The sequence below is a fragment of the Anneissia japonica genome, unplaced genomic scaffold (genome assembly GCF_011630105.1).
Source record: "Anneissia japonica isolate Jap-2015-1 unplaced genomic scaffold, ASM1163010v1 scaffold2471_len1564793_cov202, whole genome shotgun sequence".
NCBI classification, from domain to species: domain Eukaryota; kingdom Metazoa; phylum Echinodermata; class Crinoidea; order Comatulida; family Comatulidae; genus Anneissia; species Anneissia japonica.
Window position 1 is genome coordinate 1,134,638 of NW_022709610.1, and position 56,199 is coordinate 1,190,836.

The 56,199-nt window shown below is 33.8% G+C and overlaps 2 protein-coding genes across 4 annotated transcripts; one reads left to right on the forward strand and one right to left on the reverse strand.

Annotated features, from left to right (window-relative positions):
- Positions 1-3,062: 3,062 nt before the first annotated feature.
- On the reverse strand, positions 3,063-13,630 carry LOC117106814. The gene is made up of 14 exons (XM_033248277.1): positions 13,492-13,630; positions 12,930-13,048; positions 11,471-11,718; positions 10,570-10,772; positions 9,311-9,616; positions 8,995-9,094; positions 8,736-8,891; positions 8,203-8,243; positions 7,821-7,942; positions 6,903-7,176; positions 6,302-6,498; positions 5,248-5,660; positions 4,877-4,982; positions 3,063-4,297 (listed from the first exon to the last, which is right to left on the reverse strand). Exons 2-14 carry the CDS (start codon positions 13,032-13,034, stop codon positions 4,145-4,147), a joined length of 2,424 nt encoding a protein of 807 aa, XP_033104168.1. The 5' UTR covers positions 13,035-13,048; positions 13,492-13,630; the 3' UTR covers positions 3,063-4,144.
- Positions 13,631-38,640: 25,010 nt separating this feature from the next.
- LOC117106761 lies at positions 38,641-47,740 on the forward strand. Of its 3 annotated transcripts, XM_033248186.1 has the most exons (5): positions 38,641-38,782; positions 41,772-41,890; positions 42,391-42,503; positions 43,201-45,821; positions 46,864-47,740. In XM_033248186.1, the coding sequence occupies exons 3-5, from the start codon at positions 42,434-42,436 to the stop codon at positions 47,188-47,190; spliced, it is 3,018 nt and encodes a 1,005-aa protein (XP_033104077.1). In that variant the 5' UTR covers positions 38,641-38,782; positions 41,772-41,890; positions 42,391-42,433; the 3' UTR covers positions 47,191-47,740. The 3 variants fall into 3 exon arrangements, with proteins under 3 accessions (XP_033104077.1, XP_033104079.1, XP_033104078.1); XM_033248188.1 differs by lacking the exon at positions 41,772-41,890; XM_033248187.1 differs by lacking the exon at positions 38,641-38,782 and having other exon boundaries at positions 41,226-41,890.
- Positions 47,741-56,199: the final 8,459 nt, after the last annotated feature.

Consider the following 56,199-nt stretch of genomic DNA (forward strand, 5'->3'; position numbering starts at 1 on the left):
AGTTATATTCATTGTATACTGCTGACTATAGATCATCTAGTGAGCTTTGCCCAGTTGTAAAATTCGCTGATGATACCAGCACAATCGGCCTCATTATCTCAGATAACGACACACATTATCGTAACGAAGTAAAAAGGTTTGTTGGATTTTGCGACAATAATTACCTACAAATTAATACTACAAAATCAAAGGAAATGATTATTGACTTTAGAACCAAACATAAATTTCAATTTCAACCAATAACCACAAAAGGAGAAGAAATAGAAATAGTTGATAATTATAAATATCTGGACATTGTTTTTAACAATCGATTGAGCTGGAGTGACCATATTGACTTCCTGTGTAAAAAATTAAATCCTAGAATGTATTGTTTGAGAACTCTATTTAAATTTAATTCCAGTGAACCTATGTTGCTTTCTTTTTATAGATCTGTTGTTTGTAGTGTTTGGACATATTGCCTTGCTTGTTGGGCTGGTAATGCTGCCGGAGTGGATAAAGGACGTTTGACACTTTCATCCGTCAGGCTTGTAAAATGATTGGTCTACAGTTGCCCTCCATTAGTGAGGTGTATCTAGAACATCTTCAGAAAAAAATTCCATCGAATTGAGTTAGATACCTCTCATCCACTCCATTATGCTATTATTAACCAACTTAATCCAAGTGGTAGAATGAGGCTACTCAGAGCAAAAACAAACCGTTATGCGAAGTCATTTATCCCCTCCGGCATCACCCAGTTCAACAAGAGGTTTAGAAGATAATTCATTATCAATATAATAACATCAATAATAATTTTAACTGTATTGATTACGATAATGATAATAATAATAATAATAGTAATAATAATAATAATAATAATAATAATAATAAATATAAGAATAAAAATAATCATAATTGTAATTTAATTATTTTATCGATGGTAGTCATTGTATTTTACTTGTAAATTGTTATATTTTTTATAGTGACTGTTTTGTATGTTTTTATATTTGTTTTACATTTTTTAATATATGTGATGACGAGCAGAAGAATTTTTCCCTTGTGTGATAAAGTTATCTTATCTCTTATCTTATCTTAACTTTTTCACCAATACTTGAGACAAAACCACCGAATCCTGGAACAAGTTGTTTCTCTACGCTCCCCACTGCACGTACCGTAACCAGATATGATACTCTCAGATGCACTTTACAGTTTAGCGCAGGCAGAATGGATGCAGCTCCCTCAGACAGTTTTTGGCCCAACACGACCATATATACACTGATGCCATGTTCTTGGCCATATCCACTCTCATGAGCGCATCTTGCTTCATGCGTAGACAGTTAGCGTCTGAAGCATTTTCTCCTGATTGCTGGCTCCAAACTTGGGTTTCACCTCCTGTACTATGACTCCAGCACTGTTCAACACCTTTGAACCAAGAATGTTTGTCATAATTTTGTTCAGATTTTCAGATTCATCATCAGCTCTTGTCGAGGTATCCACTTCCCTCACTCCTCAGCTCAACAGCATATTTCATCTCGAGTGGGACAATTAATTGAACAAAATTATTACAAATATTCATGGTTCAAACTGTGTTGAACAATGCTGGTGGACTTAAGGTACAAGAGGTAAAACCCGGGTTTGAGCTTTGGATGCGTCTACAAACGAAGCAAAATGTGCTCCTTGAAAGGGGATATAATCGTGACCCTGGCACCATTTCAGGATGTGCTGGGCCCAAATTTGCCAAGAGAGCTGTATTCAATCTGCCTACGCTGAACAGTGTAACAAAGTGCATTCAAGAGTATCATGTCTGGTTACTTGCATAATGGTAGCAGCGGAGAGAAACAACTTGTTTCAGGATTTGGTGGCTTTTTCTCAGGTACTGGTGAAAAACTCTTCTGAAAGCCATCGGCTTGGTAACTTCAAGCAAGCTAATAGGCCGATATTCTGTTGCAACAAGCCTTGAGATTTTTCTTAGATTATTATGTACCACTCTGATAAATTTTATGATGATCCGTTTTGTGTCATCTTGCTAAAAGGCAGACAAACAACAGTGAATGCAAAACCTCCTTTGCGGCAGTAATAAAAAAGTATGTGTAGAGCGGGTCCCCCATTAATTATAGTCATTTAAAGAATTACATGATTTTATAAGGAATTTCCTTTGTAAAACATAAACAAAAAAGACCATTGGATGTAACAGCATGTGTAGTACAATAATAAATGTACAGTAGATTTATTGTGAAACTAAACATTGCATCTGACTGGTGTTCATTGGTGTGTATAGCATTTGTGAACAGGGAGCTTGAATCACATTGGCCAGAAAAATATGGTCATTGAGTTTGACCATTAGTTTTTAGTTTGTAGTTGGACTGACATTATTGTTTTAATTATTTTTTATACCATACATTAGGCCTATACTATTAAAAAGCGCTTTTTCACCAGGATCAGAACGTTTTGTATTAAATTTTGAGTGTAAATAGAGTGACTTCTCATATTTTTGTAGTTTCAATGTATCAAACCTGCTTAAATCATAGGTCATGGATCTCAATCAATTCCCAATGACAACATTATTCTGAAAAAATTGGTTATTTCTTTGTTTGTATAATATAGGAGAAATGTTAATCGGATAATCAATGCTCATTTAAAAGACAATGTGGCCGCTAATGTGACCGCCAATATAGCTGCCAAAATGGCTGGGCAATGTATTACGAAGTCAATGTTTTGTATTGAGAAAATAAACACTGTTTATACCATAGGCCTATATATGAGGTTCATTTGATTTTATATGATTATATTAATGATTTTCATTGACAATCCAATATGGCCGCCAATATGGCCGCCAAATGTATTGTGAAGAATTTTTTGTATTGAGAACATAAACACTGCTTACTATATACATTTAGAGATTCATTTGATTGTACATGATTTTAAGTTAATAAATTATGTAAATAATTGATTTTCATTCAAAATCCAAGATGGCCGCCCATATGGCCGCCAAATGTAAATGCGAGGTCAATATTTTGTATTAAGAACTTAAACACTGCTTACTATAATACATTTAGAGGTCAATTTGATCTATATGATTTTCAGTTAATAAATTATGCAAATAGTTGATTTTCATTCAAGATCCAAGATGGCCGCCAAAATGGCGCCAAACGACCCCATGGGACAATTTTTTTCGATGGGAACATCAAAATTCGTTCATCACATACTTTTAGGATTACATAAATGTTAGTTAAAAAAATATATCTTGGGGTACATGGGAACCCCCCCGTTCCTACTAGACTATATGTCTTGTGACGGGATGGCCACTTTGAAGAGTGATTAAGTTCACTATTTGGCATATCATTGGCTTTAGTGCCTAAAGCTGAATAAAGTAAAATGAAAATGCTACGGTACATAGACGCAGTAAAATATCGACATTTAAATTTGAAATACGGTTTATTATTCTAAAGATTTTATATATGTTCTCCAGAAGATTTTTGAAGAGGAATATACATATTTATATAAACATTTTACAAATTGCACCTTTCTAAATAATTTCAAAATTGATTATTAAACATTAATTTTGACCGAATTCGAACAGATTCTCAATACGAACCAAGTACTAGGCCTATATCTGTCTACACTTACTTATGAATAGGTAACAGATCATTTAAGGCTCATTATTGACATTTTATAGCCCTCAAGGGGAAAAAAAGTGAATAAAGTATTATACATTATCGTATAAGATAACAAAGAGCCAACATTTGTGTCAATATACATGAAGTTAACAATAAATAACATTAGGTGTTAAACATGAATATTGATCGCATTTTCATTAATAGTTTGCCTGGTACTACGCATGGCCATTCAAGTTGTTTGCTGTTCGCAGTATAAATTATAGATATTATCACACAAAAAAAAAAAAAAAAAAAAAATTATCACAAAACATTTAAGACGAAATTATTAAGAATAATCGATATAATAAATACTACATTTCATAATTTTGAATAACACTCAATTGCTAAATTTTACACTCTTAATGAAACATACGTTAACCATGTTAATACTATAGGGAATTCATTACACCATGTACGATCACAGATAAAACACTTATAAGGTGATTGTTTCATGTATGACTTTTTGATGGAAATAATTTTCGGATGTTAATGAAATACATTGTCACAAGATTTTATCCACTGACAGGTAGCATAACATCAGCCATCACATCTGCTTCACCTGGTATGAGGATGGTATCTGATGGACATGATTTCCATGACAACTGTGTGCAGAGGGAACTCAAGTCACCGGGCTTACAGATGGCGGTTTTACATTTCACTAAAACCTGGAAGATGAAAAATAAAAAAAAAACTAAAAAGAAAACGCTAAATTTTATGCAATATATTATATATATGGCTAATTTCACTCACTTTTTAAAATTTTAGAATTATTGCAATAAACCATAATGACAACTGGAGCGACAAAAATCCTAAGCATAAAGAAAATCTCTGGGAATTTTTAGTAATTTCAAGTAGGCATATTATATGAAGAAAAGTTAATATAATAAATCAACAGGAACACCAATATTATTATGTAGTAAATGTCCGAATCTCTTGTGTTTACCTCTGGTGTTCTTGATTATTTTTATGGTATCACTGCTAAACTCTTCACAATGTATGTTAGCATTACCGCCAAACAATTTAGAGTAAATTTATGCATAATTACAATGATAATTACAATGTAAAACGATATCAGTAGTACTTAATAGCAGATAGACGTCGTCGTGAAATATACAGTGATAATTTGCATTCTAATCGATGTCATTTCTGAGGGCGCTATTTCTATTTCTAGCAAGTCAATTAGAGATAGGCTTTGTATTTACAATTTGTTGGTGTCACTGTTATCAATATTATATACTGCTTACCTCTTCTGTAGATCCGTAAAACAGAAAGCTAAATGCTTCTACCGAAAACCTCTTCTCATATCTTGAGTATGCCTGCTCAAATCGAACGGTGCTGTCGACGGGACATCTATTATAAATAATAGTCAAACGTTATTTTAGTGTTTTTAGTGAGTCAAGATGAAAACAATCATCCACCATAAAAAAAAAAAAAAAAAAAAAAAAANNAAAAAAAAAAAAAAAAACAAAACAAACAAACAAACAAAACAGAAGAATTTATCAATATAAAACTCTAAAGGCATACATTTGTTTTTGTTCCAGTGGTCGAATATTTTATTGGAGTTCTACACAATGTTAAGGAATTTTGGTGTATATAACAATTTGAATGTGCTTACCCATCTTTGATAAACGTATACTGCTCAGGTTTACATCCTGGCTTTTGTCTCTGAGTTGCCGTGCAACTGACTATCTGAAGATCTTTGGCTTTGTTTACCGCTTCGAGACCGAAGAACATCCTTTCCTTTAGTTCAACGGATGCTGGTAAATCCTCTTTTCTATATTCACGGCTATATGTATCGTCCTCATACAGTTTCAACAAAGTGTTGAGCCTAGATATTCCACGGACAGTAAACGCTTCCATAGCGTCTGATGGCGTGAAGCTAACATCGTAGTAACTTAAACCCTCGACTTCGCACGTAACATTGATTTTGACCATGCGATGAGTTCTGGTGACTGGGAGTCCTTTTGCAATTGCTTTAGGTACGTCGCGAACAATGTTTGTGAAAATTAGTCGCCCAGGAGTTGGTTCCTGCAGGTAAAAGAAACAATAGCATTTTAAGTGCATGAGAACAGCATGAGGCGTGTTCACTCTCCTTAGGCTCCATAAAAAAATTATTAGTTTATCACCCCCTCCCTCATCACTTTTGGGAAAATTTTTGTTTTTGTTTTTGTTTTTGTTTTTTTTTTGTTTTTTCAATCAACATATATATTTATCTCAAAAAGTCGTTTTCCCATCTTTTTTCACTTGAAACATCAGGATTTCTTGCAACTATGTTTACTGGTAAAATAAAAAACTGGTACAATTAAATATAAATTTGATTCCATTTTTATGACTTTTTATAAATTTATCATTTACCATTGATTTACTTATGCGAACATTGGTAAAATGGGGGCGGGGTTAGCAAAAAAAAAACCAAAAAAACAAAAAAAAAACAAAACCTCCCTCCTTCATCAGTTTTTATTCTTTGATAGGGTGATAAACTAATGATTTTTTATTGGGCCTTATCAGACAGGTAGTGACTTTAAAACATATGCTGTACTCGATTAAAACACTAAATGGCTTTTATTTATTTTGACATCTGTAGCTTCGCAAACAATATCGAACGTAAATGACAAATAGGCCTACCAAATAGCAGGAAACAATGTACCACAGAGCATGGGTCTACTCACCTTAGAAAAGGTACCACATTCTTCGAAACCTGTTTTCATTATGTAGTGAGTGGAATTATATGATTTTGCGTAACAGTTCCTGTCCCAAGCATCGATGAATCTAAGCTTATTAGGTCCGACGCCCTCTACGTAATCACGTGGTATGTACACGGTCAGACTAGATGGACCACACTCCACGGATGGTTCAGGTGTGGGAGCTATAATATATAATTGAGATAGTTTAAAAAAAATTATTTGGAGAAAAGAATAATAATTTTGAATTACTATCTGTTCTGTTATTTTTTTGTAAATGCTTTATAGGGAATGTATAGTTATTTTGGGTCGAAATTTGGGCCGATCAAGACAACATGCCCCCGCGAACTTTTTGTGTTCTAGACGGCCGAAAATAACATCTGAGGCGCTCTGGGCTATCATTTTTTTCTCTTTCTTTATTTTTTTACCCCCTTTTTTTTATTACCTCCCATAAGGTGGTGGGGGCCGCTCCCACCCCCCTAAATCCGCCCCTGCAAATAATCATTAAATACGCTATGGTATATTTATAAAAACAGAATTAGAAACCCCTGTATTGAATTTGAAAATGAGCAAAAAATAAAACACTTACGAGTTGTTATAAGCCATGACAAGAAATCACTAGGCTTAAATCCACAGTCGTACCCACAGGCGTCTACACATTTTTGTCCAGCCGTTCCCTGGTCCACACTCAGCACGTAAGCAGTACCTGGTTTTAGTTTACTATATGGGTTATCGATGGCCATAATGTCAGGTTTGTTCTTTGTTATTTTGACTTGTTGCTTGTCGGATACATCGTATTTAGCTGCTACGTTTCCCATCGTGTCCATGATAGATATAAACGTTGGCTTATTTGGCCTTACGACCTATAGGATAATATCAATTAAACCTCATTGAAATTACGCAACAAATTAGTAGATGGTTTAAATGAGTTTTGTAAGAAAACTTTATTTAATTTTTGTTGAAATACAAGTTTCCTGATGCGGAAAGTATAATAAAAGTTAGTTGATATCACTAAATCGAATTATATTCTGCTTCATGATCTGCAACGTTATTAGTTTTAAAAGGTTGATATTAATTTAACCTAATTCCTAATACTTTCAGGTTGCTTATAGTATTTAATAATAATAATAATAATAATAATAATAATAATAATAATAATAATAATAATAATAATAATAATAATTGAGAATTTATATAGCGCAAATTAAAGAACAATGTTCAAATCAAATGCGCTTTAGACTGAAAGTTATGTTTCCTTTAAACATAATGTTTTGATGTTAGCTTTGAAAGTGGATGTTGTAGAAGATTGCTTACGATGTAATGGTAAACCTCTATACATTGTATTATATTATTAGGCCCTATAATATAAATAAATAAATAAATAAATAAATATATATATATATATATAAACCATTAAATAAAGGTAAATACAGTGTAAAGGACATATATATATATATATATTTATATATATATATATATATATTATAATAATTTACAACGAACTTACTGCTTTGTCAAATTTGATTTTCCACTTTTTCATATCTGGGGTGACTTCAGTGAGTGGAGCAGGATAGGAGTCCATAGGCAACAGTTTTGGTGGTGTAGGTTCTTCTACTTCAATCGCTTGGGCTAAATAAGAAGAAAATATAGTTATGATAAAACTTTACATTTCAAGTTGAGTACGACGAATACAAGTATACATACATTTCTGAAAAACAAGTATACATGAACATTTTTATTCTCGATTCAAAACTAAAAATTGGTTTCAATAAAAATTCAAAATTTATTAATATTTATTATTTAAACACGTTTTAAATTATTGTTATTTATCATTATATTAATTGCTGGTAAGTTTGGTAGTAATTTATTATAGTAATTAAGACACTCACGTTTAACCAAGATAGTAAGAGTTTCATAACTGCTGTAATACCTGTAAAAAAGATCAAGTTTGATAAAACAAATTATAACATTTGAGATTTGTTTTTCATTTCTATTTTTCTTACCCCTGCGTTAAAGTTGAATTACTCCCCCTACCGTTCTACCGTCAATCTGCATCCGACGGTAGAGAGGATCAACAAATTATAGGGGCGGAAAAATACCAATCCCACCAAATTATAATATAATTATTTGTAACAATATTATAACACTGGTTTTACAAAAAATTGCAGCAATTCGTTTTCATGCCTACCCATTTTTGTTCATGTATATACGTCATTTTTTTTTGTGATATACTGGCCAAAATTACTCATACAGTTATTGTTTATGCCGACCACCTGTCAGAATGTTTAGAATGCCTTCATGTTTAGCCCATGCTTGTCCGTCAGTGTTTATGGCTACACGTCATTGGTTTATAAATGCCTATCCGTCAACAGTTATGTCTACCGTATTTTTCATTTTATTGGAGTTTTCTCTCAACGCTTACCCGTCATTGTCAACAGCATGGAAGAGTACAAAGTGTTTTCCGAGGTCTGATTCTTTTGGTGTCCAAGATACAACCCTGCTAGAATGATTGCCCTTCTTCTCCAATGGAGTCATATTGAAATCTAGGTTTGGTCGCTCAATAACCATAATTTTAACACTGAAATATAAAGAAAAGGCCATTACTATTGTATTGTATTTAGCAGTAGACGAATACAGCATTAACAACTTAAATATAGTAGTCATATGCTTGTTTAACTTACTCATGACTGCTGTAAGCCTTCAGCTCATAGCTCCAGTCTTGACCAGGTGTGATAACGTGGCATCGTTTATAATCGCCGAAGTTAATATTCCTGCATTCACCTATATATAATGATAAAAATTGTAGATATGTTTCCAATAGACCTATATACAAATTTGGCATGTCTAATGAAACTGAGGAATAGGATATACCGATATTTGTATGCAATGAAGCCTACACTGTACTAAATTAATGTATAATGCAAACCGATAGTAGCACTTCGATGTGTATGTATTATACATAAGACTATACCCAATCAGCATAAAAGAAAATCGTACCCTTTGATTCGACCTTAATGAGAAACTGAAGAGGGATCTTGCTAAGAGCGCCACTTTCCAAACGCCCAGTAACACCTCGTCGGTGATCTTCAAGAGTGATTGGTACAGCATACCATCCCGGTTCCATTTGGGACACAGGGAAGGAATAACGGCATTCATTTTCATCGACTGTGGCTCCTGGAAAGGGATCTCCACACATGCGATGGTTAGAGCATCCACCACCATTGGAATTACAAGCTTGTTTAGGACACTCGTTATCTTTGTTTGTCCATCGGCACCTTACATCGTCATCATCAGGGTCGGCCACTACATAAAAACATAAACATGGAATTAGGTGTATTTTACAAATTATTATTATTATTATTATTCTTTCTTTAGGCACACAACACATGTGCCAAGGATTGCCAATAGCGAATATATATCACTGTCCTACTTGTAGGTGACAATCCCTTACACAAGACAAACATACACACACGATGCTTTACACAAACTAAATCTCAATATGAGACAAATATAAATATATGAATGGATTGCTTTATATGAAAACAGATGCAGGGGGTTTGTCCTTTACATGTGGCTTTAAATTGGCCAGTAATCAATTTGAGAATGTCATAGTGAAAAATCTTTTTGTACAGTATATGTACAGGTGTAGTAGTTGTGTGTATTTTTTGTGTGTGTATATTAAGCCTTTGCATATATTATTTGAATCAATATATATATATATATATTTTAATTTCCCTTTAGATTAAAATAATGCAGTTCCGAGTATAGGTTACCGTAGTAACCTAAAATGCACTCCATTTCTTATAGTCAACCGTGTACCATATCATACCGGTAGGCCTACTATTTCTTATACTCTCACATGAGTAGTTGTTAAGTTAGTTTAAGTTCCAGTTTGTTATCTTTTAAATTTGTAATCCCCCTTTCCATAATAAGTAGGCATATTAAGTAGTGTTTACATAGAAACAATTTTGTAGTTTATCATCTACCGACTGACCAATACGTAACTGGAACTCGAGTTCCAACGGTAAATTAAGTGATTGTTCGCTTACTCTCAAAGTAGGGGTAAAACACCCGCTCAAACTGTTAGTGGAGGTTTCAATCTCTGTTGGTTACGGATTGAATAAAATCCTAAAACTTAACTGGGTTAAAAAAAAATCGCCAAAGCTTTAGGACTTTCTACATCAAACATACGATTGATTGATTAGTAATATACTAATTGACTGATTAGTGTGGTAATACTCGATATATATGTTTACCTGGAATTTGAATGGACACGTCCCCACATTCCTTCATCAGAGTGATCATTGCTGGATGAGTCGTTCTAGGAGAGTTGTTGGGGATGTCCAAGTCAACCGTGGTGACCATTCTCCAAGCATTCCCGGCACCACCGTAATTCTTCAACTCCTGCATCCACTGGCTGTTGTAAGTGAATTTATTCGGTGTCTCTGACTCTTGATATCTGTTTAAAAAACGACAGATGATTATACATTCTTGTAAACGTTAACACCATTCATGTACTATTTTTTTTCTTTTTCCAAAGACGTGTCAAATCAAAAATTTACAAAACAATAACAGAATATTGACGAATTATCCTTAAATTAATATGAAGTCATAAAATAGAAGAAAGAATGGACCGAAATTAAGCAATCATATAGGGGAACAATGTAAAAAAGGATAAAGGATCACATAAGCCTTAATTGGTTCTCCGATTAATCCCTAAAAATCATAAAAGGTTATAATATAATTAATTATAATAATAGTAATAAAATAATTAATTATTATAATAGTAATAAAGGCCTAACAATAACAGCAATATTCATGTCCACGTTTTCAAGAGAGACAATGAATGTATTTGAACGATTTTAGAAACAATATCTAAATTCATAGACATTAGTTTTATCATAATTTGTAAATGTATTGTAAATTCTTGTAATTGATTTTTAAAAATGTCATTATTCTCTTTTATTATTGTTAAGTGATATATAATTATATAGTATAACAAAACAGTTTGAACTTTAGACAGGATAGGCTTATTTATACTATATTGTATCTTAATGTTTATCAATTTAAATTTTTGGGGCAGCCGACTCTCAATGGGTTAACGTTACTCATGCTGCCCCTTACCAAACTTAGAACAAAAAATCGTTTGAAACTCACGAAAGTGTGAATTGGCGCATTCCAGGCTCTGGTGTATACTTAAACGTGCCGACTCCTGTACTCCAATTCTCCAACTCGTCCCAACTTGTGCAGTTTAGGTTCAATTCTTTCCCGTAGATATCATGCTGATCACACTCCATACATAGCAATCGCCCTTCTCCTATTATAGTCAGCTTCTCATCTGAACACATAAATCTATTACCTCCCTCGTAAATTCGCATCCATGATACTCTCCAATGAATGTCAACCTGGGTTGAAGTAAACCGTATTAACAATAATATATAATGCTTCAAAATCAATTTGAACCTTAAGGCCAACTCAGACAGCGTCGGCCGACGCAGCCCGACGCGATTTGTTGTCGCGTCGGGTCTGTGTGAGTTGAACGCAGACGCGATGATGTGCGTCGGGGGCAGTCGCGTAGTAGAATATTAAACGTGTTTAATATTTCTCACGACGGCTCAAGACTGTCCCCGACGATAAATCGGGTCCGGCTGCGTCGGCCGACGCTGAGTTGGCCTTTAGAAGTTATTACAAAGTAATTTATGGAGAAAATGTGGATTATATTGTAGTATATTGTGCCTATGCATATATCATCCCAACACCTTCAGTATGTGCAAGGTAAACATTTTTGCATCTACGTTACTACCTTAGGCACTTATTTGCCTATAGCCATACGTTATCAATAATACTTCACTGAGGCTATTCTTTTGTAGCATTCGATTGAAGGAAATGTCTAAAGAGACTGTAAGTACTTCCTGAATAAGATAGCAGGTAAATTGTATTTACTTTTCTGAAGTATGTTTTGTTTTGTGACATTGAAAAAGGCATTGCCTATTATTTCTTCAAGAGCATATGCATAGCAATAAAGATTTTTGTTCTTATTGAGTTCCTAGCTTACTCAAAACTATTACAAGGTTAATTAAAAAGATTAATAGAAAAAAATATTTAAGGGACAAAATTGTATATAATTATTTTGTAGTTATACATTGATTTACACAGGTTGGTCATTCCGGCCTAATTAGGCCTACGTATCCATACATAGACGAGTCAATTTGCTTACGCACATTCAGTATCATCTAATTATATGTTAGGCCTATATTGATATGGTAGAGATAAACTCTAATTCGTTTTGCAGTAATGATATTGTTAATCAGTATCAAATTAGAATGTTGGCGACGGAAAAAGTTAGGTATACACTCAGTATGTACTTAAGCGAAATCTAGCAATTCAATTCAAGTTTAGGCAGTAGCTTCTATTTAATAATTCAAATTAATTAGTCCAATGATTAATCAAATGATATTACACTTTGTAAACATTAATTATACAAAAATATAAAAGGGCCTAAACAGCATTTTTGACAAAAACGTATCATGCCAATCTGGACGGAGACAAAAGATTTTTGAATATTGTTTTGAAAATTCATCATTTTCTATAATAATTATTAATTAAATATTCTTACTTTGCCGTCTTCAGCTGGCTCCCAACTGAAGGTTCCACCTCGATAATGCTTTGCACTGACACATGCAACCACTAAAGCCATCAACACCAAACGTAAGCTATTCATTTTCACTTTACAAACTGTTAGAAAAATAAATAATAGTCAGTAATCCAGATAACATATAGTTATTAAAGCATGAACAAAGTTTATACACCGTTAATTAACTTTTTTTTAAAATTTGCAATTATCTTTAATTATCTGCTTAAGAATGCATTAATCAAAGTAATGAACCTAACGAGAACAAATACGGTACATATTATGCCCACTGGTGCTATTGTAGTTTTTACGGATTTTTACTTTTGAAAAAAGTTCAAATGGAAAAAGAAGTTTTCAATTGACGTTTCCACATTTCAAATTAACAAATCTACAAACATTAATTTAATTAATTAAAATATAGGCCTCTATACTAACAAAATAAATGATACAAATAATTAGTCACAATTATAATTTATAAACAAGCCATTTAACATTAAAAATAGCATTAAGGTATTTAACCTCCTTAACACGAGGTGTTCCAACTTACTTGCTATTTTCAATGGTGGAACTCTTCGTTTTAAAATGTCTTACTTTCTATCTCCTCTCTTGTTGCCCGTGGACGTTTGAATACCAGTCTCCATAACCATGCTCTATATATAGTCACTGAGGGTCAAACCCACGTGGTTACGTCGATCCATCCGGGCTCGATAGCTACCGGGTGCGGTTATTTTGATTTCTACAATTTCGTCGCGACAAATGAGGGCGGCGATAAAAGTGAGACTGCTTCCAAAAAAAGAGCCGGATACACGTCACATACAAGAAGGTCAATTGGTGAAACGTCACTGTGATACCGGCTGGTATATCAGGTGAATCACAGTAGTGAATCACTTAGCTTACTACTTTTGAGGCCAAGGGGTCGAGGGTAAATATTGGTTTTAAAATGGTTATCTAGTACACACGTGCATGACAACTTTTTAAAAGTGGGCTAAGTGGCGAGACATTAACTTCCTATTTTGTTTGGTATAACTATTTTATTTCAGGTTAGACATCATAAAGTCATAACATGAGTAGCTGCATAATCTAGCAATATATAATACAAATTGATATTGACAATTTATTAGAGCCCAGGGCTTTTTTACTTCCATTCTCTGTCTATTTCATTTTCAATTTCGACTTTCCCCATGTTGATGATATTATGATTATTCAGAAGTTCATTTGATGATAACCATACCATCTATTAAAAATAATGCTGAATATATCTATCACAGTACCATAGTTGCCTGAGTAATTAAATACTGTAGACCGACTAAATGCCAATAGTGTTGGTAATATTCGAGGTTTGAATATAGGGCCGTCGTCAACTGTTTACGAATTAGTTTTTCTGCGAACTATTTATTGTTGATAGAGACAATTGCATTTTTTATTTGTATCAGTATCGGTATCATTATCAGTTCTAGATCATTAATGGTATATTTGATATTTTTTATAAATCATTTTTATCTATGTAAATTAGAAATTAAATGTCAATTATTACAGATTATATAATAGTAAATTAAGTGTGTAAGCTTATGACAAAATAATTATTAGAAAATTTAAATTCATAACATACATCTTGTATTTGTAGAAATCTCTATTGAATGCTCTAGGCCTAGGCCTATTTGAATGAATATTAGTTATATGCAGATATTTCAGTGACATTAACCTTCCCATATGCGTGATGCAAATTTTAATAATAATAACAATAATAATGATAATGATAATATAATAATGATAATGATAATGAGGATAATGTTAATAATGATGATGATGAAAATAATAATAATAATAATAATAATAATAATAATAATAATAATAATGATAATGATAATAATAATATTATCAATAATACTAAAAATGATGATGATGATGATGACGACGACGACGCTGGTGATGAGGATGTTCGGTATCATAAGGCGTCATTTGATAAACATCATCGTATATACCGTACACCTCCCAAAATAGCATTGCAAAATTCATTTCGTTTTGTTTCCTTTGACCAAAACCTACACAATTACACAAAAAGTTCATAATATTATTAAGCTTCAACAATAATTTACTTTATTGAAAATTTCATGCTTTCTTAAACACGTTATCAGGTAGGGGTGGCGTCATGATTTACCAGGAAGGGGCCCCGAGGTCCCCAACGGGGGTGGGTGGGGGGAGACTCCCCCCCCCCCCCGACGAGGGATCAGACTTCTTCGATTAAAAGGTTTCGAAAGTGGTCCAGGGGGGGGGGGGCAAAGCTCCCGAAAAGTTTGACAATTTATGGGTTTCAAAGGCTTATTTAATTGATTTTAGAGTCTACTAATACTATGTAGAAAATACATATAATTTTTGATTTCTCCCCGACGAATTGTGCTTTTTCTCCCCGACGGAGGGTGTGGGGAAGCCCTCCCCGACGAGGGGAAAATTTTTGTTGATTGTATTCATGAATATGTTTGGTTGTGGAACTTAAAAAGAGAAAAAGGTAAATAGATTTGTGACACACTCATCGTAAATGTAATGTATTTCGTACGGTAACTTCCTTCTTCTCTATAGTCACTTTCTGAGCTACCCGGTAAACTGGTGTCAGCTACTCAACCAGAACCCATTACTCGTTTCGAATACTCGGTTCTTTATAGTGCATACTAGCAAATGTTGTACACTGAGCCTATAGAAGGAATAAAGATTAGATTAGTTAAAACCACACACTTAATCATTGGGAAGCGAAGGTTCTAGAAAAGACTTTATTTTTGAATGAAAAGTAATCGACACTGTAGGCATAAATAAGAATAAGTATATGCATTTGGGGTAGGGAGACAAGATTCCCAATTGTTAAAGCACTTAATTATTTAATACGTTTTTTATTGGATAAAAAAACATCTTTATATATTACAACAGCATGTATATTACAACACCATCAATATTATCACACACGCTTTTCAAACATAGAAAATTATTATTGTATACAGCAGTACCACTGTACTGAAATGTAGGTAAAAGTGGCCCCTGGAAAAAAATTGCCCCTGAGAAAAAAAAAAACCCCTGGAAAAAGTCCCCATGAAAAAAAGCCCGGTAGAAACGGCCCGGTAAAAATTGTCCCAAATGACAGGAGGTACCGTACACCTACTGCACTGTGTTATAGAGGGTACTACATAGTCGCACCTACTGCACATAAGGTACAGATATATTTTTTAGTTTTCGGTTTTTCTAGTTTTTTTTTTTTTTAAATAAAAATCTCATTTGACATTTTATCTCAGCCTCAATTTGTTCTTATTTTGTTTTTAATATTTAAGCAATTTCAGTCTCAGTGTTCTTATGAAATGTGTTCTTATAAAAAATTGAATTGATTTTCTATGTTTGAAAAGTATGTAAAAATAAGAACAAAATAAAAACATTTTGAGCCTGAAAGCGGCCAAAAAATAAGAACACCAAGCTTGGGAAACATTTTACTTGGTCTTAAAAAAAAGTGTATGTGGCTATACAAATTTCACTTTATTAATCGATCGACAGAACAACAGCCGACTGGTCGTTCGATCGGTTCGTCATTCAGTCAGTCACCACGTTCTTAAGTTCCACACTTAACTGCTTGTCTCTCATTCGTTCATCAGCATCTACACCACTGTTAATGAATTCGACATTTTTTGATTCGTCACTGTACCAGTTTCGTTGTAGTAGTCATTGCACTCAATAACTTGGGGTCATATTGCCGAAGATTCGTAAAAAAATGAAACCTAGTTGGTTAAAAAATGTACATAAAAATGAGTTGATTAGTTTTGGCCTACACATGTTTCTCACTGCTGTTCTTGTTACAGAACTTTAAAAGCGTCCACCATCGCCAGTTTTCAACGGACGTGCAGGAAACTTTGTACCAACAAGCGTTCATCGCCCTTTTTTAAGTTAGACCCCAGGGTTTCCCTACACCTACAAAACAAAACAGGGTTTTCAGCAAGGACTGTTACTGCCATTACCACTAATAGGGCACGTCGCATTGATGGTGTGGTCGGTTAAGGATGTGTTCTAAAGAACTTGAGGCTGTGAGTTCGAATCGCGTCCATGGTATTCATTTATTTTTCCAATTTTAAGAAATTTAATTTTTTTTCCCATTTTAAGATATTTTAATTTTTTACAAATAAACATTCTAAATAATATTTTTTTTTTACAAATAAAGATTCTAATTATTTAAAAATGTCTATCTTATTAAATTAGCTCTTCAAAAAGACCCAATAATAACTTGCGCCTGTACCGTATTTAAGCGTGGAGGAACTCACGGACCCGGAGAGCGGTCGCTCTTGTTGGTTTTAGCAGGTCCTGTTTTGCTTTTCTTTTTGTCTTTTCTTTGCAAGTAGCACATTTTCATTGATTGTATTGATGTTGTGTGTTTAGTTGTGGAACTCAAAAAGAGAAAATAAATAGATGTGACTACACTCATCGTAGGCCTAAGTTTAATGTAGTTCGTACAGTACTTTCTTCTTTTCTTTGAACTACCCGGTAAACTGGTGTCAGCTACTCAACCAGAACCCCTTACTCGTTTCAAAACTTGGTTCTTTAGTGTACATGAGCTAATGTTGTACACTGGGCCATAGGCGAGCTTGTCGCTCGGATCAGCCGCCAATATTTTGGAGGCGCTGCTGCCTTAACCGCTAGGCCAATCTACTCGCCTTGTAAGTTTGAGCCATAAGATTAAAATTGGTTTTCGTTGTGTCAACGCCGTTATTGGTGAAGTAGTCCCTAAGTATGGCTTCAGTGCATAAAGTTATTTTTGAAATGACCGAAAAAGACTTTAAAACCAGCATTTATGAAGCACCAGACAAGACTGACGTCAGAAATAATACAGGGAATGACAGATTAGATTTAAGCTAGCCTAAAACCACACACCAAATAATTGGGAAGCGAAGGTTCTAAAAAAGATGTTTCATGGTTCGAATGAAGAGTAAACGACGATGAGGCATACATAAGAATAAGGCCTATGCGTTTGAGGGCGGGGTGCCAAAACAAATTGTTGGAGGACGTCATCATTAAATACGTTTTTTATTCGATAAAAATATCTTTATATAGGCCTATTACAACATCATTAATATTATCATCATCATCAATATTATTATCAATGTTACTATTATTAAATTATCATTTTACAAACGCCCTGATATATATGGACAAAGCATAAAATATTTACCAGACACAAACACACGTACTCCACCTACAACCGGATACTTCAAATCGCCATTTTATATCGACACGTTCAATTCTGACCACATTCAGCAGTTTTAAAACAGGTTTACAAAACTGTGGTTTATCTTGAAGTGTACTTTTCGCAAGTGTGTCTCGTAAAATAATAAATACGGGACAATGCGATTGTTTTAATCACTTCCGAGTATTGTTAAAAAAAATAGATTTTTTTCCCTGTATAAGCTAACATTATAGGATGAAGCAGAATGGCAATTGTCTTTTAAAATTATAAAGAAAAGTTATTACAAATTAATAATTTAACCTGTCATCCGACAACCTTTCAAAAATATGCTGACTGTTATAAACTGACTGAATGCGCTACAACGTGTGAAGTGACAGGTGATTAGTTGAACTTACGTTGTCTGTATGATATAGGTAGGCGTACATAGGTTAATTTGAACTACATGCCTCCTGTCGCTTCGATTGGCACCAGACCTAATAATGGGTCTGTCGTTTGATACGTTTATTCTCGAAGAGCCAATATAAGAAACATTAAACTTTTTATGGTGATGCTTAATCCCAGTAAAAATACCTGGTTTATATATTTCCTCTCCATAGTTAGGTTTAAGGTAAAGCAACATGGATCTGTGGTTAGCAAGTGACTATAAGGTCCACTATTAATCTCAGATAAGAAAGTACTCCAAGTATTGAAATACACGCCATCGTGTTGGGATTCAATATTTCGACATTAATTACGGTATATCATCAAATGCAGTACTGTATTTACATTACTATCATTTTAGAATCGGCAGATAATTATCAATTAGGCCTAAATGATTGTCCATATAATATTAAATATGATGGAAGTTTGCGTGTTATTTTATGTTATCTATTGATATAAATTTCTTATCTCAAGTTATGCCTATGTCCTTTTATCTCATGAAAATGAACACCTATTGAGTATTATTTTTGTGAATTAGGACTTCACCTACTAAACCAACTGTTTTTCTTTTATTTTCCTTGGTTAGAATTTGATTTGATTATTAGAGTGTAGGCCTGATACTTTCGCATCATTAGGCCTATGTATTTAGAAAGCTCTATTATTAACGTAATTATTGTTATTGTAAATGTAATTTTTTATTGCATTGTAGTGTTAATTGTTGTTATTATTATTGATAGTATTATTAATCTTTTCTTTTATATTATCATTATTACCGTAAATTAAGCCATGTAACACTCCACCTTGTACCTCATGGAATTTATTTGGGTTAAGCTTCGAAATTCGGTTATGAAGTAATGCATTGAGTTTTTATGTGACAAGTGAAAAGTTAATAGTATTAATCTTATCAAACTTCCTTCATTCATTCCATGTTTTTTCCAGTTATGCTATGTAACGTTAATATCAGTTAATAATCATAATAAATAATTATATCATATTATTTATTATCAGTGGAATTGTTGTTTTCCACTCTGCCAACAGCTAATGAAAATTATGTATAGGCCTATTGCTGGATATAGATCCTAATGGGAAATCAGTTAGAGGGCATTGAGTTCGATTGTCAGTGGAACAATAGTCGGAGTGTATGAGTTCGATGGGAGTGTCTTGAGTTCGATCCTTAATTGTAACAATAGTGCCTTGAGTATTCTTAATGGGAACATTAATAGTCGGAGTGTCTTGAGTTCGAATACAAAAATTGGGTTTTGATATAACAGTAGCTGGAGTATCATGAGTTCGGATTTTAAGTGTCTATTAAATTCGAATTTCAATGGGAAAATATTGGAAGGGTCTTACTTGGGCACAGTACAGACTATCATTCATCACCTACTTTTCGTTCCCATTTGATTAAAAGCCTGCTAGGATTGGACATAGGTGATCCGATCCTGCTAGGATTGGACATAGGTGATCCGATCCTGCTAGGATTGGACATAGGTGGTCCGAACTGTACTTTTTAAAAATGTTTTGTGGCTACATTACGAGAGTCGTTTATATATCTTATTTCCTAAAGTAAATATTTTGTTAAAATTAATCTTGTAAAATTGTGAACGACATTGGAATTTGTTTGCTGACGAAATCAAGGGCGCTTTAATTTATGCCGACTGTGCCTCAAACAGTAAAGATTGTGTGCGTACAGAGAGCCTCTGGTGCGCAGACACAAGATCTCTGATGTTTACCGCTGACACACCTGGACAGATGTTAACATTGCGAACACTTGCGACTATTATTAAACCAGACAGGTTTGCGATGCCACTTTAGTATGCCACTGCCTTACATTTTCCTATTTGTTCACATATTATATTCACATTCCTGAAGATCATATCAATAAATGTAGTTGTTTATTATAACTTATCATAATGACATAATATACTCTTCCATAAATATATATTTCTGTAAATTGATATAGGAACACATGTTTTTACAAATTATGTACTTTACACCACTTAGCAACATGGAGTAGTCCCCTACGATTCTCTTAGATTCGCATTTAGGCGGTAGTTTGTCTTCAACCGCAATCTTTAGATATATTTATATTTCCGTTAATCAGTAGTTTCTTTGATTGAAGGCATCATGGGGAATTGACAAATTAGGCCTACAGAATGAGAGAAATTTAATAATAGTAATAACAAAAATAATCATGATATTATTATCTTCGTATATTGTAGAAACCCACCATCAGTGATGTATGAGATGATAGACATAATATATCTTTGCTATTTGCTGCAAAGATATATATTATTTTTTCTCGATACACGATGCAATAAATAACAGTGATTTTATATTAGCAAATTCCATATTATTTTATATTATTATTATTATTATTTTATACAATTATTGTTATTATTATTATTTTATATAATTATTGTTATTGTTATTATTATTATTTTATATTATTATTGTTATTGTTATTATTATTATTTTATATAATTATTGTTATTGTTATTATTATTATTTTTTATAATTATTGTTATTATTATTATTATTTTATATAATTATTGTTATTGTTATTATTATTATTTTATATAATTATTGTTATTGTTATTATTATTATTAAACATTATTTTATTATTATATAAACAATATAATTTATAACTGTAATGGTAATATACCTATCAAAAAACATGCCACAATAGAATACATTTTTCTTTGTAGTCAATTACACTCAACAACAACAAGACATCACACAGTCCGTCTTCGATGTTTCCAAAGAAGAAATATAAAAAAGATTAATCATCTGCTATTGAAAGTAAAGAAGTGAGGTATTTTAACAATTCTTTTTCGTTCATTTTTTTCTGTATGAAGTTATTGTCATGTGGGTGGGATATCACGTGGATGGTGCTATAATAGGTGAGATTGAGATGTCGGTGACCCTATCGACAACCGACATCCGTCGCCACCGTCTGACTCATCAAATCATTTATAATAATTGATAAGGGGTGAACAACCGATTTCCACTCTTGTATTTAGCTAAATTCGATGCAATTTAGCGACAAATTTGCAATATGTTATTATGATACGAGATGACAAGCTTGTCTGTCTAAATGACTAGATAGGAATCAAATTTCATTGTGTCAATCACACGTGTACTTTCCGCATGTGTGTTCTCATCGTGGGTAACAATACAGTACACTTTGCACGCCAACAACAAACAGCACATTTAAGACTAGCTTGTATAAAATGTGTATACAAGTTGGTCTTAAGAGTGCTGGTTTTTTTCATACAAGTTAGTCTTAAAAGTGCTGTTGTCATTTCTTATATTGTTCTAAAGCAGACTAACGCGGCTACACTTGTTACTCAGATAAATATAAGCAGATACAAAGTGAAACCATTGGGTGTGTTGACAAAATAGAGCTGAAACATAAAAATGTATTTTTCTATTATGTAAACTCAAGCAGTAGTTTCATTTTGTATCTGCCTATTGATAGCGAAAGGTTGGTTCGAATCCCCTAGAGACACTTTTTTTCATACAACTGAGTAAAGCAGGAGCGGATCCAGAATTTCTGACGTGGGGTGGGGTGGGGGAAATGAAGTTCACGCCGCTACGCCCATCTCAGCCCACCATGGCTGGTGTAAATAAGTGGTAAATAATTGATCGCCACTGAACTCATGGGTACACTCCTTTTTTTCTTCTTTCCTCTCTTTAACTAACATTTTTCTCCCTCTTTTTATTTTTCGGCTTGACTGACGAGGGTGGTTGGGGGGGGGGGCACGGGCCCACATCCCCCCACCTGGATCCGCCACTGTAAAGTAACTTTTTGCTCGATACAATTATAACATCTTGTTCCTGCACATAATAGAGATATACATTTTTATGTCTTAGCTCTATTTTGTCAACTTACGCAATCGTTTCATTTTTTCATACTTTTAGTTATAACTGAGAGAATACCATTAAGACGCCCTATTCATTCAAGTCGTCAAGCTCCATCTTTTAATCTCTCCCTACACTACAGATTAACTGTCCAAGAAAATCTGATTTTTACTGGTTCTAAATATTGGCTTGACCGTCCAAATTAATTAAGCAGCCTCAAAGCCTTGCAACATTTAGTACAGGATTCTTTGTTGGAAAAATTTCGTGCTCTATCGTAATGTTTAAAGTGTTGTGTAAAATAAATAAATTGATTAATTAAAAATATATTATTAAATGAGTTAAGATAGCACGGTACCAAATGCAAGCTAAGCTTATAGGACTTCAGAATTTGCATAGTAGAAATTGTACAACGTAAAGCTTTGTCTACACTATCAAATTTCATTTAAAAAAAAGCGTCACATAAAATTTGATGGAACATAAAGTTGAACACGTTCAACCTTTTTGATACAATTTGATGATAGGCCTATGTGATATGACGTCATCGTACCCATATATGGGCACATCACATTTTTTGTGACATAAAATTTGATAGTGTAGAAAAAGCTATAGTTGAAACAAACGGATTGATTGATTGATTCCTATTTTAGCATATCAGCTGGACTACGGGTTCAGCTGGAAGGGTTACCCACTTGAAATAAAGTTGAAATAGAAAATGTAGAAGGAATCGTTTAAAAACATTTCGCGAGTGGTCAATACCCTTTACCGTTGACATACGTGCGTGATTAATTGGAGCCAAACTACATCCTGTAATACCAAGGAAATTTCTAGAAATCGTAGGATAGATTGCAACGTTTCTCTAAAATGACATTCTTTAGTCTAATTCAACTAAACTCTTGGATTTCTTATATTATAACATCATAGGTCTATGGCTGCCAATTATAAATTACAAGGTATTATATGACTTGTTTTTGCATAATATACATTCTATCTAATTTGATATAGCAAATAAAATATATGCCTAAATAATAAATTTAAGCTAATATTAAATACAAATTCTTTCACTGCGTAAACATTAGCTTATTTTTTTTTATTAAAAAGTTTTCAATGCTTATCGCATAGCATATTGATGCCAAAATCATTATATCATTTATATTTTAAAATAATTATCATCATAATCATAGAAGAATCATCATCCTCATCATTATCATCGTAATCGTCCTCCTCCAAATCATCATAATCATCATGATAATCCTTCTCATCATCATAATCGTCATCATCAATACCATCACCATCGTCGTCGTCGTCGCCGTCGTCATCATCATCATCATCATCATCATCATCATCATCATCATTTATCAGTAATCTTCTTTGTCTTCGTTACGGAAGTTTTTTTCTTCTTATTTTATTAGTACTGTACATTAAAACCAAAGTTGATCCGAAGCTGCATGGTTGATCAGGTTGATAATTTATACTGAGAAAAAACACGTGAAGATACCCTGATGCCTAAATAACTATTACATATTTAAGTATTTCAATTGCTTTAATTTGTAGTGGCGGTGAGAGGGATTTGCTCGAGTACTGGCCTCACCATAGTTAAATGCAATCGTTCACCGCATCCCTGTGGGTCGTTGAATTATTTCGTCACAGTTATGAGTTAAGAATCGGAAATAAAGGTAAATGAATTGATGACAGATCAATAAAAGGCATCTACATTTTTTTTCTGTCGGTCAAAATAATAATTTGCGTAACGGACTTAAATGTTAAGAGGTCATTCCGACGGCTCAACCATCGTCCCTTTGACCAGTAGATAGAGAGACTGGTATAAATAGTAAGCGACCGTCACTAGCTTAAACATGATTAAACAATTAAAAATAAGGCAACTAAAACGAATATATTGTCATAAATACGTTAACATGCACAGTTAAGGATAATACAAATATCATAATTGTATAATATGGTAATCTATGCTACATACTTTACCAAACTGCGCGAATAATGAGAGTTCTAATGAATTGATGGCGCTAAACAAGGCATAAAGGACCCGTTTTGTTAAGACAAATGTAAACAATAATTTTGTTTGACTGAATGGAAACTGATTCTGATTCACATGGAACAGATTCGCCCTGTCGCCATCTCTATTTAAATAACGTGTATCAGTAAGATAACACACACATATCAGCACTGTCATGCTAATGATTATTCCACAAGCGTTTGCACTGTCTCGGCTTCTTCGGGTGATTGTGTACAAAAGTGATGTACTGTAAATTAATTTATTCTTACATTTTGATAATGATATAAGGAGGGCGTAAACTCCAAATGAAATAAACAAATAAATAATGATAGGCCTAATAATGTTATTCATCTATTTTTTTCAAAATTAATTATCAAATATTAGTAGGCTTATTATCCCATAACCCCTTGCCCAGAGTAGCCATGTGACTAATGCTACAATCACTTTGTTGAAGCCTTCGAGAAGATAGGATATTTATATGCAATCAAACAATATTAAAAGACCATACGGAACACTGTGTATTAAGGTCAAACTTACTCGATCGCATATTTAAAAGCTGTTCTGATTATGTTAAACCATGGAGGAATTAGTAGGCCTATGATCTTTTCGTCAGAAATTATGTACCGACTATTGTAATTATTCGTTAAACATTACTGGTAAATGTAATAATGCTATTCAAGTGTATTTGTTCTCAATATGAATACTCTGTCAATCATATTCTTAAACAATTTGTCTGCAAATGTATTTATACTTCAATATGGAACATTTTAATTTTTTTCACAAGGGTACTAGACGTATCCATGTGTGGTCAAATTCTAGAATTTATCAAGATTATGCCCGAAATGTCTTGGTTTATTATTTTTTAAAATGAAATGATTTACTTTAAATCTAATGATATAGCACATCCAGTCTCAAAAAGTCATAAATATAATGTAGTTAGTATAATATTCATTTAAAATTCATATTTCATTGTATAGTCACAAGATAGTTTGACTTTCTATCTCTTTACCAATGAGAGTATGGTACTGTGACTTTGGCAAGTAGGGTAATGTTCCCTATCGTGGTTGATGCAGAACCATGCCCCGGGCAGCTTTAAATCACACGACTAGACTAAAACTCAAACTATTTTTATATTTTCATAAATTACATTATGTGTTCAAGCAGTCTAAGTACGTGATCAGCAGACAATACGTGCCGTTCAAACAGTTTAATGTAATTGTATTATTCTTCAGCTATTTATCGAGTACCTTGAAGCACTGTTATAGTTTTACATACAGTATTGTATTCTGATTGAGTTCGAATAAATCATTTCAAAAATAAAAAACACACTGAAATATAGGTCAAGACCTATTAACCTAACACAACTGTGGCGAAGACAAGTTAAACCAGTCACTCCTCTCCAAACGTGTTTCTGAGATAATTGCCAAAACATGATGGAATGTCAAAATTTTCGAAATTTATATTATTTATTTAAATAAAAACACCTATATCTATACATCATGCTTTTTTTTTGTTGTTTCCCCCATTTTTAAAAATGTTTAAGTAATATTTTTTAACGAATTGGTGATGGTCTCTGCCTGAAAAATGTCCAAAATCGTAAACATTGAGGCTGATTTTCCAATACTGTTCTTTAAACAGCTGTAATTTCATAACGAAATGTCGGATTTCAATGAACCTTTTACCATTTTATATTACTGTTCAACCCTCTGTTAATAACTAAATGTTATGTTTGTTGCGAAGCGTTACTGCTTTGGCTTGTCTTTGCAACAATTAGACACATTACCGCCGAGTGAAGAGCCCCGGACAAATCAATTAGGAAGTTAATAAGGTGTATTTGGGGGAAAATATTTCAAACGAAATTCACATAGTCAATAATAGTGCTTCACATAGTCAAGTTGTTTCAGACGCACACTCCAATTCGAGACCCGTGTAATTCCGAGACCCTCTCTAATTCAGGTGGTCTCACGTTGGAGGGTGAACTGTACTTATTACTGTAATTTCGTTCGTTAACTTAAGATTTTTTTTTTTCATTTTATCTTTTTTTTTTCTTTTTGATCAAATTGTCTGAGTGAGTTTATAGTATATGTTCATAATGGATTTTTCTCAAGATGGTGACATTATCTACTCTTTGCTATTATGTATCTAATCGTTAACATAAAATGCCGCTGGGGGTGCTTTTTCCCCGAAACCCCTACGTGGACCCCACTGGAGCCTGCGCCGCCCCCCCCCCCCGACCCCCCCCCCCCCGCCCCCCCCCCCCAGACCCCCGCTCTTGGGGCACCGGTTGCTTCACTTAGACGGTATTACTAAATGGGTGGCACCAATGCCCTTTTTTAATAATACCGCGGGTCAGTAACCCATTTAGGCATAAAAACGCCTTTAAAAACGTAACATTATGTGATATGTTTACACTTGATTGTTTAAGTGCACTGATGAGGTACGTCTGACTAGACTGTCACAAATGTAGGCCTATACATTATACATATATATTTTTTTCAAAGATCGGATAAAATCTCCTAATATGGTATTTTAACTGTTTTCTTATTTTAGCAGCCTTTGGTAAAAGCGAAAGGTTTCTGTAATGAGGTCATAGAATTATAGGGTAGATGGTTATTCATTTCCGATTTTTTTTTTTTTTTTTGACAGAGGTCAAAAAGTGTTCCTTTTTCGAAACTGTGTCAAATCTCATGTTAAAAATACCAATAAAAATGAAATGTGTAAATGTGTATTGCATGTTCGTAGGCCTCGTTTTATTAACATAATTGTATACGGTACATTCTGACAGATATTAAATCCGATCCGCCAATGTAGGGCTTTGTCCTATATAATACCTAGCCTTTATTATAGCAGCATACAACTGGTCGATAACGGTTGAAATTTGTCGTATGATGTATGATTCTGATTCTGATAGTATCCCAAAAAATAAATAAATAAATAAATAAATAATAAACACAATCGCTTTATTTCCGAGCTCTATTTTTTTTAGCTTGAGCTTCGGATTTTTGTAATTAATTTATAAATCATTTAAAAATGTAATGTCAATTTGAATTTTTACTTTTTTTTTATACATGCCCTCGTATGTAATATGGGTATTTATATGTATACATTTGCTTTTAAAAGTATTTTATTGTGTGAAAATTATAACACTTTAGCAATATAATACTATTTCTGTATATTTTTAATACATTTTTTTTCTCTTGATGATTTTAGGCATTTAACTTCTTACATATGACATACTTTTTTACAACTGTTTTGGAAATTTATGAAGAAACATTAAAGGTAGGAGAATTTCACGAAAGACAAAAACATAAAAAAAGAAACACAATCGAATATTGGTATTATTGTTTTTGCAGCGCGGTGCCTAATATATTTATAGATGAAAAAATGTAGAGTTGAAGTGTAAACCATGTTAAAGCAGTTAAGGTCGTCTGGTGAACAGAAAAATTCTGTCATTGTACTTGTTAAGTGAATTAAGAGGACTATTATTAAATTGCTAGTCTTAGTAGTACTATAGCATAGGTTGTATTTTAATGACAGACGTACTATTTAGCTTATCATCGGTTTCGCTTCGTATAAGCTTTCAATAACGTTTTGATGATGTCACTAAAGCAGCCCTTTGGCATTTATTAGTAAGCCTGCCAAGGAAGTTGTCGGTCACTTTTTGCTTTTTACTACTACTATTACTACTACTACTAATACTACTACTACTACCACTACCACTACTATCACCACTACTACTACTACTACTACTACTACTACTACTACTACTACTACTACTACTACTACTACTACTACTACTACTACTACTACTACTACTGCTGCTGCTGCTGCTGCTGCTGCTACTACTACTACTACTACTACTACTACTACTACTACTACTACTACTGCTACTGCTACTGCTACTGCTACTGCTACTGCTGCTGCTGCTGCTACTGCTGCTGCTACTGCTGCTGCTGCTGCTGTTGCTGCTACTACTACTACTGCTACTACGTATTATGTCAATATTAAATATAATAATAATTATTTTCCCATAAGGACGCATTCTGGCAAATAATTTTAAGGTTTTTAATGGGCTATACAATATTCAATATCTATATCTTTAAAACGCGACTTCCATGATTAGTATAAACATAATGTTTTTTTTTTAAACATACAGCTATCCCAGGGGAGTATGTGACTAAAAGAAGGGCCTGTTGGGGGTACTGATTATTTTTCAAGGGTGCGGGGGTGGGGGGCATTTATAGCATTGTCGGAATGACGATTCAGTTACGTGAATGTGTGATGTTAGTATACAATGTTCTGAAGAGAATGTGGTCATTTCACCAGATTCTATACAGGCACAATGGGTTCTCAATTGGTTGTATTTACACAATGCACAATGCACAATGGGTTGTATTTTATAACCATGATTCGTTACATAGGCTTACATAATATTAGATTTCATTTTTTATGGAAGTATTGCTATTTCTATTAGTTTACATAACAAATATAAGTTATTTTATTAATGTTGTACATACAATATAGAATAGCGCCTATACAAAATTATTTTTAAAACATTAGCTAAGTACTGTGTTCATCTTATAAATGCTGGTCAGATATTTATTTAAAAATAATACATAGGTTTGAACAATGAAAACTGTTCCCATCCACAAGAAATGCACTTTAAAAAACATAGATAGAAAAAAAAGCTTGCCTATATGTGGAGCATATAGTTCGAGGGCTGAGCCGAATTGTCTCTATATTATTGGCCTCAGGGATTTATGGAACTAAGTGGTACGAACAACGTGTAATTTGATGTTTTGACCGGAATTTTCCTTCCTCGAGAGACTATGAGCAGCAAAATACTGGGCACGTAATCCTACTGATAAGACATTAATAATTACTGATACCACGCTGACATGATGATATTATTATTATTATTATTATTATTATTATTATTATTATTATTATTATTATTATTATTATTATTATTATTATTATTATTATTATTATTATTTATTTATTTAATACCTTTTTACTTTAAACTGAAAGGTTACAATTAAAAGTTGTTTCCAGTTTGAGAGACTGTTGACTTCCTTTCAGTAGTGGGTTTACACATCACCCATGGACACCGTGCAGCCTTAAGGCCTGTTTATACTTGCGAGGATAACGATAACGATAAAAAGCTAAAAGCAATTTTTCATATAGAAAATAATAGAAATAAGAGAAGTTTTTATTCTAGGACGATTCGATAACGATTTTATCGTGCATAGAATACAAAATAATTTCACAAATCAATGCAATTCTTTTTTAAAAAAACCATATTTGATGAGGGTGATCCATCCAGCAGACCCTCATGACCCTCATCATTAGGGACCCTCATGACGTCATAATCATTGAAAGACGATAAAATCGTGGTTGTAACAACTTTATCGTTTTTCCATGAGCATAGCATTGTAATTTATTTTTGAAATCATTTTGTTATCGTATACACGATAAATCGTTATCGAATCGTCCTAGTGTAAACTTCTCTTATTTCTTTTATTTTCTATATGAAAAATTGCTTTTTATCGTTATCGTTATCGTTGCAAGTATAAAAAGGCCTTTAGGCCTATTCAAAGTTAGATACATCTCAAGACACACGGATAGGATCGTAACGGCTAAGCTAACTCCACTCCTAATCCTAACCTTTATCAAACTAATCAAATTGATTTTAAATAAATGACAAAATGCATCAGAAATAAAAAGTAAACTGACTGGACACATGTCTACTTGAATAACTCTCTGTTTAAAATGCAAAAGATGATTTTAAGTAAAATGTCTTTACTCAAAAGCTATTCGATCACGTGACAGAGACAGCGGAACTAAAATGGCCTACTATGAATACATACTCTGTGTAAAGCATTCATCCAACTTTTGTATCTGATAATAGCGTGCTAAATAAGGTTCCAGCTGCATCGATACCTTTTTAAAAATATGTCTATTCACATAATGGTTACCGCGATTGATAACTGTCTCGTGTTTGCACGAATAATGAAGTTGTCAATAGAAATATGTGGTTAATGGCGATTCAAGCATCAGGGAGCAGATTGAATTTGAGTTGCTAGCTACACATCACCCAGCAGGCCTAGGCCAATACTTATCTTCATAAAATGTTGAGTATAAATATGATGTTACTTTGGGAGTCATTTAAGAAAGCAGATGTATGGTAAAGATCCATAATCTTCCAGCTTGCGTAAAAAATAAACTATAAGTAGCCACTAATGAATTTGGTTGTCGTGTGTTTTGATGTTTTTAACATTGTCCAGGGGTGGCGCCAGGAAGGGGGGAGGGGGTCAGGCCCGGTGGGGAGACAAAACCACAATTCGTCAGGAATTAAAAAATTATATATATTTTCTTCATTAATAGACTCTATAAAATCGACTCAATAAGCCTTTGGACCACTTTCAAAATAGTTTGCGCAACTCCCGACCACGCCTATATTGGTCTCGTCGGGACATGGTCCCCCGTCGGTTACATCTTCCCCCCCCCCACCCGCCGTTGGGCAAATCCGGGCGTCACCCCTGACATGTCCTTAATAATGCAGGTGCATTGAAATAAACAGCGATAAGAGCTGCTATTATCAACGATTTTAAAGGTGTATGTGAATGTATATAGGTTACACATGTTATTAATTATAGTATGTTAATACTAACGTTATTAACATAGGCCTACTGTTAATCCGATCAGCAAAATGATACAAACATTATCTTAATGAATTTATTCCCAACGGATAACAATTATAAACACAGGCTATTTTTAGGTGGCCGATAGGTAAAATGTTATAATTAACAAGTGACACTAATAAAACGAACACAGACATAATGATGCATAGGCCTATAATACATAGCTACATTCATCAAACAATTTTGAAAAATACATTACTGTATTCAGCAACATAACATATAATAAATGAGTGACGGGACACAAACGAAAATGTACAAAGTTGCATTTGTTGTTGATTAGTGGATACATACATAATTTGTTTTCAGGTTAAATAATTGTAATTATGAAAATAATAAATATACATAACTAGGCATATCCTATTATTTATTTTTTAATAATTTGTATTGTAATATAATAAATCATTATATCAGTGTTTAGTGATTTACATTATTGTTAATGAAAAAAGGGGTTTGATTGACAGTTCTGCCAGACAACTTACGTTTTTCTGTGGTAACAACTAATGTGTTGGTGAAATATCGAGGTTTATGTTCAAGTAGTTGCTGTTCCTTAAAGATTAGTCTTAAAAATAAACAGGAAGCAAGTAGATTAGTGGTTGTTATACCATGCAGTAATGTGTAGCCGTGTTGTTGCACAACCAACATAACTACATTGCTGCTGCTTTTATGTATCGTTTATCGCATAATACTTTACCATCCAACATCTGTAATCTTTATACAAGAGCATCTGAACATCATCACTATAATAAAAGATTTTCTAGCATCAATCATACTTCTCGTACTCAAGTGCACATCTAGTATCAGGCGTTTTTCAGTTCTCTTTTGGGGTCCTAAATTATGGGCTAATATTCATGATGACCTAAAAAATAAATTTACATTGAATAGTTTTAAATATCATTTTAAGAAGTCTTTGGTCTCGGTCGTGTACGGTAATTAATCAATTATCTTTTTTTCTTTTCTTGCTCTCATTTCTATTTGAGTCTTGAAATAATGTGTCTGGTCTTGTGTTCTTGTGTTCAAAACTGTATTGGAATTATTATAATTAATTATTATTAGAATTTTATTGGTATATCATTCTGTTATTATAATAGTTTAAATACAGCTTTCATTGGATCATTGGTACCGGTCACTTTTCCAACTGTTTTGTTAAAGGTGGCTCGTCTTAAAGCTCCACTAGAACTTACTGTAGCCTCCTTCCATACAACGTATTTGTTTTAATTTGCATTCTTATTTACTGTATTATTGTATTGTATGGAAAATAAATGCATATTTGATTTGATTGATTTGATATTAAAGTTACAAGGATACAGAGGGGAGTAAAGATACTTTCTTCTAGAATTTTACGATGTAAATTGGGCGATTGTAATATTAGTGTAATACTAATGCAATGTTTTATTAGGTTACACAGAGTGGACGTTAACCTTTCTGTGGCTCCGGATGAACCATATCTATTATAATATCTATATTATAAAATAAATTAAATGAATTTCGCCAAGTAATTTTAGGGACAGGGCCCATTCCCAAGAATCGGAAGACAAGTAGGCCTATAATGTTTTAAATGAGATAAGTTCAATAGCTTCCTTTCCTGAATAGGTGGCGCTGTGCAATTCCGAACTTTTACAACTAAAAAATCGATGATTATGACGAATCCAACTCTATTTCTTCCGATTTTACGCATCTATAACTTATTTCACCCTACTTTGATTTATACTATAAACGATTATGATGCTTTATATTGAAATATTATTGAGTGAGGCACAAAATAAAAATTGGTTGAGTTAACCATGGATTTCAACGTATACTCAGGGAACAGTGAAATTTCACTGTTTCCTGGTATACTGTATGTTCGTCAAAATATGAATACAGCCTAAAACACACACATTAAAAATAATATCAATATCATACATATTGTCATCATTATTTTGTATTATTACTAACATTATTATGGAGAGCACCGTAAAGATACAATAACATATTTAATAACCCATTCAAATTTTCTACAATTAAATAGTAGGCAGGCCTACGCGTGTCACTCAAATTATAAGAACAACTCAGGTAGACTCCGAAAACATGCAGTGCAAAACAAATAGACGTAGAAACTCTTTGTAATCACTCCATTTTCATTTTTATTAACAATTTTCACAGATAGTAATCGTATTATATTCCATATGTCAGTTTGCTATATCCTTCTCGCAATAATCAACTTTTTAAAGGTATTCCTAAATTCTTTTATCTATTTATATTACTTTTGCTTTGATTGTTTTATACATTGTAAGTTTATTGTCTTTCATATAACACTAAATATATTTTCAGTTTTTATCTATATGTATATTAACCCATTGTTTAAGAACCTGTATCCAAATTTCGACAGTATCATGTTGTATATTCAACAATACATATTCATTGATTCGTTGATTCCTTTCCATTACCGCCATGAAGGAAAATTTGAGAGGAACGATGTGGTCGTCTGATTAATTTATTAAGCAATTACTGTAATAACAAAATCTGTTTCTAAAAATCTTTAAACTTCAACAGGCTATTTATAAAAAGAAAAACAATACTATCAAAATAACAGGACGTCAAAATACATAAACCTCAAAGTCATGAACGAAGCAACGTCGGGTCTATATATTGCGCCGGCGACGAGACATCTCTCGATATTGGCCACCGTCACACGCGCATCCTCTTGATTGCTCAGATGATGATAGCAGACAGGCACCATGGGACACGTTGAATCACGGAAGGTCAATACACTCATTGTCTGGTTAAATTTTATTATGTAAAAGTAATAAAATTGAATAAATTATGATACAAAATTAGAACCATAGAAAATATGGTGATCTGTACCAAGGATCAATATTATTACAATGAGTTACTGCTCCCTCTGGCCGTACTAATCTATTAAATTATAAAGAAATCTAAAATAGCACTGTAGTGAGTTAAGACTAACAAAAGCTGCCTTGTATACCTTCAGGTGACTGTGTGGAGTAACGATGCTGTCTTTAAAACTAAAATACTTTGTTAAATTTTGTGAAAAATAATTATTCTAATCTTGATAAAATAAGATTTACTATTGGTTTGAATACGGCTTAGTGTCTTCATTCAAAAATAATAGGCTTAATGTAAATATTAAGAAATCCCAAATCAGATGACTTTAGTTTTAGTCAAAGAAAGCAAAAATAATGTTATAATACTGTACTCTATTATTATTATTATTATTATTATTATTATTATTATTATTATTATTATTATTATTATTACACACAATGAACTTGTTGCAATAACTAGATCTGTATTTTTCAGATGACTTTAGTTTTAGTCAAAGAAAGCAAAAATAATAATACTGTATTCTATTATAATTAGGCCTATTATTATTATTATTATTATTATTATTATTATTATTATTATTACACACAATGAACTTGTTGCAATAACTAGATCTGTATTTTTCAGATAACTTTTATAGTTTTAGTCAAAGAAAGCAAAAATAATGTTATAATACTTTACTCTATTATTATTATTATTATTGCACACAATGAACTTGTTGCAATAACTAGATCTGTATTTTTCCTGTTTTTAGAACATTGTATGTAGGCCTAATCAATGGTTCATGTTTAGTTAAAATCACAAAAAGTATGAAATTCAAACAAATTCAGCTCCAAAGTTGTCTAACAGTTGAAAATAAAATAAAAATGAAAGAGCGTTTATGATTACAGCGAGGAGTAACGTGACGTCACATGGGGTAGTTATCGTTTCTTTGTGAATACTGGTTGGTTTTGATTCGATTTTTTGATATAATGGATTAAAAAAAAAATTAATCATGTTATGTTTTTGTAATGTTTTTTGAAAGTAGGTTCATTCTGATAATTAATTATAAAAAGTATAAATTAATTAATGTCAATATAAATAATACTAAAAGACCAAAATGGAAATGTGTTAATCGTTTGGCAACATTTTGTGTTGTTATAATTGGATCTAGACACACGCCTAATTACGTATAGTATCCGCCTATCGTTGGAAACACGCCAGAGAACGTGCACCAGAAGTAAACAAAACAGAGAAACTAAACTGTTATAAATAATAGTTTTTCAAGGTCAGGCAGTGTAGAATAGGTAATCCAAATATTTATTAAGTATATTTATTTCCAGAAGATCAGTATTGTTATCTCTATTCAAATTATTTTTATTGAATTTTCCTTGTCTTTTTTGTCTCGTCGGGGTCAAACTAAGACAAGCTTTGCTTCTGTGCCCAGTTAAATTAATAAATAGATTGTGTTTTGTTCCTTTTTATGCTTGTTTGATTAATTGAATAAATGTAATATGAGTGTAACGCCACACGAATATAGAATAGAGCCTATATAGAGTATAATTGTTGATTATTGTTATTTATTACAGTATGGGCTTTCTTCTAAAACACAATATATTAATACAAATAATAATCATGTTAGAAACACGGAAATAAAGTATTCGCAATGTTGTATTATTGTCATAATGCTAATTAGCGTCAATGGCGGATTCAAGGAGAGGGAGGAGCTAACCCGGGCCCTCTAATGTTTTTAAAATAAAAAAGAAATGGGGAAATAAACATTTTATTTAAATTTATGTTTTGAGAGTGCCATTTCCGGCCATATAAAGGTGTCATAGACATAAAGGTGCAGTCTGGACCCTCTCTCAAATTCCTTCCCTGGGCTTCTTCTATTTCGATTTTCTGGACGTGCCACTGCGTGTTGTTGCTATGATAGTGATGGTGGTAATGATGTGTTCTCAAGGATGAAGATTATGACGTTTGTGATTATACTGACGTTTACAATGATGACGTTGTAATTATTACCTATAATGATAATAGCGATGACGATGATGAAGAGGAGAATGTTGGTAAATGATATTGACAATAATACTGATAATTATGATACTGGAAATAACGATATAGGCGATAATGATCATGATACGAAATGAATAAAAATTAAATATACAATGACACCTAAAATCATGATGTTTGTGCCGATAATGATACTAATTTGCTGATGATGATGTCAACTGTGTTATTATTGTCATCATATCATTCAAAAACAGCTTAAACCTCTCTGCAAGTTGCCAGTTTTTAGAAGTAATTAATTATAAAAAAATAGATTGGTTTATTATAAAAATAATTTATTCATTTCCTGACGGCAATAGCACTTAATTTACTAATCAGAGGCGGGAAAATGTTCAATTTTGCATTGATATGAAATTAAATTAAATTATTCCTATTATCCTGTCTGTTGTTTTCCAATACGGTACGTGACCAAGGAAATAGTACAAATTACGAATACATAGAATTCTTAAAGGGTGCTTGCCAAGTTAAATTAAACGAACAGAGACGTGAAAACGTGTAGAACGAAAGGGACAGCGTTGTATTATTATAACCACTGCCTAACCACTGCCTAATAATCCTTTTAATGCACACACAGCACAAGTACAATATCTAATCTCTTGAGAGATCCATATTACCCACATAAACAAAGCTCATCAGTAATTTTATTTTCTAAATTTGTCTTTAGTGAAATCTTTCATTAGCGTCTAGTTACCAATGTGTTTTTAGTTAATTGTGGATCGATATTTATCTGGGATCATTAATACTGACGTTACGGAAGCTGAAATTACTGACACTGTCAATTCTTGACACAAACCTTCTATGGCCTGCCAAAAAACATTTATTTCAAAAGTGAAAAATCTTTTCAAGTCTTTCCATCATATATTGCATACAGGGAAATAAATATAAAGCCTATCATTGCATTATTTTACACCACTGTGTGTACACTCTCCCCCAAAATTGTTTCAGTTACCTTCTTGTTTGTTGTGTATTGTACAGTATTATTCCAGGAGCACATTGTAAACATCGTTAATTATCTCGTCTGTATATGTTATCCTGCCTAAATATGTTAAAAAGTTTTATGCGGGTCTTTGCCTTTCAATATCATCTCTCATTTATTTCGATTATCTTGTTCTAAACACTGGCCCCCCAGCCCCTTAAAAAAAAGGCATAAATTTATTTGCGGCAAAAACTCTGTGTATTGTATACCCGACAAATAGTGTAACTAAATTAGACATGTTTGTTCCTGCATCATTTTTTATTCTCTATATTTTGTATTTAGATGTACAGTAACATCTCCCAATTACGAACCTGCCATTTACGAACGGAGGGATATTAGAAGATGTTAATGTATAGGCCTATTGAATTGTGTATGTTCTACTTAAGAAAGAAAAGGGTTTGTTTATAAGATTAATTTTCTAAACCCCATTGTTATTTTGCTTAATTATACAAATTAAAATAGCATATAAGCTTACACATAAAAAGTATATATTAATCAATAAATCATTAAAATTGTATACAAATCATGATGCCAACTAGTGAAATCTTGTAAAGAAGATCATTGTCGACGTTGAGGGCGCTGTTAAATATTAGGCACGCGTCAGAAGTTGATGGTTGGTTATCTGCAAGTAAGACCTTTGTAAACATTATTTACCAATAATTCCATCTTGCCCACAGGCATTTTTAAGTTTAATATTTCTTAAAGGCCTTTCGACATCAGAGACATTAAACCTAATCATCTCATGGTACCTAACATAAACATAGTTCACTCCATCAAATCGAGTATAAAATTAATAATTCAACTGCCCTTACCAAATTGTCCTCAAGACACCAACGAGGTACCGTCATTTGTAAAATTTCCTGTTAATAATTTCTGAATGTCCTCAAATTTTTCTTTAATGATAGGTTTTCCATACTTTCGTTATTTCATATCCTTGACTGTGCTTGACTTTACCAAAATCATTTTACTGGTTTGAACATCTTAGAATCAGAATCAGACTCAGAAAACTTTTATTGTCTCCAATGAACATACGCAATTTGCACCACATAAAACCTCTGTTTTGAGTGTTTTGAGATGTTATTTCCGAGCGTCTAGAAAACAAAAAATTTCCAATAGGGTAGTGTTGTCTCTCAATCGCCCCCCTCCCCACTTTCGGCCCCTTTCGGACATCTCTGGATCCGCCTCTTATGATTGTGTTGAAATCTCTAAACTCCTACCGGTACTTTAAATTATAACATTATTAAATTGCATAATATTATCTAAAACGTTTTTTTATTTTTCAAATTCAAATAACAATTAGGCCTATCGATCACCGATTAATGTAGGCCTATTCGTTACTATCTATCAATGGTCATGGATCGCTTTCAGTAATTACCACACGATTTAATATTTAGGTCGGTTATGTTGGCATAAACTAGGCCTGTATAGGCCTTGCCTATCGTTGTTTAGTTTCATCAATTAGCTCTATATTAATAGTGGTAATCATTATGATATTATATGTTTGTAAATACATACAATTACAAAACAGTGTCATTGTGAGGACAAGAGGCTAAATCTGAGAAGCATATAGGTCATGTAGCCATGACAACGAGATCAAGTATGACGATTCAAATCATATGATACCATTGGGAGTGCACGGTGCATAGCGTTATAGTCCGATAAATTCCTATGCAACTTGTGCTTTATTTAATGCGAGTTATTCCAATAATTTACTGATGTTTTTATCTACTCAAATATGTTTTGACTGAGAGTGACTGTATAGTTATGGTTTCCGTAATCATTAGGTAAGCGTGTAATCATTTATTTAATAGTGAATTTTGATAATGTCGGCTTTGTGTGTCTTTGATCACATTATTTTTTGAACTCTCTTTATATGCCTGTCGCATGCATACAGTCGATATGCATACTAACTTTAGGCATAGGTATGCCTATTGCAGACCATGTGACTAAATGTCGAAAAACAGTATATTTTTTCTTCAACAATCTGAATGAATTTATTTTCTAATAGTTTGATTCGTGGATTTATGTATTTCAGTTGTATTTAATTGGATATATTTATGACGTGATATAATTATAATATACTGTTAGGCCTATATTGTTTCTGCTATTATTATACTGTTATTGTGTCTGTTATTGTTTCATGTACTGGGGAAAAATATCGATTTCAGTAGCAACAGCAGTTACTGCGGCTACTACTACACTGCTTCTGCTGCTACTGCTAAAAAAATGCAAACCAATACAACACCTTTAATAACTTAGTGGTTAAGATGCTTGCCTTCTAATCCCAGGGTCCTGGGATCAATTTCTGTCACAACAGGACTTCTTCTCACGACTACAAACAACTCCACTCCCTAAGCCTCATGAAAGTCTTCGCTGATAAAAGCATCACGTTATTTTCATTTATTTAAGAGGGCCCTGAATATCAGCCGACCTTCTAGGGTACGCTGTAAGGGTCACTCTTTATCGTAAAAAAAAACATAGCTAAAACAAAATAATTTAGCAATCTTCCAACATAATTTTACAAAAAAAGACAATCGTTCTTTTTATAGCAAATCCTTATATCTCCAAAGATGTTTACCCACTGATTGTATTGTCGGTATTACCTATTTCCCATGTCCATCGTCGTATGATTACATTAATTATGGGTTCACTGAATGTTGATTAAAATTATATTGTACATCCAGAGTTAGATTAGTGCCATATTCCTCTAAAAACGTGTAGGCCTAGGTTTAGGTTGAATTATAAGCTACCGTACGGTACATAAGCATAATTTTTAGTTAACATCACACTCCGCTACTCTCTGTTCTTGTTTTGGTTATAGTCATTAATTAATAGCATGGGCCTTAATATGAAATAAATGAAATAGAACAATAGAATTAAAATATAAAAAAATCGGCAGTATGCATTGATTTATGAGGTAGGTCTGAGCCATGAGAAGCATAACGAGCGATGTCCATCAGTGGATGAATGGATAACCCACGAAAGGCTGAAGAAGACCTTATTTCTAGTGGGGTCCTTCTGGTAGTGAATGGGCAGTACTCCAGGAGACAATCGGATTGAAAAGCTACTCTTTTCCGAAAAGTGCAATGTGTTCTTTAACGTGCACATGGGCCATTTTGCACACAGGACCAACTTTGAGAATTTGAATTTTGCATTTCACAAGGAGAGCAGCGTTGGGAATTGAACCGGGACCGACAGCTACGGTTTAGCGCGCACACAGTGGCTACCACCAGTTCAGCCAACTGAGCTAAGCTTTTTCTCTGTGGTTGGGAACTATGAGTTTTCCGCAGCTTACTTAATTTTTAACGGTATAAACCAGCAGCAAATGAGTGCATGATAAAATAAAATTCTTAATGTTACAGAAGATTTTATTTATAGAGGGTGACCCCAGCGTATCATTGAACGCCAACTGATATTCAGGGGGCGCCCTCTTAAATACATGAAATAACATGATGCTTTATCAGCCAAGTCTCTTCACTGTTCTGGTGGAGAAACAAATTCTTTGCCATCACAGGATTTGAACCCAGGACCCTAGATTGGAAGGCATCTTAGCCGCCAAGCTACATCTCCACTTCAAAAATGTCTACACTCACGTTAAACAGAACTCATTCGTACATGACTGTAGTATTCCAAATGCCTAATTATAATACTTGATATTGATATCATTGCATACTTGTGAAGTACAAGAACCGCCGAATCGTGAACGAGTATACTGGATAATATGGCTTCATCCTATTGAATGTTGCTTCTAATATCCGTTATACATACAATATGCTTTGAGTAGCAGATTGATGATTTGTTTTTTAAAGACTAATACAGTATTGATATGCTTTTGAATCAAAACCATAAAAAGCCAAAAAATAATTTAAAAAAAAAATTAATCCGGAAAATTTATTGAATTAACTACAGCTTATTCCACAATTTTTATTTGACCATGATAATGAAATAGATATAGATGCGTTTAAATACAAAATAAAATTAAGCATTATAAAAATTAACATAATAAGAATAATTTGATAAACTAAAATTAAATGTTGATTCAAATCTGTGTTCTTGAACGTATTGTTATTATTGAATATTTTAGATAGATTGGACCAGGGAACGGTGAAATTAACTGTTCCCTGATTGGACCTTGTTTCTTTAAACTTAACATTTAGTTTTACAGTTGAGTGATTTTATTGTTAAAGTGTTAAGCAAGATTGTCGTAGACCCCCTGTGGAGCAACCAATACGAGTTGTACTGTACATGGTCTAGCACAGGAGGCATACTAAGGCAACATTTGTAACAAAGACACCAATACGAGTTGTACTGTTTACATTTGTAGCAAAGACAAGCCAAACCAGTTACTCGTCGCAAATCCTGTTTCAGATAATGGTCAAAACATGCTGGAATATCAAAATGTTTGAAATATATTTTATTGCACTAAACTAACCTTTTATTATCTATATATCATCATGCTATGCTGTTATTTTCCCCATTTTTAATCTTAAAACAACAATTTTTAACGATTTGGTGATGGTTTCTGCCTGAAAAATGCCCGAAATCAACTTTAAAGTCTGATTTCTCAAATATTGTTTTTTTTAAATAGCTGTCTGTTTAAACTCTTGTAACTTCATAACGAATAGCTGGATTTAAATTATTCTTTTACAATTTTATAGCTCTCATTTTACGTTTCAATCCAAGATTCTATATTAATAATATAAAATCGATTTTTGCGACGTGTGACTGGTTTAGCCTGTCTTTTTACGTTTAGTCATTTCAATTCTTCTTCAGGGTATGATATGAAAGTTCAACTTGTCATGAGTTTGAGTTTCATGTGGTTGAGCTTCGAAGATTGATTGTAGTGTCACTTAATTGGAAGAAAAAGACAAAGCAGGACGAATGTAAACGAGGTAAAGACCGACACCTTTTCTTTACGCATCATTGTTATCGTCATAATCAAACATCTACATCATCATCGTATCGTCATTATATTGCCATCAAACACCATCCTCATCGCCATCGTATTTGGCATTACATCATGTATTATCATCCTACTTTTCGTCATTTTTCTTCATTATCACCGTCACCATTGGCTTTTTCATCGTTGTAATCGTCGTCAATATCATAATACCATCATCTTCATCAACATGTTATTATCTTCACCATCATCATCATCATCATCATCATTATCATCTTCATCATCATCACGAATTATCATTATCATTACCACCACTATCACAATTTTCATCAACTTTTCTTTAGCCTCGATTGCTTATTCTCTTCTTTTTTATTATTTTTCATTATAGGCCTATTGTATTTTATTCTGAATAATATGTTCTTAATAACCTGTATTTGCTGTTATCTTGTTTCTAATGGTGACGTAATTATACCATCTAACCTCTTATTACAGTTTCCTGTTAAGATTTCTTGGCGGATAATTCTTTCAGAATAACATGGAAAGTGCCAGCATACATCTAGTCATTCTTTTGTTGATGTCTGCTTTGTTTTCACAGCACAGGAGTCGTAAGTATGCTCTTATATAATTCGGATACATATAGAGTAATCAATAATTGAGACTTTAGCACCAACCAAGTGACAATAATAATAATAATAATAATAATAATAATAATAATAATAATAATAATATTTAGTAATCTAATCAATAATTAAGGCTTTAGCGCCAACCAAGTGACAATAATAATAATAGTAATATCAGTAGTAATAGTAGTAGTAGTAGTAGTAGTAGTAGTAGTAGTAGTAGTGATAATAATAATAATAATAATAATAATAATAATAGGCCTACTACTAATAATAATAATGGTCACCATCGTCAGTCAATCGGTTTGTTAGTTGATTGTCGGTTGGTTGGTTGTTGAGCCAGACAGACAGTCAGTTAGTTAGCTGGTCATCCAGTTTGTCAGTCAATCATTAAGTCGGTCAGTCAATCAGTTATTCCGGCAGTCAGTTGGTGAGTCTCTAAGCCAGGCAGTCAGTTGCTCAGTTAGGCAGTCGGTTGGTAAGTCATTCATTTTTAAGAATATGAAACAAAACATGGAACGAATTGAAATAAATGTAATTCACGTTCACTTCAATGTGAATTACATATAATAATAACTTACGATCATTTAGAAAGACGATTTCCATTGCAATGTGCATATAGTCTTCATTAGAAAACATACAATCATAATTATTGGTCATCGGTCATGTTTTTTTTTTTAAGAATTGGTCAGTACCTACGATAATAACGCTTTCGTTTGCAAGGGATCGTCTTGTGTGGATTCTAATACGAATTTCTGCGGAAAATACGAGCACAATCGAACCTGTCAATGTGACATTCATTGCTCGGTCTTCAAAGATTGTTGCTACGACTACGTCCACCTATGCGCAAAAGACAACGCAGAAGACATATTCAAATACAGTCATATTGATAACAGACACAAACAAAGCATCGACAGGGGTATGGCAGAAACAATATTTAATGAACATGTGTACACATGTGTTGTGACAAACCGGGATGGGATAAGTCTACATCAGTTCGGTGCATATTGGATGGTAACGGTTTGCAAAGAAATAGAGAGTAAAGTAAATTTACCTACAAAACAATTGATATCATTTTGCCAAAACTCTTCTTTGTTACAACAATCGTTGATTTATTCATTACCTGTGACTTGCATTAGCGATGGTATTACGTTTCGGAATGTGTTTTGCGCACTTTGTAACGGTAAAAGCCTGAATGACTTAGCACCGTGGGTTGTAGAGAGTAGACTGAATTATGACTTTTATAATTTTTTAAATAGCAACCCAGATGAAGATTCCAATAGTTTAAATAATTTTCTCGACAACAAAACAAGTTATCAATATAGTCCACGTTATTTCTATCCAGTACGAAAATGTGTACCTCAATCCGAATCTGTTGTTCAGGCTTGCCCTGAATATTCAGCCGAGTTTGATAAAAACGCATGCCGGGATTACTTAGGCCCAGGTTATTATCTTGAAAACGGCCAACTCTATAGAAACTGGCATTGCGCCATCTGTAACATAGGTTCTTTTACTCTCCTTTCACAATTGCCTTGCGAACGACCGTTGGTATTATCGAGTAGTACACTATTAATTTTGGTTCAGTTCGATGGATCGAGGACAAAAGTTTCAGGTGTTGGTACAAAAATAACGGAGTTTAAAGGTGCGCCCTCCTGTGGTGAGGGATATATTGGTGACCCATTTACCCTGCAGTGCATCTCACTAATTTGTCCAGAAATGTACGAATTGAGAGGTAGTACATGTTTAAGAAAACTAGAAGAAATAAAAAAGTTAGACACGCCAAAGCGAAACAAAAATAATGTTAATTGTACCAACGATGAGAAAATTAAATCTTTCCAGTTACGCCCGTGCAAAATGAATCTGACATTTGTTACCACAATACGTTATGAACTTACGTACACAAAATTCGATAGTAATTGTATTCGCGATTTTCTAGATTCAGAAGCACATCATATTATTATAGCAGGGAACGAATTAAAATCTCAGTATCTTTACTCTAAAGTCGAAGGTACGTTCAAGAACGCAACTTTGCTTACAAGATTTGTCATAGAAAATGTAGACCTACCAGAACTTAATAGTCTGGAATTAAAGGATCTGACAACGATTAGTATTACAATGTACTATTTAACAGTGGAACACATTGTTGACGAATGGATAGACTTAAATTCAACAAATATTAATATAACTTGGTACAATTGCGCATCTTCGATTGGTATTAATATCGTACAAATATGCGATTTAGTACTATCTACTACTTCTAATTTTGAAGGGGAATACGAGGCCTGTCGAGAGTCATTTGATGAGGATTTTAATTTCTATTTTATACCTAATTTAACATTTGGTAATTATTTCTACGCTCTAGCTATGCAGAAATTCCAATATTATAAAAACGACAGTAGACCTACATGCGCAAGTCAGAGAACAACAATATGCAAAGTTTCATTTAATGAAACATGCGCAATGGTTGTTTATAACCAATCAGATTTTGTATTCGATAATTTTAATTTTGCCATGACACACACCAACACACAAACGGTATTCTCAAGAAAAAGTTTTCAGCTTACTGGAGATGGAGCCCTCTACGTTTGCTCTGAAAGTTTGAACACTACGAGTTTTAATACAGCTAGCGGTTTTGGCAATGAAAATCGGTTTCTTGAACTTTCTCAAACGATGATTTGGGTTAACATTGTCGGGACATTATCGTCGGTTGCTGGACTTCTACTGACTATTGTGTTTCGCTGTATAATAAAGTCAATGCGTAACCTTCCCGGTAAGATGATAGTCCAAACTTCTGTGGCTCTCATCGTTGGACAGTGTCTTGTGCTTTGTGAGCACCTAGCAAGGTTTGATACAAGAGTATGTACAGCATTTGCCGTACTCCTTCATTACTTTTGGTTATCAGTATTTTTTTGGCAAAACGCTTTTGCAATTGAAGCGTGGCATGGTTTAGGCATGCAGAAGTTAAAAATGCGTTACGCGGAGAATTCTTACAATATGTGCATTGCGTACAGTTGCTATGGATGGGGATTTCCTGTTGTCATTATATTCGTCTGCTTGATTCTGCACCATATGCTGACCGTCCAGTTTACATATGGTGATGTACATAGTAACTGCTGGATTATTGATAACCGAGCTAATCTATACGCATTCGGTTTACCAATAGCTATCGTAATCTTCACTAACTTTGTTATATTTCTACTGATTATACGTAGCATTCACAAGACACGCGCGGTCGTACAATCCGAAGCCGGATGTAATGCGATTATAGAACTATTTCAAAGGGAAATTATAATATACATTAAGGTACGTATGTTACAATCATTTTGTACCCTATTTATTTGAATAACATTTTTAGGAGGGGGATTTTTAGGGGGCGTTTATTCGAGGGAGGTGTGCCCCATAATTTGTTTCATTTAAAATGGATACGTATCAATAAACGCCCCTTTATTTCACTGTAAAAGCTCAGTCAGCTAAACTGGTGGTAGCCAATGTGTGTGCACTGAGTCGTGGAGATGTCTTGGTTCCCTGGTCAATTCCTATGCTCTCTTGTATTTCAACTGGAGGGTTGTGTGCACTGAGTCGTGGAGATGTCTTGGTTCCCTGGTCAATTCCTATGCTCTCTTGTATTTCAACTGGAGGGTTGAAATGCAAGTTGCGATAGCGCATCGTCTTTTGGATGAGTTAATTAAGCCGTTGGTCCCGTATGCATTATGGCCCATGTGAACGTTAAATAACGCAGTACAGTATAGTAGGGGATTGTCTCCCGGTGTACTGCCAAATCACCACCGGAAGTACCCCACTAGAAATAAGTCTTCCTCAGACTTCCGTGGGTTATCCTTTATAAATTACTGCCAAAATGTGTTGTTCCGTGATAATATACTATTGATCCCAACCCGATTAGAACAAATATGCAATTCTACTGGAGTAGAACATTAATAGATGTGTTTAGAGTGATATTTCTTCCATTAGAGTTGTTTTGTCATTGGGTGGGGGGGGGGGATGTCATTTATTCGAGAAAGAAATAAACGCCTCGGGGTTATTCGAGGGAGGCGTTTATTTCAAATGAGGCTCTAGATGGGGCGTTTATTGAAAGCGGGGCGTTTATTATAATAAATACGGTATAAAAATTGGTAGAATTTGAGAATAGGCATAATGAATCTTATAAGCTTGCGTTACGTCTCTGTTGATATCGACAGTGTGGCATATTTTGAATTAAAGTGAGCGGCTCAGAGGCAAACATCCACTCAGCAACATTAACGTTAAAGTATTTACTAATGTATTTTTTTTAACTCATTGGTGTAAAAGTATTTAATGTAATACATTATGTGTTTTCTATTTATTGTAGTTATCCAGTATCATGGGGTTCACGTGGATTTTCGCATTTCTGGCGGCTTTTACACAAAACATGATTTCTGTGTTTCTTTTTATCATCCTGAACAGTAGCCAAGGTGTATTTATTTTCCTTGCTTTCAATTGCAACAAGACGACGTGCACTATCGTCAGGACGAATGTAAAGTCTCTTTTCTGCTTCAGCTCAGAAACAACAGATGACAACATGATGGTATCGAGGACGAGAAACATTAATTTAGCACGGTCTGTTACCGGTACTGATCCAAACATTATAAAACTCCAACCAATTGCTAAAACAGTTCCCAGCAACATGTTTGTGTGATACGATCGTGCGGTACGTTACAGTTAATACCTGTCATTACATGTAAAAGTCCTTGGTATATACACACTTACGAAATCTATCATTTGCCAAACATTAAATACGTTTTTTCTGTGATTGTCGAGGCCTTTTTCTTCAGGATTATCGATAATGTTTCCATTTATGGAATAACAATGTAATGAATACCAATTATGAACACTATTTTATTGATGATTTTATTACTGCAAATATAGGCCTATTGTTTTTAAGCATTATTTTTATCATCTACTTCTCTATAAAGTGTAATCGCGTAACAGGTTGAAAGTCTGTACCGATAAAATATATTTAAGTAAATTAAAAGAGGCAACTGAATTAAACAACTTCAGTTCTATTTCAAAATGTTTGACACATAAGATAGTTGTACTTTAATCATTTAGCTCAGTGAAATGAACCGACAAATGCTCGCACGCACTCTGGTGAATTTAAAGATGTCATTGCAGTTTGCTAACCAATCGACACCATACTTACGATGATTGAAAATAATACAACTGTCTTGAGAATCTACTTCGTGTAGAATTCACTGAAAGATTTAATCGTAGAGGATTTAAACGACCTATACATTGCCTATATAAAAAAATCACAAAGGAGAGTTTATTGAGCCTGCTTTTAAATATAACTTTCTCGAGAAGATTTAATTAATTTGTTGAGCGCATCAATCTTGAATGATTATAATAAAGAATCATAGATCACGCGATCGTCGGCTGCGATTCCATTCCGTCAAAATCTATGGAAACGAAGAAAAGACCAGGTTGTATATTTTAAGTATTTTTTTTTTCTAAAATGATAAAAACGGGCGAAATTATGCATGATAATCAGAAATCTATAGCCTCAGTCAGTAACCCATTTTCGCGGCATTTGGTCACGCGGGAAACCAAACCCGCTTTCGTCAAGGATGTAGAGGGGCCGTTAAGCAACGCCAACACCGCTCCAATTTCTCAATTTGTTGGGTCGGCCTTATAACTTATGTCAAATGAATACTATATCATTCGCATAAAACATAGTTTGCAATTGATTCGTAATTTTACTCAATTACGGCCCTCTGTTGTAGGTAGATCCGACTGACTATAATTTGTTATCAGTTTACGAGCCAATATATAACTACCGTATATTTCATAACTCCTGCTATTTCATACCGGTAGTGTTTTGTTATATGCACATGTATATCTTCGTTGTTTTGCAGTATAATTAGGCCTATTTAGCCGAATCTCTTAAATCTTTTACTGTAAATTTGGTGACGAATATACATCTTTCTAAGTTGATAAACTAGATTAGTGATTTTGAAATTTGCAATTTGTGGTAATTTTGTTTAGGTATAGCAGGGAACAGTGAACTCATTTCACTGTTCCCTGGGTATAGTGTGTACTTATCTAGCGCGAAATCAATTTGAATTAGAGATTTCTCGGGAGCTCACAATGTACGTAGGCCTATCTGACGAGTTGCCCTCATTATATCACCTAGTTTTATGCCTATTTCTCGGCACTTGAGTCGACCTACATACTTAACTAACCTTCAGTCAATGATTTTTAATAGTTTACATCAGATTCTTAATTTTGTTTTATTAACATGGTTGGTTACTTAACTCTAAACTAATTGATATTATAAATCTATAAAATGTAAGAGGTGTGGCATAAATATTCACCGCGTGCCAGGACCCTTTCATCCACGCGTCGATGGTCTAGAAAATAACTTTTTTTATACAAGATAGTCATCATTCAGTGCATTACTCTAACATCCAAACTTTCTCGCCTCCTTTCTTGAAGGTGTAATTTTCGCTTACTCTACCTCTAAACGCTCCGAGATTTCACTACCAAATGGTGTTTTTTTTTTTTTTTTTTTTTTTTTTTGGAAAGGGTTTTTTTTTTTTTTTTTTTTTTTTTTTTTTTTTTGGCAAAGGCGATGCTTTTTTAATTGTGAGTTACCTACCAATCAGCTCCTCAATGCGGCCTGAGGCAAGCCTCCTCATGACTGACGCTGCGCGTCTTAAACTGCCGTGGTGGGCCTTTCCTGTCATTCAACACTATTTCTACCCCGCCTGTTATACTCCTACACTTTTGAAGTCATTAAGAGGTCGGCTTTAGCCACCAGAACCAGAACCCGAATACACAACACAATTAGGCCTACAACTAACTGGAGCTGTATTGTATATGGTTTAGTACTAGTGCTAATAGGATGAAGGACTGTATCAAGTACGAGGCGCCGTTTTGGACATTGCTATTTATGTCTTTAAAAAGGCATTCTGTTGGCAAATTTGAGCTTAAGTTTGAAAACAATTCCCAATACACTGTTGAGGTCATATCATTTTTAGTTCCTTTTTAGTTCCTTTGTGACCTTAGGTCACATGGAACTAATGTAATGGTTCACATGTAAAATGTTTCAATGAGATGTGCAACCAAAAGAGGTCAGCATATTTGTAAACAAATAGGCTCCGAAACGGTGCATCGCGGCAGGTATACATTGTGCTCGATAGTTGCTGGTGAACATGCAATTGTGCAAGAAATGTTTGTTTTTTCGGTTAGATGAAAATGTAAGCTGTAGGCGACATATACCCCCTACCACCAGTTTTGAGTCGTTTTTTAGTCGAAAATTTGATTTGCGCATGCGTCGGGTCAAACTTTCCCGACATTTTGTTTCTGTCGCGAGCTGCCTAGAAAAGTTCTTTATGTTGTTTTCGCGACTGTCAGTAAACATTGAACAAGCTGAGATAGTTGTGGCATATCGACCACTTACCTGTGCTATTATTTGAAGGTGTTCTGTGTGTTCTATTAGTGTTTTAGTATACTTTAACGGCTAAGATTGACGGACCTGGTGTACCTAGGCCTAGACACATACGTAATGTAGGCTTCTCTTTGGGCGACACCGTCGGACCTAGACACATCTGATATACTATACCGTTACGTAAAGTAGGTTTCTTGGCCTGCCACCAGCCTACCGTCAAGCAATAAAAATCAACATTTGTGGAATTATTTTCCAAGAAATGATGGTTAAAAATTCTGGACACATAAATATGCAGCATGTAATGGACGGACGAACCTAAGGGTTGGCGGGGGAAGCATGTGATGGACGGACGAACCTAAGGGTTGGCGGGGGGACGGGAGCTCATCAAATGATGTTTGGGAAAATAATGGTCAGAAAATATACTCTCAGAACCATTTTTTTTTTGGGTACTTTTTAACTTTGTATATTTTTACTTCATTATTGGATCCAATAGACTCCCCGTACTGTTACAAAATTGGATGTTGAGCATGGTGTCGCCTATACCCTCAACATCTAAATGATAAAACAGGAAGTCGTTATCTAATTTTATACCGCCATGGCTATAGCAATATCCTCTCTTTAAATAAAAATGCATTCTGAATGATAACATTAAATTATTATTCATTATAAGCAGTTGGGCCTATTAATTATTTTAATGGTTGTTTAGTAGTATTGTATTGTGGTATATAAACACAATGAATGTTATACATGCAGTATTTGTTTCTGCATGGAGGTAGGTTGTGTTTGAAGAAAGGAAAGGCGCCCCGTACACTAAGTACAGTATACAATATCGAATTTATTGATCGTAATTTCTAATTATCGCCCTCTTGCGTTTGAAGCGATTACAAAAACTCCATCAAAATGCTAGACACTTTACTCGTCCGTCATCGGTAGAGTAGTCAAAACAGTTTGAGAATTGAGATCATTAACTGGGACTTCTAACGATCTAACTCAACAAAGCTGCATGATTCAGGTAAGATGGTGTGGAAAATATCAAATGTTAATACCGTACTGCAAATTATTTTATAACAAATATAACGACAAGTTTTATTTATTTACTTATTCAACAATTAAAAGGATAGGTTTGACGGTAAACTGACTTAAAAAGGCCTTACCAGTGCAGAACGTTGTAATGCTACTTGTGTATTGTTCATCTTACATGTAACGTTGGTATGCGACCCTACACTAAAATAACATGACGACGTGTTATTTAACCTATGTTACACTTACATCAAAATTCAATTAGTGATTTAATCACCAATTGCTAACCAGCATGAAAATGTCGTGCATTGTCTAACTAAAAGTCATGTCTTTGTACACAGAATTTGTTAAATAGCATTTGATAGATTGAGTCGCACTACCGCCGAGATGCTGTCTCTTATACACATCTAGATGTGTATAAGAGACAGGCCATATATATAGGTACACTAACCAAAAACGTCAAAAAAATTTTAAAAACCCCTAACCCCTATTAATTGTCCAAATAATAGGGGTTTTTGACATGTATTCGTATAATTATGACATAGATTCTTTATAATTTTGTTAACTGACCTAAGAATGAGTTATAGTTTATTTACAACTAATTTATAACAATAATTTGCAATGCAAAAAATAATTCATTTAAGATATGAAATTAACAGATATGTAATTAAAACTACAAAATTTGTGTATGTTCCCGATATTATTTCTTTATTTGTGTGAAATGTTAATGACCAAATATTCTTTTTCTAATGCACAGGATAGAATACTCGATTAATAGATGTTACGAACTAAAAAACCACGATGCAGGTTGTCCGGATAGATTAAAATCTATATCAAAATACACAAAACAAAAAATCTCCATGGCTAATCTTAAAAAATAACAAAGATTTTATTTCTACGAAGTAACACATGTAGGCATCCAATGGCCATTCTAAGAATGGAAAAAAATCTGGTTTGATGTTAAATTTATTGCTCAAAAGGTGCCAAAATATAAATTTGAATGATTTTTTTTTCTTATTTTGTGACTACTGTAGTTGTTATGATAAAATAAAAAAGAAGTGTACCCTTAATAGGGGTGAAATTGTATTGATTTTTCCATTTTGCACACTCAAAAATTATCCCTGTCCCCTTAATTGGGATTGGCTGTAGTGTTTAAAGAGATTTTGCCCCTCGTTTCACGGAAAAGTGTCCCCTTAATATGGGTGTCCCCTAAATAGGGTGTCCCAAAGGAGTGGTTCTATTGTAGTCACATAGTAAATAATTATCTAGTTGACCTACATATTATATAGCCGACCTGGGTCCCCTGCAGTGGCGGATCTAGGATTTAGCAGTAGGGGAGGGGCTGGATAATGCGATTTGTGAAGCACTAAGAAGTGGGGTGGGTGGTTTTGGCAACGGCGCAGATCTGCTGCTAAAGCTGAAGGGGACATTTCGTGAGTCCACATTCACCTTAGGCCCACCATGGTTGGGAATGAGGTTCGACAATTTTAGGAAATAGTTAGCTGTAGGTGATCGGAAATGACACTTTTATATACTAAAATTCATCATCATCACATCACCACAGGCCTAGACAAAATTACGTTTTTTACCAGCGATTTTCGGCAACCATAGATATCTAATAATGATACTTACTTGATACTTGATTGCTTGACCTTTATTCCTGGGGAAGGGTCATCGGACTTCTTTTAAAGGATGCCACAGATGGCGCACTTTAGAAAATAAAACTTAAAAGCATTCTCTTCTTATAGGGTAAAATTCATCATTATCTAATTAATCGCTTGTTGGTCCATTGAAAATAAAACTCAATTGTCTTTGATTGTATTTTTAATTTACTTTACCTACTTCATGTGCCGAAAACTAATCTTATTATTATTATTATTATTATTATTATTATTATTATTATTATTATTATTATTATTATTATTACACGCTTTTTCTCATACTTCTCAAATTATAATAAAGACACGTGTAAACTTAAAATAGAAAGTGTTCTTTTACGAGAGTATATGGAAGCACACACACAAGACAAGTAACCATTTTCTTTACAGTCACCGAAGAGGGGTGGCTAGCCACCCTATTCACCCCCTCTAGATCCGCCACTGCCCTAAATTTGTCAACATTATTTTTAAAATGGAGAAAAAAGAAAACTATGTTTAAATTTTAAGTCTGAGGGCTAGGCTCCCCGTAAATTTTTTTAAATTGTAAAAAATTGGAGAAAAAAAGAAAATTATTTTCAAATTTTAAGTCTGTGAGTGCCATTTCCGGCCATCTAGAGGACGGTGCCATAATCGTAAATTTGTTTGTTATCTCAGCCCAAACCATGGGCTGAGGTGGTATAGACCCTCTATCTGTCAAAGTCCCTCCCTGGGCCACCTTTATTTCGAAGTCCTGGATCCGCCACTGTAAAGTTCCATAATCCTAAGTTGTCTTACCTCAGTTCTAACCATAGTGGGGATGAGATGGTCTACACCCTCCATCTGTGAAAGTTCCTCTTCGTCCCCCTCTATTTTGAAATCCTTGATCCGCCCCGAACCCAACCAGGGAATTTTGCACCTGGACCCTGCTGGGTGCGCCTGGTGGTGGTAGCGCCAGCTATTCCTCGACGGGACGGGGTGGGGGGGGGGGGCTGGTACCCCCGACAGGGGAACTAGTACTCCTAAGGAGGGGAAAGGAGGACTCTTAACTTGGTTTTTTTTTATTATCAAATTATCCTTTTTAAATAAAGAATCCCATAATTAACTCATGGCGTACCATACGACTTCTCTGCCAGTCCATGGCGTACCATACGAATTATTTTTCAATCTATGGCGTACTCATAGAGCTATTGGGCGTACTACATGACTATTTTGTCGATTCATGGCGTACCATACGAATTATTTTGCTAGCCCACATGGCATACCACTTACTGACCGTTTATATGTTTTATCAAAACATTTGACTGAATGTTTAAAATGTAAAGAACAATGGTTGGCCACATTATGATTTCTATCATGTTTACTCAAAAACATTGCTGAATAGACACTTACAAAATGATATATCAAGGTTTAAAAAACAAATCTCGCTGCAAAAATCGCTTGACTGAATTAACGAACTCCTATTGAATAGCCGCCATTTGATGTGTGATGAATGAGTCTCCAAGATATTTTTGTTTTGAAATGACTTACAAAAATAATCATTTTTCTTTTGACACTTGGAATAATTAACTATCGGAAAAAAGAATGTATAATCGTCATGACATTATTAACCGACAAGCTGGGAAGAGAAAAGTCATACTGGTACATAACACTGTAGTGTAAAAGACTACTGTATATTTAGTATGCTCTGTTGACTTGAAGCATTGTCGATAAGCGTGTCGCTCACTGTGTAAAAACGTGCACAGGAAAAACGTCATCGGAATAGAATTTAAAGAGTTGCAGTTTTTGTGTCTCCCTATATAATTTTATATACAATTTTTTTTATCATTTTTTTAATTTATAATAAATTTCTTCCTCTGAAATATAATATTTAAATATTTTACGAATGGAAGAGCTGGCTAGATGTGTATAAGAGACAGGACCTATTGTGAACGCACCACTTTCGTGTGCCGCTGGTAAAGGTGTAGTTTAAACTTAAATTAAATAATTTAATTTTTTGTATTGATGATTGTTTTTCTTTTGAAAGCTACGGTAATGGTAATGACCTAACGTATTTTAGAAGACCCAAGCCACCATTATGTCGTTTTGCTTTAGGTATTAATACGTACTAAAATATTATTCTAGGTTATCCACCATATTAAATCACCCCTTCCCGATATTAAACCTGTCACTTTGCTGAAGCTAAAACATTCCGATACCTAATATGGAAATCTGCGTTTTAGACGAATAAAAAAAATATATCACAAATTGAATAATGATTCGGGATAATGTCTCACATCAGTCAATTAAGAAATTTACATCGACGACTCGTGTATTATCATGTGCTACATACTTTCAGGTTTATCATAATCTATAGTGGTTAGTAAGGCAGTCTGGTGATTAATGCACAGTATACAGTGGCCTAGGTAGTGCATTGTTTGTCTTGCAGCATTTTGTTAATTGGGGCTGTCTGTACAAGGGTTCAATTTCATATCTGCTCTTTCTTAATAGAGAGCTGAAATACAAAAATAATAGTATACCGTCTTTAGAAAGAGACCTTCAGCAATTGGTTTTGTGTGCGATATGACCCATGTGCACGTTAAATAACACAGTACGCTCTTCGGAAAAGAGAAAGGGATGTCCCCCTGTTCCTTGTTCACCACCAGAAAATAAGTTTTCGGTGGGCTACCATATCGCTGTTGTTTCACACAGAATAATTTAAAACTCATCCGTCTTGATAGTTAGCCATTTATGAAGCGAGTAAGCATAAAATGCTAGTTTTGATCGTATATCACCTATCTTATCTATAGGATTCTTGAAAAGGGGAGCGAAGGTGGTATGGGGGGGGGGACGCTCGATGGTTAAGTGATGAGGAGCGTGGTCGCAAAATAAGGTGATAGGGTGCCCAATTTGCATAAGCCTGAATACACAGGTAGACAAAAACAAAAGGCTTTGTCTGGCAAAGCAACTGCAGAGCTGAAATACAACAATAATAGTATACCGTCTTTAGGAAGAGACGTTCAGCAATTTGTTTTGTGTGCGATATGATCCATGTGCACGTTAAGTAACACAGTACGCTCTTCGGAAAAGAGAAAGGGATGTCCGTTCCTTGTTCACCACCAGAAAATAAGTTTTCGGTGGGCTACCATATCCCTGTTGTTTCACAGAGAAAAATTTAAAACTCATCCGTCTTGATAGCTGGCAAAGCAACTGCAACCATAGCCGTCGGAAGCACTTTGCAAGTGGTCCGGCCAATCAGAGTGGGCGTGGGTGGGTGATGGGGTGTAACACATTTTTTTCACCATGGTTGAAAAAATGGCTCCTCTGCCGGGAAATACCATATGCATAATTTTAGAAAAATTAATGTCTTCACTTTTAATTTAAGGGTAACAATTTTTTAATTGGAAGTAGGCCTAATCAAAATTTTATAATAGTTATTTGTTATTTTATATTATACCCCTAAACATTTTCAAAATCAATCTTAAATATTGAAATTAAGGATTGTCAATAAAGTTGAATTGTACATGGCAATACAAAAACAATACTCATGGTGGATTATATCTGTCTCTTATACACATCTAGATGTGTATAAGAGACAGTCTATACACATTGAGGCCCTTCTTTT

Bases quoted from the DNA above. Each gene is read 5' to 3' on its own strand.
- LOC117106814 (XM_033248277.1), bottom strand. From the start codon at position 13,034: ATGAATAGCTTACGTTTGGTGTTGATGGCTTTAGTGGTTGCATGTGTC. The intron at 9,617-10,569 runs GTAAACATATAT...GTTTTTATGTAG, and splicing joins CGTGTCCATTCAAATTCCAG to TGGCCGACCCTGATGATGAC. The intron at 4,298-4,876 runs GTAAGCAGTATA...TTCATCTTCCAG, and splicing joins TTTACGGATCTACAGAAGAG to GTTTTAGTGAAATGTAAAAC.
- LOC117106761 (XM_033248186.1), top strand. From the start codon at position 42,434: ATGGAAAGTGCCAGCATACATCTAGTCATTCTTTTGTTGATGTCTGCT. The intron at 42,504-43,200 runs GTAAGTATGCTC...TTTTTTTTTAAG, and splicing joins GTTTTCACAGCACAGGAGTC to AATTGGTCAGTACCTACGAT. The intron at 45,822-46,863 runs GTACGTATGTTA...TATTTATTGTAG, and splicing joins AAATTATAATATACATTAAG to TTATCCAGTATCATGGGGTT.